Here is a 70,859-nt window from a genome sequence, read left to right as displayed (position 1 = left end):
CCTTTTCTAATATTCCATTTCCATTTTTCACTAGGGCACCCATGGGGATTCCATGGGAAAGACTTAATTTTTGGGTTTGAATATGACTTTAGGTTGGTTTTGGGTATGGATAATGTCTTTGAAGTTTGAATTGCTAGTGGAGTTGAAGAAAGCTTTCACCTTGGACCCAAAGTTCCCTCCCTTCTTTATTTTCTTCATCTTAAAGCAAGTTCATTGGGTTTGATAGGTAAGGGAAGCTTTATCCTTTTCTATGCTTAGGTTGCTATGAATTGGTTTCAAGATTGCTAGAAAATGAATCATGTAAAAATGGAAGTTTAAGCATTTGAGTTTTAAAATTTGAATTATTGATTATTTGATGAATATTGATTAAAAGTTCTTATTTGTGAAGTGTTTTGATGTTGTTTATGTATTTGGAATTCACGGGAAAGAGTTTGAGTTTGTTATGAGATGATTTCGAAGTCATGAGAGGCAATTCCATAGAAATTTTGAAATTCTACAAAATTCACATCCAGTGACTATTTTCGCATCCAATGACCATTTTCGTGCCCCGCATCCAATATCACGTAGAATGACCATTTTGAATCTGATGATCATTTTGAATTTGATGATTAGTTTTGAGTCCAGTGAAAATTTTAATTCTGATGACTAGTTTTGAATTCAATGACCAATTTAAGTCTAATGATCAGTTTTGAGGTCAGTGACCATTTTAAGTCCAGTGAACATTTTAAGTCTGATGATCAGTTTTGGGTCTAATGACCAATTTTGATTCCAATAACCAATTTTGATGTGGATGTGTTTAATGTTTATTTTTCTTACATAAATTAACTATTTTGAGATCTTAAATAATTTATGATAATGAGATGCATTTGAGATTATGTTATTTTATTATTAAAGTTGACTTTATGTTGAGATCATGAGATTCACATTCATATGAATTTTGGTAAGTTGTCTGCAAGAATTCAAAGTGTTGGAATGTCTTGTTATGTTTATTGAACTATATGTGAGTTCATGAGTGTGATGAATGTATGAATGATGAATTTATGATGTTATAATCTCTTATGATGTGGAGATTGGTGAATGAATTTGTAATGATGTATGATATTAATTTGAATGATTATAACATACATGCATTGATGAATGACATTGCATGTGAGTAAGCACGTAAGTTGGGGTGCTAAGAAGGCCCTCAACCTAGTTTTGGAGGTTGTCGTGGTGGCTAACGCCAAATGGACCTATAGAATGGATGGATGAGTGAATCCCTATATAGGTTAATTAAGGTCTTTGCAAGCCTTACCGAGGTAAGCCATCATTACCCACGCTCATCCATTTTCAATAAAATCACACTTCTTTTCGCAGGGTTAATTCAAGTCTCCCTGAGTGATCATATCATAGAGTAAAACTATGTTAAGAGATGTACTTGTGTTGATCGGTCAAAAGGTGAAATCTTTGAAGAGTAAAGAATGAACATGATGTTAACTCATTGGCAAGTGTACCAAATTATTACAAGTAGTAAAGTACTCAGAAGTCCGAGTGTCGAATCCACATGAACTTTGTTTGTACTTAGATTAATGCAAACTCAATATAAAAGTAATAGATAAAGAATTTAAAATAAAGATAAAGAAGTATATTAGACAAGATAAAGATTTAAAAGAAAGAATAAAAGATTTAAAGATAAAAATAGAAGATAGAGAAGATAAAATATTTAAATTAAGATATGATAAAGATAAAAGAAAATAGAAGATAAAAGATAAGATAAGAAAAGTAAAAGATAAAAATAAAATAAAATCAGAATATAATAAGGTTGGGACTAGGGGTGGGAATAAGCTAGACCGGCCTACGACCTGGCCTACATAAAGCCTGGTCTGGATTGACCTATTTAATTAAAAGGTTAGGCTTAGCCTTTGTTAAAAGTCTATTAAATTAAATAGATCAGGCTTAGGCTTATTAAAAAATCTTATAAGTCTGATAGGCCGGCCTATATATATGTATATATACTTATATTATTTGGTACAATTAATTTTTTTTTGAAACTAGCAGACTTTAATTACACATTACTGCTCCATAACTTCCATTCCTATAATCAAGTAAGACTTTAATTACAATTTAAGTGTGAGTCATGTGCCCATATTCCTCAATATTTTTATTGGCTTTCCTATCCCTGTTAACTTTTCCTTTTACTTTAACTTTCCTATTACGTTCCTACTTCCGAGCAGAAATATTAAAGATTTAATGTGAAGAAGGCTTTTAGAAAGGTTAGGCTTTTAAAAAGGTCAGGCCGAACCAAAATAAAAGTCTTTGATAGGCCATAAGCCAGGCTCAAGCCTAAAAAATTCATCGTAGGCTAGGCTCAGACCTTTTAAAGCCTGGCCTGGCCTATTCCCACCCCTAGTTGGGACCTGGCCTGCCTTGTTTGCTTAGGATGTATGAGTTTATGATTTTTCTTTATCAATTTAGATGACTCTGTTCTACCCACATCTGTTTAATTACTTACCCCTGATTCCTCAAGATGACAAGCTTATTTTATTTATCTATCTTCCAAATTTCTTTGCAAAGACTCAACAAATAAAATGTATGAAGTATGAATTCTAGATGTTTGCAAGAATGCATGGGCATAAAATTATCATTCTATTTCTAGCAATGATTTTCTTATGAAATCCTTTCTTTTTGTTCTATTAGAAGTTACTCTCTTCTAAGCGTCTAACCCCTAAAACCAATACATGCATACCTTCTTTAAATCTTATCTAGAAGTTACTCTCTCTCGAACGTCTAACCCCTAACAGAATATAAAGATGAATAATGCAAAATAAAAACAGAAAAGATAATAGAATAGAAAGCACCTTTGCATTGATAAATAGTGAGTACATCATACATCGCTTAACTAGAGGTTTAACCACTCATGACCATTGAGGGCTTTACAATGGATGGGGTATAAGAACTGATGGGATAAGAGAGGGGTGAAAGAAAGGAAGGGAGTAAATGAAACCTCTATTAGAAGGTCTTGTGGTTCGCTTGGCTTGACTCTCATTTTATCGTTGTTGTATTGGACTTGGGTCTGATACTAGAAATCTTCCTTTTTGATATTTTTGATATCTTTTGGATTTATTTTGCTTTTAATCATATTTTCCTGAGATTTCCTGATATTTTGGATATTTTTTTGATTTTTTTCTCTTTTAATCTCTCCTTTTCATATATGTAAGCCTAATAAATCTTAATATTTAAGCCAAAGATAACTGCTAAATAAATATTTTTAAAGATATTTTCAATATATTTTTATTATCAAAATAACTCATATTTAACATTTATCACATGACATAACATAATAGTTAAACATGTGCATTGATAGTTGTGACTTGAGAATGATAGGTTACTTTAGGAGTTGTATCAGTACATGACCATTGGAAAAATAAGGAATTTTTATATCTTTCTTAACATATTGCTCCTATATTTCTTTCATATGTTGTTTTCTTTTAAAATAAGTTTACCCTTGCATTTTGTGTTGAATCGTGATGATCATGTCATTTGATACAAGAACAGATTATGATGTAGTTTCTATGGAACATGTCATTCGTGATTGATGTGGATTTGGTGGTGGACTTAGGGGTGAGATCTAATCCTTTGTCATTTATTTATATTTTATCTTAGTGGGGACCAACTTAAGATTTATATATCTTCATGGATCCATGCTGTATTTATTCCTTGAATGAGATACTTGAGTTTTGTTTAGAAATTTGTTTATAATGTTTGATAATTTAGTATATTGGAATACGCGTACTTTTACGTTATGCAACTTACGGATCTTTTATGGATTATGTTTATATGACATATTTGTATTCATGAAAAAAGTACATGTATTTTTATTAGTTAAACTAATTTAAAAAAATTAGTTTATTTTTTTTAAAAAAAAATTATAGTTTATTTTATTTTTTTTATAAATCAAATTTATTCGTCGTCAAATAATAGTGTTGACTCTTTTTATCCGTCTAACTTTGTGATGGTGTTTAAAATGTAATGAGTTGCAAATCTCATCAAAAGTAGTGATAGAGGATTTATGGATGTTGTTGTATAATAGTAGTATATGTTAATTTTAAATAAGAAATTGGGTTGCACTTTTTAATCTTTAATGGAGTATTGCGGGATGAACAACTCTAACCCTTCAATAATATTTTGTGATAATTATTATTTTTTTTTTATTAAAAAATCAAATTACTTTATCAGTTTGTTTGGTTCTACGCTTTAAATATAATTTAAAAAAGTTATTAATTATAGTTTTATACCTTAAGTTAAATGTGATATGATAAAAATTAAAAAATCTTAAATGTGATTCCTTAGTTCTCAATTGGGTTTTCAAACATGTTTTTTTATTATCAATGATTGACTTTTTAATAGATCTATAAGTGACTTTAATTAATTAAAATATTTGAATATAAAGATTAAATAAAAAATAATTTTTTAAATTGATAAAAATGACGTATTTATATAGACTGGATTCATGAATGCATGTATCAAAATGTTTTACTTAATGAAGTATCATATTAATTATGTTAACCATCAATAACATCTGTTTTTAATTAAATGGGTGGGTAAAAATGACCTTTTTTAGTCAGAAAAAAATGAAGAATTTGATTATAAAAAAAAACTATTAAAGAACAAAATTGCACGTGGGTTATATTTAGAGAAAAACTATTAAATTTAAATAGAAATTATTTAATATTAAAAGGTAACATGCATATTTCTTTTATGACTAAAATATATTTTTATCTCTATAAATATCGAAATGTTTTTCGTTTATCTCACTAAATTTTATATTTTTTAATACATTTTTTATCATTGCAAAATTAATATGTGTTAACTTGTAGTAAGTTAGGTTTGATTATATTTAAATCTAAGTGAGGACTATGCAAATAAGTCAATATATTAATTATGTAAATCATTGATCTTGGGTCACTAACATCTGTTTTTAATTAAATGGGCGGGTAAAAACGACATTTTTTTTAGTCAGAACAAAAATGAAGAATTTGATTATAACAAAAAAATTATTAAAGAACAAAATTGCACATGTGTTATATTTAGAGAAAAACTATAAAATTTAAATAGAAATTATTTAATATTAAAAGGTAATATGCATAATTCTTTTGACTAAAATATATTTTTGTTCCAATAAATATTAAAATGTTCTTTATTTGTCTCAATAAATTTTTTAGTATATTTTTTATCATTGTAAAATTAATATGTGTTAACTTGTAGTGGGTTAGGTTCGATTATATTTGACCCTGATAGTGAGTGCACAAATAACTCAATATATTAAAAGGTAATATGCATAATTGTTTTGACTAAAATATATTTTTGTTCCAATAAATATTAAAATGTTCTTTATTTGTCTCAATAAATTTTTTAGTATATTTTTTATCATTGTAAAATTAATATGTGTTAACTTGTAGTGAGTTAGGTTCGATTATCTTTTCTCAGCCTCTTCCTTATCACTTGTTTCCTTAGAAAAAAATAAGTTAACAAATCACAACTTTAACTTGTTTTAAAATATTTTTCCTAAAAATTAAGTATACATTTATTAACAAACTCTTGTATGTAACACATGTATACATGCACACACTACAAAATAATATTTAATACTGTATTTATACAACATAATAAATATTATATTCATTACATATAATATGTATATATTAAACGTGTGAAAATTTATATTAATAAATTTAATTAAAAAAATTGTCACTAACAAACACTAATACAAATTTAATATCTAAATATATACTAAAACATGTAGTAATGTTATTTTAACATTTAATTTTTATTTAAAAAAATGTTTATAAAATACATTTTAATAACTAAATTCAAACAAATTCGAATAAAGTACATATAATTAAATTGATAATACAAATAATATTTTATATCTTAATTTTCATGTTGATAATTATTTGAAATAAGTTACCGTGATTTATTTTAAAAATTTAAATTTTTATTATTATTCATCAATCATATTTTAAAATATAAAAATTCATATGCATAATTAGATAATTTTAAAATCATTTAAAATTTTACTATATGTTAATAATTTAATCTTTAACTTTTATTAATTGAACTTTTAATTATGGTAATTTAATTTTTATTTTTTAATAATATTTAAATAAAAAATTTAAAAGTATGCATAATATATTATACAATTTATTGTGCAAGTGAGCAATGTCTGCCTACCAGACTATAATAAGGTAATCCATTCCATTTTATCTCTCCTTTATTCAAAACACACTCCTTGTTACTTTGTCTTTTTATTTTTTGTCAAATTTTATTAATATACTTATTCATGTGGTTGGATTCAATGTTGTAGAAATTAAATTTTAGAAATGTGTAAACTTTTCATACTTCTGAATTTTTCTAAGTAAATTTTACTTCATACTAAGTTATTTAAGATTTTTATTGTAGGATAAATAGTTACATAATTAAAATTACTAGATAAATTAAATAAGAAAGAAAAATATTATGCTAGTTAAAAAAAAGGGTCAAATACTGTATAAAATTGAATACAAAATGATACAAATGGTGCATAAATAAAATACAAATCACAGAAAATACAAGTCAACTATAGGACTCCTTCTGTACGTCCTAAGAAATTATGAGTCATGTACTCTTTGTCTCAAGAAGTTATGACTCATCTCGATTATAAAAAAAACATATTTCACATTTATAAGAAAATTAATTAATTTTATTAAATTGTATTATTTTTAATTCAAAATAAATATTTTTTGTAAACTATTATTTATTTGAACTTGATATAAGTACAAAAAAGTCTTTGATCTTATAAAATGAAAAATATTTAGAGAGAATCTCGTTATATATAAGACATTAATTGAAATTTATTTAAATTTGAGATCAAAAATAAAAAAAAAGTTTTGTTACTTATATTCAAGACTAAAAAAATGTATTAAGAAGTTATAACTCATGAAATCTGTGCATTAAGACGTTAATGACTCATGTACTTTATATGTTAGAAAGTTATCACTCATATTCTATGTGTTAGAAAGTTATGACTCATGTACACTGTGTTAAAAATTGTAACTAATGTAATCGAGCTGTGTTTATAAACTATTTGTTGAGTTTGTAGGACACCTTCTAGGACCTTTTCTTTCTAGTTTAAGTTTCATATTTTAGATTGGTAGTTTATAGAACTCTTGAGAAACTAACAAGGGGATATGATGTTCTATTTTGATGTGTTGATTTCATAGATTCTAGCCTTAGATGTTTTTTTTTTAATTAAGATCATTTATTTAAAGACTTATTCTTTTGTATGGATTTATGTTAACTTTTATTTTAAAATATTCTTGGTCATCTTAATTAATTTTATTTTGTTAATCACGTTAGCACGCGCTAAATTAACTACAGTTAGTGATAAGGAGTAAAAAGAATGATGAGAAAGAAAATGTGTGGACCTGACATTAAAAAAAATATATATTACAGTAACTAAGATCAAACAGAATTACATGGGCAAATTTAGAACTTACTTGAGCTCATTCAAAAATAATAATAAAAATCAATATTTGGTTTCTTTTTCACACTAAACTCTTTACTAAGCTCTATTTTCTCTTTCAGCATTCTTTGCACAACTTCTCTATTTAAAGGTAGGCAATTAAGGTAGATGGTTGGAAAGTTGTATTGGATAAAAGAATTGAACTCGAATGTCACAACTTAAACAGAGAAAATAAGATAATTTTAATGGTGAAACTTAGAAAAAAACAACAACACCTGGTGAGGAACTAACTATAAGATTGTGCCAACTCACTCTAATTAAAGAAGAGTCATACGATGATTAGAAACTTAGAACTAACAAGGACAAAAGAAGGTAAGACAAATGTAGGTCAATAAGAAGATCCTGCTTGAAAGGTGCGGTATAATCCAACTACCAATATATTCAATCATGGATTAAAAAATTATTTGACTAACGAATGAAAATATAGAATATATTATATTAGTGTATGCCCATATACCATAGACCGGGCAACAACATGAATGTTGGCTTTCATTTTCATTTAAATTGAAACACAGCATATCCTCCTTAGATTCCAAACATTTTAAAAGAAACAACTTAGGCACAGGCACATAAATTTTTTTTTTTACTAATCCAACCACCACATCCAATAATAGCCTTTCTTTTCCTAGTAGTTACAGTGAACTCTACCAACTATCACTTCTTGTCTTTAGAAAGTCATGCGCAATTAAAGCATAGTTGGTTATACTTTATAATTGGAAAGTCATACTTCATCTATCTCTCTCCAACCTTGATTGGTTATAAGGCATTCCCAATCATTTTTTGTACAAAAAAATATCGTGTTAAAATTATTATTATAATATAAAGCATAATCATGCAAGTAAATTGCAAATACAGTCAAATTCAGACATGCATATGGATATGCTGGGTAGTTTATTAAAATTACAAGCAATCTTAGGCACACTAACTGTAGCATCCATCAATGTGTTTTCATAAACTTTTTTAGAACAAGTTTTCACCATTAACTTTTTTCCTTGAAGCAACTTTCTCTACCTGAAAAAGAACCGAAACAAGTTTTACTTTTGGAAAACAAACATGTTTGTGAAAGCTTAATTTCCCAGAAACAATCGCCCATGTTTCAAAAGCTTTTTCAAGAAGCTAGCAAATAAGTGATTATTTCTCCAAAATAACTGAATCAAACATGCACTAAGTCACAGACTATGTGAATTGCTAATATATTGCTCCATGTTACTGATGCCAAGTCAACCATCATAGATGGATGGGCTCAGTCAGAATCCCAAGGCCCTGACAATATATGTAGATTCTGGAAAACTTGTCTGATCCCAAGAAGATTGAAAAATGAAAATCAGTTTATTTTGATTATAATGTCCTAATTCATTTTCAATTAATTACGTTATTGAACAAAAATAAATTTATGCAGGCTTGGTTCCAAAGCAAAAACTTATACATTCATGTCATACGACAGAGATGACTCCATTATTTTCATATGGGCATATGTTGTATCGCGCGTTAGAGTATAGGACATATTTGCATCAAATGATTGAATGTTGTTATTTTTTCAGTAGAGCAGAATCACGGTTTGAAGCACACGGCCGGCCTGAATGGAGTAAAAACATCTAGTCATTGGTCAAATCTAAGACAACAATGGGTAACTAGAAAATGATAGTTAAGCTCATCAATTCAATCCAAGCCACACCTTACCATTAGGAGCTTGAAAGAGTATGATTATGGGACCTGGACAATGGTTGGCATCCAAGCAAGTCAACCTTTTGATTCAGAGAAACATGTAATTTATCATATGAAATTCCAATGTTCATATTTACAAGTCTAGCTGTAACAGAGTAGCAATAAATCTTTCCGTGATTGAATGACTTGGTGAGACTTTGATAATCTGCAATTCACAAATGAGAACCGAACAGCCAAGGTGTGTGACTTGGAAAAGTTTGACTCTGATTCCATTTTTTATTTACTTGGTAGTTTAAACTAACTTATCCCATAATTAACGTGATCTGAAACTCTAATGTTTTCCTGATAGAGGGGAACAAGCATGAAAACATCCACCTGTAGTTTGACAGAAAACAGAATCCAGTTTTATATGACACATTTGATGCACTCCCATATATCAAGGATGCACCAAACCTACTTTGTTACTAAATTGTCAGTCATGATGTTCATGTTTGATCTCCTAATATGAATATATATGATTTCCATAGTAATAGTTGTATATCCAAATTGTATGATCAAAGTCAAGCATTATGCAGAGAAAGCATACCAAAACAACTATTCAAACTTAGTAAGCTAACCATTTCATGGAGTTCTGTGTGTCAAAACTACTAAGAGCTAACAATCCGTAGGCCTACCAAATAGATCACTTCTTAAAGCCAAAACTTATATTCCAAACTGTACTTAAAAAAAATTGAGTGAAAACAACACTGTTAAATTAATTAAAGGTCAACCAGATTGAAACAAATCATCAATATAACACAGCAATAAATCTATATCTATATATTTATTTTATATATAATAGATTTATATATATTTATATATTAATATAATATAATATAATGTATTAATAATACTATAATATAATATATAATAAGATAATACATATACACAAACACATCTTGCATGAAAATAGTGACTCACGAGTGAAATTTTATGATAAAGATTGAATGTTAACATGCAGAAGTAGACTTACGGTCCGAATGGAAGTGTGCGAGAAACCACTGGGAACAATCTCCTCTGAGACATTTGAAAGCATCCTGCACATAATAAAAGTATTTGTCAAACACCCGGACCTACATTAAAACGAAACCCTAGGTTGCGGTGTTCTGAGTCCGTTTCTTTCTTTCTCTTTTTTTTTTTTTTTTGTCTATGACGAGGAGGTTTACCAGGAGGACAATCTTGAGTTTGAGTCTGGATTTGGTAACATCATTGTCGTGGATAACCTCCGCTGGATCTGGATACCGTAAGACACATGCAACAACACGAAAAGCGTCGGATAAGGGGATGTGACCTCGTTCCGAGGGAGAAGTTTGAGAAGCTGGAAGGAGTGGTTCGGAAAATTTATAGTCAGATTGGTGTTATCAAGGAGGATGGCCTCTGGATGCCTATTTATCCTGAAACCGAGAAAACCCTAGGTTACTGCTTCATTGAGTACAATACCCCTCAGGTATACACTCTCTTTCTTCAATGTACCTGGACATAGTGAAATCTAAACAAATTGTTTGTTGTTAGTGATTTTAATGTCAATTGTGTTGTTGAAAGTGATTTTTAGTGGATATGATATTGGATTGGGTGTTGTTTTTTTTATTTGGTGTGGTTAAATTCGGTGTTTATTTTTCTTAGGAAGCTGAGCTTGCTAAGGAGAAGACTCATGGGTACAAATTGGACCGGGCACACATATTTGCCGTGAGCATGTTTGATGACTTTGACAGATTCATGAAGGTGCCTAATGAGTGGGCTCCTCCTGAAACTAAGCCATATACTCCAGGGGTAAGGTTCATATGCTTTTCTTTTCTGCTTTCTGCCTCTTACTATAGATGGTCATGCTTATATTTTAATGTATTATTGTATTTCCTACTACATATTGTAGCCATGACTTAAGCCTAGTTTTGTCTCAATCACCAATTGTCGCCTTTTAATACTATGATAATTAGGATTGTATGATGCTTTTTGCTAGTTTTGCATCCTATATATATATATATATATATATATATATATTCGCGTGTGTGTTTATTTTGCACATTTAAAATGTGATTAAATGTAGACACTGCCTCCTTTTTAATTTGGTTCTGCTGATATTAATATTAGTATTTAGATGAATTAAAGCATTTTCAGGCTTTCTCATGAACTACCCTTCTATGTGGAATTGTGAATACAATTGCTTTACTAGTTGTATAACTTAAAAGTTTGAAAAATATGTTTGTATGTTAGTTATGATTTAGTAGATTTTGCTCTGGAACATTATTGATATTTCTGATGCTCTTTGGTGTTTGTATCTCTTCCAGGAAAATCTTCAAGACTGGCTCACTGATGCAAAGGCCAGGGACCAGTTTGTGATTCGTGCTGGTTCAGATACTGAGGTTCTATGGAACGATGCCAGGCATTTAAAGCCTGATCCCGTTTATAAGCGAGCAGTGAGTGGGCATTTTAGTATCTTGTACTATTTAATATTTACTAGTGCCCTACTTTTACATGATTTTGTATTGCTGCTTGCCTGGGTGTTCATGTATTTTTTTAATTACAGTTTGGACAGAGTTTTGTGCAATGGTCTCCTTTGGGGACATACTTGGCCACTGTTCATAGACAGGGGGCAGCAGTCTGGGGAGGTGCTGCCAGTTTCAATAAACTTATGCGTTATTCGCATCCTCAGGCTTTCTTTGAGATTTATTCTGTATCATTGTTTGGCACACTTTTTTTTTCATACTTGTGATTATTTATATTGATATTAATATAAAACACAGGTAAAACTTATTGATTTTTCGCCTGGTGAGAAGTATTTGGTAACATATATTAGCCATGAACCAAGCAATCCCCGAGATGCCAATGTGAGTGCTTTCTTCTTTGCTTGTTTTTCTTTTATAATATTATAGGCACTGTTCCTTACACTGACTATTTATTTTTTTGTAGAGAGTTGTGATAAATATATTTGATGTGAGGACTGGTAAAGTGATGAGGGACTTAGGAAGTGCTGATGATTTTGCAGTCGGAGGTGCTGGGGGTGTCACTGGAGTTTCATGGTCTGTTTTCAAATACTATTTGTTTTCTTTATTTTTATGTAGTTCAAGCAATTATTTTTGCATCTGTCATGTGTCTAATGCAGTTATTCATTCTTGTCATTTTCTTTGCAGATGGATTGGTGGAAGAGATGATAAAATACTTTGCAAGGATGGGAAAAAATGTACTCTCCGTGTATGAGACAGAGACATTTTCTCTTGTTTGGATGGACCAATTCACTAAGATAGTTCATTTTTTCAAGGAATTTAAAAGGATTTATGATAAAATAACTTGTTTTGATAGAGTATTTGAAAGAAGATTTAACTTTTGATGTTTTTATAAATCATTTTGATTGACTAAAACGTGGGATTTCAAATTCTCTCAAAATATTAAAATTTAAAATTACTTTTTCGGAGATGCTCACTCTAACTTACGTTCCTGCTTGCGATTCTTTCTCACTCAACACTCACAACTAAAGGTGACTAAAGTTTTTACAGCTGACATCGACATAAGTTGTTTTTCACTGATGTTGACTAAGCTTTTTTCAATCAAAATTTTTTTGTATGATGTCAACCAAAGTTATTTTTTGCCGATATCGGCTAAGATTTTTTTAGATGATGTTGGTTAGGATTATTTTCTCATTGACGTTAGTCATGGGAAATTTTTGCTAACGTCGGCCAAGGATTTTTTTTGCGTTGTCATCTAGGTTTTTTTAGTTGATGTTAACCAATGATTTTTTTGGCCGATGTTGGTTAGATTTTTTCTATTGATATCGATCATGACTAACTTTTGAGCAGACACCTGCTAGGGTTTTTTAGTCGACATCAGCTAGGTTTTTCCTGCCAACATTAGCCAAAGCTATTTTTTAGCCAATATCGGCTAGGGTTATTTTTTAGCTGATGTTAGCTAGGGTATTTTGGCTGATGTCGACTAGATTTTCTTAGCTGACGTCGATTAGGATTTTTTTGTTGACATCGACTAGGGTTTTCTAGCTGACATCAGTCATGGCTATTTCTTAATCACATCAGCTAGGTTTTTTGGTTGATGTTGGCTAGGGCTTTTTCTGCTAACACCAGCTAGGTATTTTTGACCGACATCAGACATGACTATTTTTAGTTGACATCAACTAGGTTCTTACATTCGACATCCATTAGATTTTTTTCGGTCGACATCGGTCAGAGTTGTTTTTTAGCCAACATCAGTCAAGGCTATTTTATAGCCAATGTTGGGTAGGGTTTTTTATCCGGCATTGGTCATGACTATTTTTTAGTCAATCTCGACTAGGGATTTTTTGGTCAACGTTGACCAATGATATTTTTTGGCCGACATAGGGTAGGTTCTATTGGTTGGCATCAACCAAACTATTTTTTAGCCAATGTTAGGTAGATTTTTATGTCAACGTCTGCTAGGATTTTTTAGGTCAACGTTGACTAAAAATAACCTTAGTCAATGTTGTTCGAAAAGACCCTAGTCGATGCCGGCCAAACAAACTCTAGTCGACATTAGTTAAAAAACCTAGTCAACATCGGCTGAAAAATAAACTCAACTAGCGTTAGCTGAAAAATAGTTTCGACTGACGTCAGCTAACAACTATTCCCAACATACTGACAAAAAAAACTCTATTTGATGTCGACAAAAAAATAACCTTAGTTGATGTTGGTTTAAAAACATCATTGGTTGTGATCAGGTAAAAATTGAAAAAAATTAATTAATATTAAAAATTAGATTGTGATTATTTTCTATAAAGTTTAATATTAAAATTTCATCTATTTAAAATATAAAATTAAAATTTTGCATATGAAAAAAATTGAATTGTTCTATCCAAATAAAGAATTTAAAAGAGAATAAATTTGAATTGATTTATCCAAATAAAATATTCAAAGAACGAAGAAAATTAAAATCAAAGCAATTTAAATTCTATGCATTTCAAATTTTTTGAAATTTTGAAATTAACACAGAGTAAAGGTTGAAAATATAATGGATTTCTGCTGGTCTTCTACTGATCCAATTATTGCTCTTGTTGTTCCTGATATGGGAGGTGGTAACCAGCCTGCCAGGGTAAGTATGTATTTTTTCTTTCATGTAGGTCTATTGAAGTTTTATTTTACTTGGTTATTGTAATGAATGGTCATATATTATTTATTAATTATTTTATATTTATGTTCTTTGACATATTTATAGGTTAGTCTGATTCAAATCCCCAGCAAAGAGGAACTCAGGCAGAAGAACCTTTTCAGTGTCGGTGACTGCAAGATGTACTGGCAAAGCAATGGAGACTACCTCGCTGTTAATGTGGAGAGGTACACGAAAACAAAAAAAAAAGCACATATACAGGCTTTGAGCTTTTCCGTATAAAAGAACGGGATATACCAATTGAAGTTTTGGAGCTTGAGAATAAGAATGATAAGATCATAGCGTTTGCTTGGGAGCCAAAGGGCCACAGGTTTGCAGTTATTCATGGTGATAACCCTAAGCCTAATGTCATTTACTCCATGCGTACTGGTCAGAACAGCCAAGTTTCAAAACTCACTACTCTGAAGGGCAAGCAAGCAAATGCTCTGTTTTGGTCACCTGCTGGTCGCTACATTGTACTAGCTGGGTTGAAAGGCTTCAATGGACAGTTGGAATTTTACAACGTTGATGAACTTAAAACCATGGCTACTGCTGAACATTTTATGGCAACAGATATTGAATGGGATCCAACTGGAAGGTATATGGTCTATCTGAATGAATAATGATATTGCTAATAAAGGCAGCTCATAGGTTAATCTTTTGTAAAATCAGTCTAAAATTGTATTTACCTTAGTCATCAAAGTGTTTGGTATTTGCCACTTCACTGAAAAAGTACTTATTATGGTTTGTTAATTATCCCAAGCTTATATTGCTTTCTCTTTATGCCGCAGGTATGTTGCAACTGCTGTGACTTCAGTTCATGAAATGGAGAATGGTTTCAGTATGGTCTTTCAATGGCAAACATCTATATCGGATTCTGAAGGATCACTTATTTCAGGTACTTTGACATCTGCACTTGATGTATTGTTTGGCAATTATACTTGTATTACCGTGGTACAAGGAATGATGTGTGAATGTTCATACAATGATAGGTTTGGACATCGTAATGCTCCATTTTTGAATCTATGTTTTGGTAGTATAAATTTTTGTAATAGCAGAATTTACTCAGCATTGAAATCTGCATGTTATTTGGCACTCAATGCCTTTATTGTGTAATTCTGTGCTAGTCATTTGTGTGGATACTTATCAATCACACTTTCGTATTAGTTTTTCTTTTGCTATATAGTTCTTATGGAGACCAAGGCCGCCATCTTTCTTGACTCCTGAGAAAGAGGAAGAGATTGCCAAGAACTTGAAGAAGTACAGCATATACGAGGCAGAAGATCAAGATGTTTCGTTGCCGCTGAGTGAGCAGGAGCGTGAGAAGTGTAGGATGTTGAAAGAAGATTGGGACAAGTGGGTTAACGAATGGAAGCAGATCCACGAAGAGAGTTTACAGAGGCAAAAGCTCAGGGATGGAGAGGCTAGCGATGAAGAGGAAGAATATGAGGCAAAGGACATGGAGGTGGAGGAAGTGATGGATGTAACAGAAGAGGTCCTTCACCTTGAGTATGGTCATTGGTCAAGAGTGAGTTTTATAGCTGGACTACATTTTATTCACTTGTCCAGGTTTAGTTGGGCAGCTTACTTCGATTTCATCTTTCATTTGTTTCTTTTTTACGTGGAAGGAATTCCTTTTACTGTCAAATTTAACGTGAAAGACATTTTTGCTGTCTCCTTAGGGGAAAGTGTTCACTCATATACCTCGCTGCCTTCGAACTAACATGCATGAAATATGTGGAGTTAAATTATTATTTTTATATGTTGCTTTGTACATTTTTTTTATGTGTTTATACTTAGCGGTGTTTTGGATTAACTTATTTGAGCTTATGGAAGTAACTTTATAAATTTTTATAGACAAGTTTATCAAAATATTTTAATTTATTCCAACAAGTTTTAAATTCAATTTTATGAATAAGTTCTCATTTGATAAGAATTTTTATCGATTGAGTAATAAGTTATTTATCCATAATGCATTTTAGGTCACGTTGTGTTTTTGTGTTTTGTATATATGAAGAGTCAATTTATTAGAGACAATCTCTTTGAAATATTATAATCACATCTTATAAAAAAAGAAAAAAAGATGTCGGCCTATACAAGTGTACGAAGTATTCAAAACAGAAGCTTGACAATCAACTTAGATAATAGGTTGTTAAAATAATTAATATAGTTATATATAATATTAATTTTTAATATATATTCAATACACATATTAATTTACATAATAAATTTTGTAACAATTTATTTTGATCTAGTAATATAAATTTTTATATATATAAATTTTTATTAAACTTATTTTTTTTAATAATATATTTTTTTACATATATAAATTTTAAATAAAAATTATAGATTTAATAAAAAAAATTATATATGTAAAAAAAATATTAGATCAAAATTAATTATATAAATTTATATGTGCATTAAATATATATTAGAAATTTTAGTATTATATATAATAATATTAATTATTTTCTAACATAATTGATCTATTACTTTAGTTAATTCTAGCTTCATGTCAGGTCAAAGAAAATGTTATTTGCATAATTTTTTATATACTTTTTACGAGATGAAAGTTATTATAAATTACAAAAAATTTGTAAATGTCAATTTTTATTTAATGATTTTACACTTATAATTTTGTAGATTTAAATAATTTTAACTTATTGTAAAAAATGTGTTATTAGTATTCTTTCTATACAAATACCTTGTAACATGTTTTCCCTAAGTGTTAATTAACATTAAGGCGTGCACCGATCTTTTTTCTTCACCGAAATCCAAAGACAAAAATAATGTTATTGAACTTGGATTTTGGTTTAATCAAGTTAATACGAGGCTTGTTCAATATTCTTAATTTCTTACTATTATTCTCCAAAGTGCATCTCTTTCTTGAGTGGAGGTTAACACATAACACCTTCGTTGACTCCACCCTCCTACCTTTTGTTTTCCATTCTTTATTGCAACCAAGGGAATTTGATCCGTTCATGTCTCCATCCATTATCATTAGGCCACTAGCTACCTTTGGCAATTGCAACACATGTTGTGTGAATGTGTGGTGGCCTATGCATTGTATTTGCAGACTCGGGCTATATGCTGTAGCTGTATTGGAAGAATTGAGTTAAATAAATAAGTCCTCGGAATCTCTGTCAATGCTGTGAGCGCAGAAAATCCAATGCCACCTCCAAAAGCCATGAGTTGAATGACAATCAACTCACTTCTTTTTTTCCTTCTTTCTTTTCCATATTTTTACTTTCATATCACATTTTGCTATGTAAATTATATTTTGAAAAATAACATCATAAATTTAAGATTTCAATAGATATATATTATTGGTATAATAAATTTATCATTCTTAATAATTTATAATTGAATGGTAAAGTAAAAAATCTTTATTATTATCTTCATATGAGAAATAAAAAGATAATAAAAGTTAGTGGCTGATTTGTGAAAGTAATTATAAAAATTAAGTAATAAATTATGAGTATAGTTATAAAGATAAAATTGGTATAGAAATATATACAATAAAACACCATATTTCCTTTATATATAAATATAGATACAAATTACCACAAACAAACTAGCTTTAATTATGTTCTCCAACTAAATTTGAAGTCAACGATATCATTGTTTATTCTTTTGTGATGCACAACGATTTGTTTAGACAATATTATCCTGGCCTAGCTAGTTATGTGTAGATTAATAAAACAAACAGATAGGCATGGTAGTAGATTTCAATGTAGGCAAAGTGGCCATGTTGAGAAAGGCAGAAAGGTATTGTTATCCGTGAGAAGAAGACTAGGGTGAAGTCAAGTCACGAGAGAATTGCCAACTGCAAGCAACCTAGCTTTTCTTGGACTAATACCATCACCTGACAACTGTTGAGGTTGAGGATGTGGTCCTGTACGTAACGTTATGTTTACCACTCTATGCAAGTTCGTGGCATTTCTTGGAGTATGGCCTCAACTACGTGACAAAGACACATCATGTGTGCAAAGAGGATTTCATGCACAACGATTGTGATGATACATTTAACTAGGTTACAAAAATTAGGTTGTGACAAACATCAGTGGTAAGAATTTTGAAAGTAGAACAGTATAGTAGTGGGCATTGTTCATTCCATTGATTTTAAGCAAATGATGGGTTAACTATCTAGTTACGTGGCATGTACGTAGGTGTTGAATATTGGTGTAGTTCCCATCAACCGTCTTCCCAAAATCCCAAGTTTCATATCCGGATAACCAAAGTGAAAATATATTAAATATTAAATTTATAAGCTTAATTAAAAAAAAATATAAAGACAGAGTGGTGTCTAAAACTGTTGAACTAATATTCCAGCTATCTATTATGCATGGCAATTAAAATATAGTTTTAAATTGTTTTCGAAAGAATATTTCGTATAAATTGTTAGAAAAAATTGTATACTCTTCTATTAAAAAAAGGTCATCGACCCACCTTTACTTATTATATGATAATGATGTGATTAGACGACTCGCATATAACTGTTACATCATTTTGGAGAAAAAATAATTATTATTATATATGCATATTTAATAGAGAAATTAGTTTTTTTTTAGATAAAAATAATACTATGTATAGGTGTATACATCACATTTTAGGATTATGAACGTATGAATTACATAAAAGCAATAGGAAAAAGAAATGTGTTATATTATCCATAGTTTTAATAAAAATGTTCAGTCATCAATCAAAGCTACACGAGTTAGAATGTGACAATTGATGGTGCACATATGGCACTCCAGTAAGGAACCATCAAAATGTCAAAATGTCTCTTTTTTTTTTTGAGAGGTTATGCTAGCAAGTTAGCAATAAGACTTGTATTGGATCCTTTGGATAATCAAAATTTGCCAAATTATGTAAATTTAGAATACAAATGCATAAGAAAAAAATTTAAGGGCATAATTTGCAAAAGAATTAAAATTTGGACAAAAAGTGTAATTTAGAAAATTTAATATTAGAAACCAGTTTTTTTTGTAGAATTCTCATTTTTGGTAGAAATATTAGAAATCAGTTTGATTGATCATTACGATTTCAGAAAGTATTTTGTCATTTTATTTATTCATGAGACTAATTTGATCTTAATTTTAAAGATTAAATTGATTGATAATATACAATTTCAAGGACCATTTTACCACACTTCACCATAAAAAAAAAAGGACTACTTTAGTAATTATAAATTTTAGTAACCAATTTAACTCACCAATACAATTTTAAAGATTAAAGTGGCGATTCACAATCTTAGAGAATTTAATTAGCACGCTTAGCATTAACTTTCATTAACTGATCTTGTAAAAAACAAAAACTTTCCTTAACTGATAAAGTAATTATATGTAAGCATTTATTCACTTTAAACATGCTATTAATACTAATTATTTTTCTTTATCTTTCCCTTTTTATTATATCATATAATTTGTCTTATTTATTGTATCTTTTTTTTTTTCTTATTTTATTAGGCTTCAATTAGATTTGTGGCGTTTACAGATCATTTGTTATTCTGATATGTACTCCCTTCAATAATGTTCTTTGAGTATAATACAAGAAACATTATTTCTACAATTTTTTTACGTTTAATTTGTAATAGCCGTTTTTTTCAGCAATTACAATTATATATGCAAAAAAAAAATCGCTTTGAAAACAAAAATCATAAATTATAACTCACACATCATGATTCTTTGAAAAATCACAAAAATTTTCTTTGTGCTGTCAATTCAGTGACCAATGCCTTGAAAGTACTGCAACAAATTCAAGCAGCACATAATGTTTCCAAACTTAAAAAGGTAATGAATCATGATTGCTGAGCTGACAAAATAAACGAAAGGGAGATATAAAAAATAAGAAATATGACAAGATATCACATAAAAAAGAAATAAAAATTCAGAGAATAATTTTATTGTATTTTAGATTAAAAGTGACATATTTAAATAAACGTAATATTATCAATAAATAATGTTAGAGATTATTTAAAAAAAATTAAATTTTATATAAACTAAAACAAATAAAGCATTTTTTAGATAATTAAAATTAAATCTAATGATTATATTTATAGAGATAACCAACCACGCTTTATCCATTTAAAAACACTGCTAGAGAGTTGGGTTCCTTACGTGTAACAACACTAAGTAAAAATAAAAGAGGAGATGCCATATGTCGAAATAGTCTTGATCCTACGGAACACAGTATATACTAATAAGGAACATGTTGAGTGGATATCTCGTTCTAGAATATAAGGAGATGAAAAAAAAAGAAAAAAATCATGACAAATATCATAAGAGATATGATAAAATAATAAAATCTGTCAAAAAAATGATAAAATAAAAAAAGCAAGTGTATAAATATAATAATAAATAATCTGGTTAGACTTTTATTATAAATACTATTTTAGAAATGGCTAAAATAAAATTTTAGTGTCATATATAAATTTTTTAAGTTTAAAAAGTTTTTATTGTGAAATGTTGCTATTAGACTAAATTAGTTTTTCTTGTCAGTTTATTACACTAATGGTGAACTTGATGACACATAAATGTGACATCAAATTGTCATTTTACGCGACAACCAAAATTAATACATTAGAAATAAAATTTGACAGAAGACCGATTTACTCTAATAAATATACTTTAAGGAACTTGATCAAATTTGACAAAAAATTTAAATAAAAGATCAAAGTTTTTTTTTTAAACTTATAAAAATCAAACATAATCACTTTTAAGAACTCTAAATTGAGAGACTCAAGATACCATAACAAAATTTTAGAATCTACCACATAGGAGACAAAAAGAAAGTCACCTTTTATTTATTGAATGTAATTAAGTTAAAGATGAGAGAATCAATAATTCTACATTGAGAATATAATTAGGTTCAAGGTTATAGATTAAATTATCCGAGTATAAATCGTTCACTCATTATGTTTGATCGATTTATCTTAATAGATTGTGTACATCCCTTTAAGAATTGAGTTTAAAAGATGTGAATATGATCGGATGACCTACGTTCTTAGATAATTTATCAAAAATTGTTGACACGACTAATTGGATCCTTATATTCTTTAATCAAAATTTAAAAGTTTAATTTGAATTTAGATATGAAATCATAATTAAAAATATTACCTTACCTTAAGATACGTCAATTCAGTAGAATGAAATTAGTTGAATATTAAATAAAAAAACCTTAAATACCTCCTAGTTATACCATTTTTTTTCTCTAACATTTGCATAAAAAATAAACTCTAAATACAAATGTGAGTCGACGACATTGAATTTGAAATGAAGGTATCAGCGGGCGTGTTGCCCACATATGTACACAACACACGGGACGGACCACACAGCACTCTGTTCTGATCACCACGAACCCGAACGAGCGACACGGTCCTTAGTTGGAGTCTTGAACCACAACCCAGGTGAGCTTTGTCTCTTCCCTCTTACTCTCATTTTCATTTTCATAACCCCCCAATGAACAACCCAACCATCTTTAACTCACATTTCCTTGCATTGCGCTCACTTTAAGAAATGGGGAATCCTCCAAACTTTTTCAAAATAAAAGCCTGCTCTCTGTTCTCTCTCTTCTTTCTATTCAATTTGGGTTGAGTTAAGTTGAGACTTGAGAGGTGTGATTCCCGTTACTCCTCACTACTTTGACCCGCTTTTTGTTTCTCTCTCTCTCTCTCTCTCTCTTTCATCCCCCTACTTCCATCTCAGACATCACATGCAATTTACAAAAGCAGGCGTTTTTTTTTTTTTAATTTAAAAAAACCACTATAACAAGTAGAAACTATAATGGTATGGGGGCACTATTTTCTTTCGCGTACTCAAGCAGAAAAGAAGAGTGAAAACTCTGACTGTGACTCCTCGTCAGAGCAGAGCACCACATTCAAAAAAATTCCCTTTTCTCATTGTCCTCCCTCCCTCTGCAAAACAAAAACAAACACATCTTAAAAATTCACTCTGTGTCTCCCACTCCTCAACAACCCCCTTTACTCGAGATTCCGTTTTTTTTTCCTCACAGCCTTTGCAACTTGTTGAAAATTTCAATTTTGGAATCGTTTCACCACTTAACGTGATCTGGGTTTGTTCCATATAAAGTTCAGCTCTTCACAGATCCAACATTTTTTTATTTCCCCTTTTAATTCATCCATTCATTGTTTCTATTGAATTATCAGAAACCCGTTTTAATGAATTTCAAGTCATATATATATATATATGTGTGTGTGTGTGTGTGTGTGTGTGTGTGTTGCCTTTTGGATTTTCAATTGCTGAGTGATGAATAGATTGATGCTTTTGTTTTCTGTGTAATAAAAATCTTGTGGCTGTTATGGGTGGTGATGGTAGAGTTGAAGTTGTGAGTGGCAAGGGGTGTTCGAGGCTGTTTTCATCTTCACTTCCTTCATTCAGAGGTTTGCAACCATTGGAGCCAATGTCTCCTGCTTCCTCCCCTTTGCAAGTGCCATCATCAACTACTCCTTTTGCTGGTCTTGTCATCTGCGTTACTGGTTTATCTAAAGGTGTGGATTCATCATTCATCTATTCAATTTTCCATCTTTGGTTGGTTGGATTTAGTTTCGTTTTTCATGGCTTGACACTTTCTATTGCTTTTTCTTTTCTTTGTTCCACTAACCTTTTTGTTTGTATCAATCAATTACTTCAAGCCATTGGCTTAATTCTACATGAATGTTTTCTTAACATTTTATTTTTGAGAAAGTGAACCTTGATTCTCTCCTCTCACCTTTTTTTGATGATTCATGACAGAGGGGATGGGTGGATGGTGGTTGTCCTTCTTGACAATATAAGATGTCAAATAACACATGTTAGGACTTCTGAATTTAGACTTCTGTTATCTATCATTTCTGATTTATCTTTAACAGTGAGCAAATAGAAGAAAGGGTTGAGAAATGAGAGGTGCCTGTTTTGAATTATCTATTTGGTTGATAGTGATTAGTGCATGTTCTCTATGGAATCTATCTTCATCTGTCGTTTTCTATTTTGTCTTTTCTTCTTGGCATAAAACTGTTCATGTAGGAGGCTGAAAAGGTGTAGTTTAAGTTATCAGTGGAACTGATAATAGATATTTTGTGATATCCTTGTTTCCCCTCTCTCTGACAAGTTGAAGAGATATTAATACAGTTATGTTGTTTTCATTGGATTGGTGTTTTGGCAGAAGCAAGGAATCAGGTCATGGAGGCTACAGATAGATTAGGTGGACAGTATAGCCCCAATTTGCATCCTCGATGTACCCATTTGGTGGTTCAGATATCCTTTTCTCCTTAAATTATATGAATTTTCCTACATGGTGATAGCAATAGCATGATGCTGTACTAGGAAGATGCAATTCTTATATACTGTTATACACTGATTTCACTAAGGGAAAAAATTCTGTGACATTCAGAAAAATCTTTTCTTAACTTTCTTGGTTGTGTCAGAGAACAAAGTTTTGTACCTTATCAATTCTTCCACTTTATTTAAATTTATTTGTATCGAGTTCAGAAAGATGATGTTATGTTAGAGTGGATCTCTCATGACATGATCATAATGATTGCTTGCAGTCCATTATCATAGCATTGACATTTATTCAATACATTTTATGTTGAGTGGTTCACTGCTGTCATGAAATCTTTAACATCTAGTACAGTTTTGGTGGACGCAAGTTTGAGCATGCGCTGAAGCATGGAGCAAAAAATGGCCTCTTTGTTGTCACACTGGGTTGGTTTGTGGATAGTGTCAGGAAAAGTGGTAATTGAGTGCAACTGTTTCAACTGACATGTTATATATTTTGGTTAGCTTTCTTGGTGATTATGATTCATCCCTCATGTTATAGAGTCTCACACTACAGGAACCTGATACAACTTTCATATTTTGCATCTTTTCACCTTATGTGAAGCACTCAAAGTATTAGTCTAATTGTATTTAACAAACTAGACATTGTTGTTGTGATTACAGTCAGCAGTGCAGTTTTTGTTGATTATCTGTCTACACACTGCTGCTCATTCAGAGGACGAGTAATTAAGCTTAAATTGTTACACATACCTTTTCATTTCATTTTATTTTTTAAATCAAAGAGTCCATTGGATTTGTCTTATCAATAGCATATTTCTGCACTTGATCAACATATCATAAATAATCCAGTAAGGAACAGTTTCCTGTGGTCTCTAAGATCATACAGATTTTCATTTTTGCTGAGTAAAGCTCTCTCAGATTTGATTATGATAATTAAATAGCATTGTTGAACTATTGTAGCCGGAATGAGGTATGAATTTAAATTATGCTTGTTGATATTTGTAGTTGTTATAACCTGAATACATTTTCTTGTATCTGGTGCAGTGAGGTTGAGTGAATCACATTATAGAGTGAAGAGTTATGGGGATAACAACACGCATTTGGAGGATTTTAGACTGCTTCCTGAGTATACAAATGCTGAAAATTCTTGTCTTCCTGCAAGAATCCTCCAAACCAAGCAAGCTATTAGTGTTGAAGAACTTCAAAGATTCACTGGGAGAGAGTCTATCAGAAATTTGGACTCAACTTTGTCTGGCTGCTCCATCTATGTTGATCCAGGCATTTCATCTGAATTGCGAAACAAGGTAAAATTATGTTTCTGAGAACAAATACAGACATTTTGTAATCATACTAGCTATATGTGAAGTCTTTCACATGATACGGAGTCTGCTGAACAATAGTCAGTGTCAGTTTCTTGTTTTGGTTAACCTAGTGGTTTATTCCAGTGCTCTTGGCCAAGACATTTATTTGCTTTGCATTGTTTGATAGGTTATTGAGACTGCTTCAAGAGAAGGTGCTAGTTTGGTGGAACAATGGTTTGTTGGCTGCAATGTTAGTCATGTAGTAACTGAAGGGACATCAATCCAAAGATATCTTGGATACTCTAGTTACCTCATTACAGTAAGTGCTCCTACATTATATTTTAATATTTATTTAATCATTGAGAAAAAACTTTTGGAAGCATCCAACTTTCTGAAGCTCAGACTTTGCTTGTCCTACTATTTTGCTTTCTTAACTGTACTAGCACCACTCCTGGAAAACATTAATATGTTATTCATTATGGTACTCTAGGTATGCCTCTACAGTTTTATTTATATCACAATGAAGTTCTTTGTATATGATATGTCTCAGCCTCTGTGGGTTCTCAAAACAGCTAAGGAGAAATATGTGCGAAGGCTTGTTCGCATGTCTGTTGATTTGGCAAAGCAAGTTGGCCTGATGCTGGAAGATATCCATAATGGCATTTCAGGAAAGGTAATTTCTCAATATATTCCTTTACAATTTGGAATTCATTTTTTCTTTTTCCTATTGTGGTTTCCAGCTTAGTAAAACATTTTCAATCTAGTTTTTAAAATATTGCTATAAGGTGTTAATGCCCTAGGTTCTCTTCTTATCATGAAATTATGATATGAGTTTTATCAAAATATCAGGAAGTAATAAAGCAAAAAGTCCTTAACAATCTTCTGGATACTGAAAGTGAAGTCGGCTATGAAGAAAGACAACAAATTGTGAATTCTGCAAAAAATGGAGTCAGAAGTCGCCGTGGTCGCCGAATGCAGGTCATCCTTTTATTCACTTCTGTTTATTCTGTGGAGCTTGCCCTGAATATGCTACCTGTTAGGCCCTCTAAATAATAAAAAAAAAACAACAAAATCTTGTTCTATTATTTTTCTTGTTCCTAGATCTTGTTCTAAATTTGAAGCTTTTAGTCGTTTGCTATTCATGTGATTTGAGTTAATAATTTGACACATGTTACTATGCTAGAGTTTAGAGAAGTCTTATTCACACTAGATATTTCAAGTATGTAACATGAAACTTGGGTACCCCATTGGAAATTGAATCCCAAGCAGGATTATCTCTCCTCTTTATTCTCTCTTCCTTTTCAAATAGGGAAAATTACACTGACACATCCAGTGGTTTGTTAAATTTCACAAAATACCCGTTTGAAAGTTGAAACACATTACTCCGGGTTATCCTGTTACCCAAAAAATGCATTACACCATGTATCTCTATAAAGGGAGTTACTGTAAATGTCAAAAACGGTATTTCCAAGAAATCACAATGGGGTGTCAGGGTAATTTGGTCTTTCAATTAAGTATAAGAAAAGTATATTGCAATATTTTGCATCAAAATGTTGAGCTTGGAAAACTTTGATTCATAAAGTGTTAAAACTTGAAAGTATGACAGGACACAATGTGATAGAATACCCATTTGCTGACATTTCATGATTTCTTCTATAGAGGGTCAACTGATCAGTCAACAGGTTTGGAAAAGACAGAGCATCATTTTGTTCTACTGCTTGCTATAGTTGGAGCTATGGATTGATTGCTTATTTGATTTGAACATGGTTTTGCAGACTTGTCAGACTCCAATACGTCCTATAACACCCAACAACCTTCTAGACTCTATCTGCTGGTCTATATCCGAGTCGACTTCGGCTGCTTCCATTTATACAGACTCTTTCAGTGTTGAAGATCCTAGTGAAAACCATACTTCAATATTTTTTTATGCAAAAGGGGATGGCAAGGATTCGGAAGCTTCATTTTCAAACTCCACTCGTCCTCTGACAGAAAGGTTGTAATTAACTCCCCATGGCTTGTCTCACACCTTTTCCTTACGTAGTAAGATACAGCCAAATGATTGTTAGTCATCCAATCTTTTCTCGAATCTTTTGCAGTGAGAAATCCGAGTTGATATTTAAAAACCCTTTCCTTACCATACTATTCCCAATTGACCGATTTGCTGAGATGGGTCCTTCTTCAAGAACATTTTTCAGCCATAATGGTTTTAGGTGTCTTCAGGTGTTGGATCATATCCATGCATTTTATCAGGTAAAATATTTTATTCTTTTGGAAATGTGCATGCTTTATTATTTGCTCTCTCTAACAATTTGGTTTGTTTCTATCAAACTTTTTGTTATGATAGGAGAACATGTCAAGGGAAGAAATAGAAGCTGCAATTCATAGTGATTCAAGACACGCTGATAGGCTTCGATCAGTGTACTCTAGTAAGGAAACAGCAGAACATGGCTATGTACTGTTTAAAAGGGTCGAATTCTTGGGTAGTCGTACAAGTTTTGAAATGTTGAAGCGTGTAACTGGGGACAACTCCTCCAACGTTTATGAGCTATTACTTAGGGCCTAAGGTAATTTTATTATACAAGGATTCCCCATATTGGTATGAATGGCCAAAAATGGGGAAATGTTTAGCTTGTCCCTAGAACAAATGAGAAAAAATGATTCATTAATATTTTAATATTATTTTTGTTATATTATTTAGAGGGAAGGGCAAAAGGTTATATGGTAAGAAGTTCGAAACTTGGACATCATTATCAACGCCAAACCCGGTCTTAAATATTTGAGTGATAAGGTCCTATAGAATGAATGTTTTGAATTATATTTTATACTCCGTTCATGTAAAGGTTTTTCTGCTTTGTGCATATAAATTAATGATAAATAGGATTATGATTTTATTTCTCTTCTCAAGATAGGTTAAATTATAATGATTTGCTGAATCTGTCTATTTTTCTTTTTACCGTGAACATACAAATTTTCTTATTATTAATGCGTACGGGAAATGGACACATCGATTTAAAAGATGAGGGCTGTTGAATTGTTTTAAATGGGAAGGTATATTTATAATGTGAAAAAAGAATACCCACAGGAAGGTTAAAATTCTGAAGATGTTGTATACTTGTATTCATTAGTAAGTGTATGGTTTATACACAAAAATATGAAATTCAGACTCATGACAAGCTATGCTCTAGGGTCTAATTACTTCAAAATTTAGACAAAATATAATTTTGATCCTTGGTAAACATGAATCTATGGATATTTGAAACTTCAGTATATTGGGAAAAGGCAGAATATTTGATGGAAGAACAAAGAATTCTTTTAAACTTACTATAACGGGAAAGCTTCATATCTTTAAATTAATTAATCAAGTTGATGATAGATTACATAAACATTTTACTACGCATTATGTACTTATCACGTGAAAAGTAAACCTTTTAATTTAGATTAGAAGTTTTATATTAAAGGATTTATAGAATTTATAAAGTGACAACTCTTTATTTTATTTTAATTTGATTTAATTACTTGAGTTGGATGAGAGAGAACCTTCACACCCGAGTTTTAAAAGGGGACATCTTATTGGAGTAGATTCATTCTAACTTTTCATTTGCTAGGTTAATTTTATAATTATAATATAGTATACAATTAATTTCAAATTGATATTAAAAATTTGGATAAATACTTTCATGTATTATAAAAATAAGAAATAACACAATAGATAACAATAATAAATGAAATTACCATATTCATACTTCAAAGACCCACCCGGCCCACGCCCAACATTCTTTATTGAAAGACTTAGATACTTTGGTGCAACTTTATGCTTGCACTTGCACATCACCGCGTGCCAGAGTGAGATGAGGATTGACAAGTCAGGATAAAAGTGTCTTCGTGTATATGAAGATGAAATCAACTTAAATTATGTACGGAAAAAAATTGAACAAGATACTACATACATGCACAAGTGCCCTAAGAACAGCTACTACATTCATGTACATGCAATATTATTGCGTCAAAGTCATGTTCTGCAATTTTATGTTTTATGAATAAAATTGATCAACCTTTGCTGTTTGAGTTTTCTTTTCCTTCCCTGGGGAAAGGAAAGGAAAGGAAAGGAAAAGGACTTCTGTTTATTCTCACTTGAATCTTCTCAAACACCACCTCATTTTTTTCAATCCTTTTTTTTTCCAATCATTTTCTCTTCTTGGTCACAATACTAGTACCACAAATTTGCAACCCCAAAAATACTGTAAACTAATGGTCCTCTGCCATTAATCTGAGAGAATTTACCAGATCAATGGCACAAAACAACAGTTCATGTTTTTTGGGGGCACAAAATTGGGGTACTATCCCTTCTCTTATATTCTCTCCCTTTTCTTTTCCTTCCCTTCCCTTTTCTTTCCTTTCTCTTCCCCTAACTAGAAGGGAGAGGATCAATTTCAACTTTTCCCAGTCTTTGCAGCTCAAGAAGCATTTGAACTGCAGCAGAGTCAAAGGAGGTCTTCTTATCACTTCTAGCTTCTCCTTTGCTTTCTATATTACCATAATTGGGTATGCACAAGGTAATTTTCGACACAAAGCAGTTCTGTCCCTTGCTTCCTTGCAGCCCCTCACAGGATTCAAATAGAGATCTGTGACAAAATAAAAACTTGTCGGATTCACATGTCACAGCACTACCAATTCTAGAACAAAATATTCTTATCTGCACATCATATATAAACAATAATATCATTTAAAATCTGTTTTTTGCCATATCAAACCAATTTTTGAAATGCATGATGTAAGGTGGTGCAAGCGATTCCCTAAAAAAAGAAACCCCATGCTTCAAATACATTGGATTGTAAGAATGAGTATGAGAAATGACGGTTTTGAGTATGATCTATATTGTTTGATTTTGAAATACTCTTTCATTCAGTTTCTCTAGCTAGTTGATTGTTTCCTATGTTAGCTGATTTCAATCCCTAAAGTTTAGGGATCAATTCTGTTCTCCACATATTACACACACAAATCCTTCATGTAGTACTACATAACAAAAGTACTTTTCAGATTCAAGTTGCTCAAGCAATTGAAAGTACAAATTAGTTGATGGACTCACCTATCTTTATATTCTGTTGAATCAAATGTAGGCACTGGCCACTGTAATTTCTTACATACTTCATATAATGTGGTCCGCGGTCCTCCCTTCTTCATATTAATTGATAAATTAACTGTGTAACATGAATCCAAAATGAAGTTAATATGTAGGTAGTTAATAAATTAACTCATTGCCCTTGGATTTGAAAATAGCAGGGAATAAAAGGGTATAAAATGCCAAAAAGAAGACAAGGTAGAGAGACCACTAAGCACCAATCCTTTCATTTGTAGATAATGGAAACAAACCCATCACTTCAACTTGCTCTATTTGATTTAGAAACCAATTACAAAGAGTCTTTGGGAGGCAACTTACTTGCAGTTAAGTTAGTTTCATCCAATATGTGCCTTTTATGTGATGCTGGCTCTGAGGAATGTTCTTCAATTAGAATACTAGAATCCATTTTGAGATGAGATGAACCATAGACATGGTCAGGATTATCTCTTTTTCCCTTGGACATGAAACTACCATGTGAAATTCCCTGCTTCTGCCAAGTGGTCATCAAAATATATACTAATAAGGATAGCAGTAGTATGAGAAAAAATTAAAATAACTAATCAACTTCACTCATATCAAAAAATTAAATCCATTCCAAAAAAATCTTTTTCATTTCAGGTAAGGTGGACTGGACGACAAATAATGTCAGAAAAATTTATGATGGTTTGCTTTGTAATTGTGTTTAGCGCAAAAGTAGGCAGTACTGCTAGCTATTTATTCTTACCTTGTTATCGAGTATGGAATCCTTTCTTGGGGCCAATTAAAGAAGCTAGGCTATACAAAAAGTTCAGCACTTGGAGAAGGACAAATTTGAAACTAACCAGGGAGAAAGGTGGGTGAAATATTTTATACATTTTGTTAGCTTGGTCCATTATGTTTTCTTTTGGGAAATTTCAAGCATGATCAAATTGAGAAGCTTATATCTCTCCATTTTATATGTTTAGGTGTGTATATTCTACAGCTTGCCTAAGTATTTAATAGCATTATTGTTATCTACCATAAAACCACCCATGTTTTATTATCAGGAATAATTTTGACTAATGTTTTCCCTAGAAGCGTCTACTAGCTTCTTATTCATAAAAAAGAAAGAAGTCTGTGGGAGTTCTCAAAATAAACATTCTCCCTAAATAAACTATTGACCGACTCAGATTAAGATAATATGGGCAGATTTTAGAAGACCTTAAAACTAACAAAAAGGGAAAAGAAAACTCCAGAACACAATCATTAAAGAACAAACCTCAAGATCCTTCAACAAATAAAAAGCAGCTTCTCCTTTTGCAGTTTTTTTATTTGCCCCCTTTCCTTCACGAACCAATAGGGCATTTGGAAGTTGTACACTAACCTCAACATGCATTGCTGATCCCACTTTTTCACAATTTTCTTTTACTTTTACAAAATAACCGAGCGAATCACATAATTCATTTAATTCACGAAATGGAGGCAATTCAAGTTTATCAGGAGTAACAATGGGAGATAATAGAGAATAGAAAACGTTCCACACTTGGTCAAGACTGAGCTTGGTATCAATTAGTATAGCCCCAACTATACTTTCCACTACATCTCCAAGTGCCTGTGACATTTATAACAAAAATAACAATGTTACAACTTAAAAGAAGTGCCAGGTATATGTTTGGAGCCACATACTTCAGGAATTGTCTCTATTTATAAATGCTAATCTTTATTTGGGAAGTTATAAAATAGGACTTGCTTTGATTTTGTAAATCCCCTTGATTTGTGTTGTGTGCATGTAGAAAACCAATCAAATTTGGTCACATTTGTGTAAATTTGATTTGTTTCTAATCCTAATTTTAAATAATCGATTAACAATTTTGCCTTTATTAGTTTACCCATTTGATCCATCTAAGTATGGGTAATAAAGTAAAGTCATTGAAATAAAATGAATTTCACTCATCTTTGTTTGGTGTTGCTAACGTGGAAAACAATTTGCAAATCAAGGCAAATCATATTGTTGATTGTAATTAGAGAAGCAGTTTATCTTTTACCTTTTAGATAAGATTGGTTTATACTTTACCTTTTAGATTGGTTTATCTTTTAGATATCATTTTTGTCGTATATATGTGGGTATACATGCTGCAACCTAATACACTGAATAATATAGTTAACAAAAAGATTTGGTAAATATGTTGTAACGAGTTTCAAGCATTGTAATTGGTTTCTAAATCTAATCAATTCCAATTCAAAACATAATGCAACAGAAATTCAAATAAGTAATTACAAATGTATAAGTAACTCTATATAATAAAAAATTAACCAGAATGATCAACAAAACTAACCTTGGGAGCACTAATACTTGGAAGTGATCTGGGATCTGATTCAGAAATGACCTTCACATATTCTGATATCTGGCTCAGTAATAATCCTGAGCTATGTAGAAGGTGCTGGTGAAGGTTATGTCTAACAGCAACTTGAGCAAAATTGTCATTATTGACAGAAGCAGAACGTAAGTCAGTCAACACCCCTGGATCAATATCTGTGTGACTCTGATAAAGATGCCATGTGATAAGCAGGTCCAATACCGAGTCACCTAGAAATTCAAGCCTCTGCCATAAATTCAATAAGTCGTATTATATGTGTATCATATTAAGAAACTTTTACAAGTTAAATATCAATTACTTAAAGAATATATGAAACTTCGCAACTACCTCATAACAGCAGCCAATCCCAAGTTCTTTCTCAGACAAATGTGTGATTGCCTCCAGTAAGAGTCCCTTGACCGAAAATTCATACCCAATTTTCTTTTCAAGGCTTGCAATCTCACTTTCTTTTGGCAAACATGTACGCAGAGATGCAGCAGTGATTGCTTCATCAACCAATGATAGTTCAAGTTCAGCACCAATCCCAAGCCATTTCATCACATTAAGTGAAGCAAAAAGTCCACCATCTACATAGTATGCTCCTATCAGAGCTTCAACACAGTCAGCAATAGTCTTAGAACACATCCAGCAGTGACCTCTGTCGCAAAACTTCCCAACCACAACTTTTGGATCTTCAGTATGGAATTTTGCATCTAAAGGCACTTCAAGGGTTTCCAACCCACAATCACAACAAACAAGGTGTATAGAACGCTGTCCTGGAGCAACCCAACGGCGTGGTTCAAAAGCAGAGTCTCGAATATATCCCTAACGGATAACATGACAAAAAAACATGTGATTAATTCATTCCAATGCTTGCCCACTATTAAAAATCCCATAATGATAAATTATAAAAAAAACACAAAAATAAAGGTGGGAATTACAAAAGCAGGATGGTCCGGGAACTGAAAGGACTTTTATAATTTTTCTATATGCAAATTTTAATCTGTTGAAAACAATGAAAATAATAATTTCCCGGACTTGCCTAACGTAAATTATAGTTTTCAATATTGATACTGACATCCATAATAGTAGACAAATAACATTCATGCCATGAATAAATGCATGGCGTGGAATTGTATTTGTTAGAAAATAACTATTCCAGCAGCTAAACCTGATGAATCATCCAATGGTTTTTTAAATGGTATCAAAGTTTTCATCATTTGGTTAAGAGTTTGATTGTCTCCCGAGTCATCAGAATTTGTTTTGCTACCAAAAAAACAAAAACAGTAATGAATACCTGTAATTTGCGATCTGTCCCCAGTTTATGTAGGGTTGAGTTACAAACAGCCGATGATCGTCTGGCAGATAATTGTCCTTCGTGTTTTTTAGGATATTTAAGAAAGAGGTGACAACTCACCACATACTTCAAAACAGAATCTCCTAGCAACTCAAGACGTTCCATTGAAAAACTTTCACTACATCTCAAAGTTGTAAGTGATTCTAGAATCTATCATATACAAAAAGAAAAAAAAAACGCATAAGATTATCATAATGAAAATAGACATCAACAATCAATGAGTATTTTATTCAAAATCGTATATAGAACAAACCAGTGAGCTACGTATGTTGAACTTGCTAGTTTGACCATCTATCTCTTCTCTAAGCTGACTAGATAACATCAAAGATTCAATGCGGTACATCAGAGATGGCAGCAAGTACAGTGATTTCAACACATCTCTTTTAACATCAAGAATGTATAGAAGCTCGGGAGGAATATGAACATGCACTGGCAATTTTGAGGCTGCAGGGCCAATTTTTGATGACTTGTCTCGTGCATCTGCTCAACTCAAAGAAAATATCATAATCAAAGTGATGGTGCATGCAGGATTCACATAAATTCTATCAAGACAGAAAGTAATAGAGAAGGTCATATCTGCTATCATTTTTTCAAATCATCAGGGTGTCAAATGTGATTCCATAAGACAACTTCAACTGAGATGGTAAATTTTAATTTTATATGAAATCTCATTAAAATCATAATACAGAAATTTGAAACAGCATTTAAGAGCCACAAGATAAAAACTTCAATTAGGAACAACTAACCTTCCTCATAGAAGTTGAAAAGAAGATTGTGTGGATTATGACTTTGCTTCAACCGTAACATAGGCTGTCCAGGATGTCTCAGTGAAATTCCATAACTGATCAAAATTTTAAGTTGTTTAGTAAAGTATATCAAAATTTTAAGTTGATTGGGCAAGAAAAAGCATGAGGCGGGATAAAACAATTTATGCACCTTTTGCTGAAATAATCCGAGAAGGTAATGCTTTCCTTTGATTTTTCATTGTTTCCATAGAAAGGACTTTCAGCAGATAGGTTACTGTCGATCTCAATAATACAATATATTTTCCCAGTGTGAATGGCCAAAACTACCCTGTCTTTTATATTATCAGCATCAACCACACAATTAGCAAAGTGAATCTTGTTTGCTCCTACACATTCCATCTCTGATGAACTGGTATCATGAGGTGATGTGATTGTGCCGTTATCATCACAATCTCCAGTGACCAAAGAAAATTTCCTCCTTAAAAATTTGATAGCAGAAGCACAAGAATTAATTCCACACCAATTAATTTGCAAAGATCCCTCACAGATATCATTCAATTTCTCTAGTGGTAGAAGCAAATACAAGTGTTTTGGGCTCCACAATGAGTTTGTGTCTTTCTGAAGTAAAAATTCCCTTTCTCCTGCTGATTTGGACTTCAAGACCAGTCTCCCAAACAAACCATTGAAAAAAAGCTCATGGAAGCATTTTGCTCTCATCATCTAGTAGAGAACAAAGCATCAAGTTAACTTTCAAAACAAAATGAGATTAGTCCTATATACTACTTTGGATCAATCCTTATTTTTATACCTGTTCAGCATCCAAATCAACTTGCCCACATGAAGAGACGGAAGCTTTCACAATCTTTGAGACTAAATAAAGATCTAAATTTACATTTCCCACATCCTCATCAAGCTCTGACTCAATCAAAAGAGCAAACCCAGAGTATATTTCACTTACAATATTACATGTGAATTCAAATTTATACGCATTAAATTTGACTCTAGTGAGTTTGTCTCCCCATGCACCACTTAATGCATGAATGTTAGCTTTTCCATGTAACTCCTTTCTTTTTGTGGTCCCTTCAAATGTCAAAAGCAAAGCAAAATCAACATGCATTTCAATGCAAACAAACATTCAGTAGATTCCTATATAAAAGGAACAATGCAACATCCGACACATTCTGACATAGGTCCCATGAAGCTTAAACATTTCAAATCTGCATGCATACTCATTCAGTCCATGGTTGTCAAACTTGGGAGCATGTGTAAACTTGTGGAGGGTCAATAAAATCATTACCTTATACCAAAATAATATTAAAAATACCAAATATCCAAACCTAACATAACATCATAAATTGTCAAACTCATGAGTTTATGTAATCTTGTTGAGGGTTGATAAACTCACAATAGTTTACCTTATACCTAATAAATGGAAATAATTCATCACATGCTTGCATTTGACCAATAGTATCTATTTAATTTATTGTATTTCTAACATTGAAAAATATTGAATAATTAGAAGGAAAAAAAAATTAATTACAAAAATAGAAGTACAAATGAAAAACTACCATATAATAGACTTTTATCATCATAAACACTGTTTTGAAAAGGTTGATGCCTTAGGGTAAAAACAATTTTTTCCCCATAAAATTGAAGCTTTATTATTGATTCTTGCTTATTTCACAACTAGGGCAGAGAAATACTTTTTTGCCACCAAAAAACAATTCTTTAAATTATTTCATACAATCCAAATAAACATATTACCATGAAATCACTTTTCAGTACATACATCTTCTAAACATGAAACTAATCTTATAATAATTGATTTGAAAAAAATAAATCATACATATAATCAACTAATGGATAATCTTTTGCTCACAGCTAATCCAAACACACATCGGCAGACAAATGGTTTTTGTATGAATTTAAAAAATCAATTATGCAAATTTTGCAACACAGATTCAGAAGTTCGTAGTGGTTGTTTGCAAACAAAATACACGGGGGTGATGTTTTGTAAGTATTTATTATTAAATCAATTTGTGCAGTGCTGCATGTAGTTAAAAGGGATAAAAATTGTATTAAAAAAATTGCAAATGATATTTGAAATATGCACAGCCATTGTTTGGGAAGTCTGAGGTGTTAATGAAAATTTCAAATTAAGCAAAATATTTCCCCACAATTTACAGACAATGATAAAAAAAATAAATGAAAAATAATTAGCAGATAAATTATACCTGCACCAGAACTTGATTCTTTATTTTTCACAATATGGTCATCTTCTGAAGAATCTTCAATTAATGGAACCAAATGTTCATTTAAGGCACCCATTTGATGCAGCTTCTTACAAGCTTCGAAACATGCAAGATGCTTTGCCAAACGCATATCTTTTCCAGAAGGACCAATTATTGTTTGGAAAGCTGAATTAGATGGTAATATTAATTTACACTGATAACCCCCTTCCACAGACAGAAACTCAAAATTGGGCTTTACACAGGAGTACCTAATCCAAATTGCATGCAGAAGTATGTAAAGACTATGTTTCAATTTCAAATAGTTAAAAAGCATACAAGGACAACAGGATATAATCTTACTTATCTCGAGGGAGTGTTCCACAGTATCGGTGGATGAGACTAACACTAGAATCTAAAGTGAAAGATGCTCCAGTGGATTCCACATAGTATGCATTTGTTTTCCCCACCATACATGCCCTTAAACTAGATTCATGTTCTTTATAAATAGATGCATCAGTCATGGACCGCTCACTCCTAATGATATCAAAGAGTTGATCTCTTTGCTTCAAGTTTCCCCTGTAGATACAAGGGTTAATGTTGATAATTAAGTGTGAAAAGAGAGAAACAAAGACTATTTTCTTAATATGCTTTTCGGTTATCCTTCCACCCAGCAGATTGATCTATTTATAATCAGAATGATTACATAGATAATAAATAACTAAAGCTATTTTCAAGAGAACAAGTAAAATATCACAACTTTCCAAGATACATTGAACTCAGCTAAATATTAACTAAGCTACTTGGAAAGGAAATAAACATTAAATGCTCATATTTCCAACACTCCCCCTCAAGCTGGAGAACAGATGTTTTCCATTCCCAGCTTGCATATTATTCTTTCAAAATCTGGACTGCACAATCCTTAAATAAGTACTAAGAGTGTTCAGGGGAGAAGAAATCTCCAACATCAAACAGATTGTGAAAATCAGAATACTTGCCTCTCCAACATCACAACAAATTGGGAGTTTGCCTGCCTAGATCTTCCACGAGATTGGACATAACTACGAACTGTCTTTGGGAGGTCAAAACGTATCACACATGAGCAGTTTGGCACATGAATTCCTTCCTCAAGTACATCAGTAGTAAATAATAGATTGACCTAAAAAAAGAATTAATAATCTATTATTAGATTTTCAACACCAACATTTAGGACAAATTTATTGTACATCATTTGTTTCACATGATGCAATAAACAAAATACCTTTCCAGAGCGGAAAGAATCCAATATCTCCTTCTGCCTCTTAGGAGCCAGAGCATCAACCGATGTATTGTTACCAGTTAAATAGGAAACTGTGAAATGAGAAATATTGGGAACTGTCTTTGCGAATCTTTGGATCACCTTTGCGGTAATGATTCTATCAACAAAAATAAGGCACAACACCTGACTAGATTCTCTATAAAGACAAAGAATGATAGATTACCAATTTACCATGATATGTAATACAACTTTATTGCATAGAAAAACTATTTATATGACCAGAACGGCAGATCATAGCTCCATACCCAAATGACTGAAAGAGTTTAATAAGTTCAATTAATTTGGGAGATATGTATCCCAAATCTTCTGCCTGAGAATAATTAAAATCAACCTCCAAAATCTTTTTATCAGCTGCAGCAATAATAGTTAATTAGTTAGCAAAGATTAAGGCAAAGTGCAATGAATGAACAAATTACCATAGCCTCATAAGCATTTAGCATGTGTCATTTCTCCAAAAGCTGTCTAAAAGGACATGCTACTGTAATTTTTTGGCTAATTATGAACTGAATATGAAACCAACAAAGGAAGATCCATTTATCCACAGCATTTTGGCTTTGCAACAGATTGCTTGTGATGTCAAAAGCAGAATGCACCAATGGAAAGTCTGCAAATGGGGCCCTTTCAAAGAGGAAACTAACTATTCTAAAACCAAAGAAACATGAATAAAAAATTGTTGTTGACATAAAATATTGCTACATACTATAGCATCAGCATAAAATCTTGCCACATATTATGACAAATAGAGTTCGAAAGAATTTCTTAAAATATACTAGTAGCAGATAAACTAATAAAAATATTCCAGATTGCCTGAATTAGATATAGATACTTGCAATTTCAATTCTCAAAAATGCATAAAGATTCAAAAACATCAATAGCCCAAATAGGGGGAGGGGGGAAGATACTATAAAAAAATCATACCAAGATGGAGGGATTCTTCGATTAATTTGATTACTTCTTCAAGAAAAGTTATACATTGAAGATAACCTTTTCTGTAAATTTCACACTCTCCTTCAGATTTGGAAAAATTCTCATGACAGATTTTAACAGCCTGCGTAAAGCTAGACATGTTATAATGTGTGTGTGTCAGGAACAAAAGATAAGCCTATGATTAAAAAAATCTGGTGGCTTGTCAATTTCTACATGTACATACTGATGTATGTGTATAAATATGTACATTTTATTCTAATATATGGTGATATTTTTACATATCATTAAGATTTGCTTGCTACACATAATCAGTGAAGGTAAAAGAAAGAAACCTCGGAGCCAAAACTTTAAGTGGGTTAATTGAGAGTTGATATCTTTAATTTGATTTAATAAGAAGAAATTGATTTGTTAACAAAATATAAACCCAATTCAAAAACAGAGAAACTTTAATTAGTCTTGCTTAATTACAAACCATTAATAATTTACCATCAGCAATAACCCCTTATTGGTGTATGTATATAAATGTGTAAATTCAATGCGACTATATGGTGATATTTTTACATATCAGGAAGACTTTCTACCCCACCTCAAAGCAAAAAACTTTAAGTGGGTGAGAGTTGATATTTTTCATCTGATTTATAAGAAGCAATGGATTGGTTAACAAAATATATCCCCAATTCAAAAATAGAGACTTCAGTGACTCTTCCTTAATTACAAAACATTAATAATTTACTGGCAGCAGTAAACCCTTGTTAAAAACATCAGAAATTATGTCAGCTTTAAAATTCCATTAAACAAAAGCTTCCCTTTCTTTTTCTGTATCGCACAACTTTTTCCCCGCAATGAAAGTTTGATAAATACCTCATAAGCACATAGGATCCCAAGATCTTCAAGGCAATGTAAAATTTTTGCAAGTTCATTGGACATCCGCTGAGAAAGTGTCTTAAATTTATTTTCCACATCCTTATAGTTACTTTGATTTTCTGATAACAATGCATCAAACTGTCCAAACAGATTAAATTCAGTCAGTATCTTTTGCTGTAAGAAATAACGAGTACGGGGCAGAAAAGCAGTGTATTTTGTACATAGCAAGATGACCCACAGATACCTTGAACGACAAGGCTTCAATCTTTGGTTTCAAACTCAAAGCAGAAAATCGTGCTTGGTCATAATATCTACAACTCTCTTTAGCAGATGGGACACACCTATCCATCTCTGTCCGATCTTCAACAGTATATCTCTACAGAAAAAAACAAAAAAAAGCATTTACCTTTTATTGGTATAAACATACTATCACAAGTGCACTCGTGGAAAAATTAGTTCAAATCAAAGTCAAGAGATTAATTACCTGAGAATCCAAGATGCTTTCAAGTTCTGATATCTGATCCTCACAATCCATAGTAGAGGAAACACCTGATTCAGGATATAATACATAAATTACATATTATAGCAAGTCTTTATATTCACAATATGGACTCCAAGTGATTGTCGTAATATGAACATCACAAAATAATAATTCCTTAAGAAAAAAGCAATCATTAAAAAAATGCACAGTGAAGAGCTTCATCAGGAGGCAGGGCACAGCAAATCATGGCATAAATACATCAAATTCTAATTTAAAATAACTAGATAAATACGCTTGCTGGAGAGCTTTTATTTTATATGAAAAGAAAGTTAACTTGATGGTTGTATTTGAAGCAGAGATAAATTGCATATCCATATTTTTTAAATTGCAAATTGCAGCAATGGCTAAAACTTTCATCTTTCGCACAAAACATATTGATTAAAACCATAGCTGTCCCTTGGAAGGGCTTTTTTGCTCTATATAGATTAGAAATGAAATAGAATGGAAAGAAATAAGAGAAAAATAAATAGGAAAGATAGAAGTTAAAGAAATAGAGTATAAAAATGTGTTAAAGGTTTTATACTAATTAAAAAATTAAATTTAACCCGAAAAAATTTAAACATTTTACTATAGTATTTTTCCTAAAATAAAATTATTTTTTATTTATTTTTTATGTTACAAGAATAATTGCACTTTTTGCCACTATCTTTCACGTTTTTGCGAATTTTGTCACCAAACTATGAAATTTGCACATTTTGCCACCCAACTTTCAATATGTCATGCATTTTGCCACCTAATTTTCAAAATTTTGAGCATTTGCCCCCTATATTATAAGCATTTGTTGTTTTGAAATTGGGTGGCAAATACAAGTAAAACAAGTACAAATACACTTTTAAATTTTTCTCTTTTTTTATTAATGTTTTTCAGTTTCTATAATCACGTTGGAAGACTTATACAAGAATGTTGAATCTAAAATATATATTTTTTGTGTAAGTGGAAGCAGCACAAAGGCAAGGCAGATTGAGTAGATTTTTACCCTAAAAGGCCCTTTCATTCTATCAAATAATTAAAAAAAAAACTATACAGAGATTTTAGCAGTCAGATCACAAAACAAATTTTTCCCCATCATGGGGAAGGTAATCGAGGGGAAATAAATAGGACCAAACTCTTTTAAAACAGACATACATCATACAATTTAAGAAAAAAGTATACTATATGACAGGGAAGGTAAGAAATTTGGTGATACTTAACAGGTCACAAATTTAAAAATGGGGGCACACTCTAATAAAACATGTGAAAACAATACACTTCCGGGGCACAAGTAAGTTGAACAAAATGAATCAAGTACTAGCTATTTACCAGTTTCAGAAGATTGTTCTACTTCTAATTTAGTGTTTTTGTTTCTTTCTTACTGTAGGTAGTCATAGTCATCTTCACTGATTTGTCTTCTTAAGTGTGTTTTTCATTTACTCTTTTTAGTGAAAGAAATAAGACATTCAAATTTACAATGGATGTTGTATTGATGAATCACAAGGATTTTTTTTTAAAATGAGAATGAAGAAGCAAAACTAACTACAAAATAAATAAACAAAGAAGAACCCTCTATATGAGGATTGGGGAATAAATTGGATAGTCACAAATTACAAGGAAAGCCTTTTTCAACCGGTGATGCTGTCAAAGTTGGCACATAAACAATTACCTTTTTTACCAACAGGTGATGCTGTCATCCCAAAAATCTTTGGCTTTTCATTAGCTTGGTGATAAAATTCCTTCATTGGCATAAGACAATAGCTATTTGTAAATCTATTCTCTAACCCCAAAAATTTTAATTGACAAGAAGATAGAGAAATCATGCATGACCTACAAGGAAAAAAAGGATAATATTTTGTAGCCTCACCTTCATTATTTTTGTATAAGGATGATTGCCAATTGTTCTATGACATTCATCAATAACAATCAAGCATATCATTTCCATACGCAGGAATGCTTTTCTTAACGCATCCAAAAGAATCTGGGGTGTCATAACCAGAACCTAAAAGACAGAAAGATATTAATAGCAACCATAGATCTAAGTCAAGGGTATTCATGAGTTTATCAGCATAATTGAGACTTGAGGTTCACACAAAAGGCTATTTGAAAATTCACTTAGAACCATAAATGATAATCATCAAAAGTGAAAACAACTTAGTGATGCTTGTTAATACTTATAGTTGTGATAAAAGAATTTAAATATAATAATAAAGCAGAAATATTCAACACACGGGAGCAGTTCGAATGCTCTCCACATTGATTTTTTTTCCTTTAATACATCCTATTTATTTTATCAAATAACAACAATTTCCCCAAAAAACAGAGTTGTTTTAAATGGTACAAATTCATTATTAAGAATCATTGCAAGTGCCAGAAATTCTGAGCTTCAAATCTAAACACCATAAATGCTTTAAGACTAAGTTCTATAGAATATTCTTTGTTTTACAAAACACTAAGTAAACCCCAAAAATTTAAGAATGAAATTAACAATACACTGTCTTGTTTAAAATGAATACTTGTTGATTCATTGTGTTATTACAAACTAATCAAACAAGAGTTTGAATAATATTTCACCACAACAATGCTGTTGACATAACTAATTAACTATTATTCAAGGCTAGGAATTCAGAACAATTAAAAAATTCACTAGTTAAATTAATTATACACTTTTCAAGCTAATATCTCACATAAAATAAAAATGGAGAATCAAAAACCAGTAAGAGCATCATAAACACATGACAACCACAGAATGGTACCATATAATCAATCAACGTTGAGCAAAGATGGAGGGACATGGACCAAGATAGTGGCAAAGAAAATACCACAAGTTCTTAATTATGTAATATCTTGTGTCCCATGATTAATGAATGAAAACATGTAAGCTATATAGTTATACAATAAATTAACTTTAACAAGACTACTATAAGAGATCTTAAGGTAAATGCCATTGGGCCCAGAACAATGCTGCACAAATCAATGAAAGTAAAATTCACCGAAACAAAGTAAGCCTAAAGTATCTTTGTGACAATCAATTAGCAGGTTAATAAATAAACATACATCATTGTTACTAATCTCCTTCTCCCACGTCTTCAAAGTCCATGTATCAACTCCTTTAGCCCCATAGTATTCCTCAACTTGAAAATCAGTCAGAAATTTTATATTCTTGAATTGCTGCAAAGTGGACACAAACACCAAATAAGTTTAACCTGTGACTGAATAAACCATGCACTTTGTTATGAAGGAAGAGTACAACATCTCATCAGCCACATGTTGGACCTCTAAATCAATAAGACTTACCATATTAATATCATGTTAGCTGTTGTTATGTTAATATAGTCCTAGTTTTAAGTAGTTAGTTTAGCTTCCATTCCTTTTTTTTATTAATCGGCAAATGTTAGTGTGTTAGTTTTTGTTAGAAATGTCAGTTGGGGGATTCGAACCCGCGGCCTCTTCCCCCTCCCTAATCTTATATCTCCATTTAGCTTCTATCCTTGTCAGATTTACTTACCACATCTTCAGGTAATGTAAACATGGATGTTATATTTTGATTTTATTCCTGTTTTGTAAGGCTGGCATAAAGCCACAGTTTTGCTATTGAATAATAGAGCTTTTGAACTCCCATACTAAGATTTCTCTGTTTTAAGCTTTCAACAAATTGGCATTAGAGCTCCACAAAAGGGGCTTGGTGGTGTAAGTTAGGAACTGCAGTCCCCTAATGTGTGAGAGAAACATTTGGTGAACAAAATAGGGGAGGGTGAGTTGGCAGCGAAAGGAAGCAATTTTGTGCAACAAGCCATACCTAAGTTTGATGGCCATTATGAACATTGGGCTATGCTCATGTAGAATCTTCTTCAATCTAAGGAGTATTAGCATTTGGTGGAGACAGGAATTCTCATGATAGCATATGGGATTAAGCCGACAAAAGCTCAGAGGAAAACTATCAAGGAACAGGAACTGAAAGATCTAAAGGTGAAAAACTACCTTTTCCAGGCTATTGGTCGAACTATCATGGAAGATGACAAGTGCAATTGGAGTACTACTGTTGAAGAAGTTAACTTTTTTTTTTTAACGGCCAAAAATATAATATATTAGTTTAAAGATAGAAGATACAAAGTACCAGAGGTACTATAACAGACCACAGGAGGTAGAGCCTCCTGAAACAAACCGCAATAAACAGAAGCTACCGACCCAACAAAAACCAAACAACCCATCCCAACAAGACAAACATTACTTAAAAGCTACTACCATAGCTGAGGACCATTGGTGAAAAGGAACATGAAAATCCTTTTCCCACCCCCTCATCCAGGACCAAGAGAGGAAAATTGTATTATCCACCAATTTAGAGATGACAAAAGGCTTATTGTTGAAGATAATGTCATTTCTAAGATTCCATATTGATGTTGTAGCTGCTATCCACCAGATTTTCCACTTTCTGTTGGTGTCTTTCAGACCTGCCGTAGAGAAATGCTGGATGAAATTATCCAAAGGTCTCCAATGAAGCACTCTAGGTTCCTTTACCCATGAGCTGAATTCCCACCATAGAGGCATAACTTTAGGACACAAGAAGAATATGTGGGAGGCAGATTCAGCTTTGTTCTGACAAAAAGGGCACAGGTCATTATCAATAGTGACATTCCTCCTAAGTAGATTATCCTTAGTGGGCAATCTGTCCCATAGAAGCCTCCAAGCAAATACTAGGGCTCTAGGAGGGATTTTGATGTTCCATAAGTGCTGGAAACCAAGACATTGATCTTCATTAAGATGATCAGCTTTAATATCAAGGTAGGCAGAGTTAGTGGAAAAAATTCCTTTTGAGTCAGCTCCCCATAACCAAGAATCTTTTAAAGCTGTAGAAGGCCTAATTGCAGCAGTTTGATCAATAAACTCAGAAGCTCTTCCCATTTCACTATCAAACAGATTTCGCCTCCAAGAAAAGCTCCATTCCCACCCAGATTCACTGAAGGTTCCCATCGTTGCCACTGTGTGAAATTTCTGAGATGAGAGATTGTATAATTCCGGGAACTTATCTTTTAACCTAATCCCTCTTTCCACCCAAGAGTCCTCCCAAAAGAGAATTTGATCACCCCTACCCAGAAGAAGTTAACTGTGGTTGTCAATTTTGCAGTCCAACTCATAAAATAGTATGAGTGTACAAGCTCACCTCCTTCAATTGATCCAACTTGCACACAGAATCGTTATTGTTTGGTTCAGTTCGGGTTCTGCAAGTTTCAAACACCCAAACCAATGTCTTTGGGTTTGGTATTTTAAAATCCAAATTGAACCAATTCAGATTTTTCTCATCAATTTGGTTTGGATTGATCAGAGTCCACCCCTAACTTCAGTATTCGAAGAAGCTGCCAAATGCTCATAATTATGGATTTGGAAATCAAAGCCTTTGAGAAGAATGGAACATGGGAATTAGCAGCATTACTAGATGGAGCCAAAATAGGAGTGAAATCGATATTTAAGAGCAAGTTGAATGACAATGGTGAGGTTGATAAATATAAAGCTCGGCTTGTGGCCAGTTTGGAATAGATTACACCAAGGTGTTTGCTCCAGTAGCTAGTCGGGATACCATTAGAATGATTCTTGCCCTTGTAGCCCACAAAGGTGGACTGTGTACCAGCCTGATGTAACAAGTGCATTTCTGCATGGTGAGTTGAATGAGGCAGTGTTTATTGAGCAACCTTAAGGGTATGAGAAGAATCAAAAAGCCCTATATTTTATTTTATTTTTTTGCTCAGCAAAAATAGATATATTATAGATTGAAATAGTACCAGTGGTACTATGGATACATATGGGTAATTATGCATCCAGCAGGGTTCCATCCTTTAAGCTGGACCAAGCTGAAAACACACTAATATGTTACATAATCCATCCACACCCAGTCCCTCCTAACTTTTAAACCCTTCCTTGAGATTGGATGACCATTGATTAATATGCATTACAAAGTCCTTCTCCATGGTTTTGATCCATGTCCAGATTAAAAGGACCGCATCATCCATCAATTTACTTCCATCAAAAGTAGCATTTTGGAAGACTATTTTATTTCTGTGCTGCCAGATTGTGGATGTTAAGGCAATCCACCAACACTTCCATCTTGTCGACTTTTTCCCTTCAGCAACCCCGTGTCCATGCTGCAGGTAGTGATCCCTACCTAGGATTTTGAGGCATTGCTGTTGATAAATTTACCCAGGACATTGTCTCCCACCATAAAGGGAGGATATTGCTGCAAGTGAAGAATAAATGTGCAAGCTCCTCAAGTTTGGTACAATAATATTGAATCCTATTTTGCCAAGGAGATGTTAGAAAAATGTTTTTGTCAGCCCACTTTGTTTACAAAGACAGAACAATGAAGAAGATTTCTTATAGTTAGCTTGTATGTGGACAATCTGATGGCAATGCAGTGGCAGTGTAAGCGCACTCACCGTTTGCGCATTACTGTTCACACGGAAGGAATGTTGTGGCGAAAAGGGGGGAAATTGCCGGAAAGAGAGATGTTAGCAAAGAGATCCACCAGGGACCTACTGACCCTGGTGGAACACAATTTTCGTTATTCCTCTGTCAAGAATAACTTAAGCTCTAGATACCATATAACAGTATTTTACTGTGTAATGTTGTGTGTTAATGTAGACCACACCTCATGCTAATAATGTGGAAAAAGGAATCAGTATTGATTACAAGATCAATCAATTAATGATTAATAGGAAATAGAATATTCTAATAATAAATACAAAATCAGGAATAATATAAAACATAGACAGTACCGAAAGCAACATAAGAAGGATATTGCTCAAGAAGCTGTGAAGAAGAGAAGATGTGCAACCAAAAAGCCTTACTGTGGGTCTATTGTTGGTGCCACTTTGTGAGTTCAATGTGGTGTTTTGTGACGATAGCTCATTTATTAAACTTTCAAAGAATCCTGTTTACATGGTAGAAGTAAACACATTGACATAAGATTTTATTTTCTTTATGATTTAACAAAAGATTGTGTTGTTGAGTTGGTGCACTGTGGTTCGAAAGATCAAATTGCTGACATTATGACTAAGCCCTTGAAGCTGTAGTTATTCTCGAGATTAAGAGATCTGCTTGGCACCAGAAATAAACTGACTGCAGTTTGCAGGTCAGTTTAAGGGAGGATATGTAGGACCTCTAAGCCAATAAGACTTGTCACGTTAAGACCATGTTAGTTGCTGTTATGTTAATAAATTCCTAGTTATTAGGAGTTAGCATAACTTCTATTCCTAATGAGATTTATCATGTCTTTAGGTAATGTGAACGTGGTTGTTATCTTTTGATTTTATTCGAGTTTTGTAAGGCTGGCATAAAGCCACAGTTTTGTTATTGAATAATAGAGGTTTTGAATTCCCATACCGAGATTTCTCTGTTTCGAGAGCTTTAAGCTTTCAATACCACATTTGTGGGAGAAAAAAACTAACAGGAAGCAAAAGCAGAAAGGGAAGAAAAAACTGTGTGACATGCCTGATTGACAAGATGAACTGTGGGAGCCAAGAAAATAATCAGCTTCTTTACACCACTAGTCTTGATGGCTTGACCAACCTCTTTCATAAGCATTACAGCAATCAGGGTCTTACCTGACCCTGTATCCAACACAGCTATAGTGTTCCTTCTCCTTGCAACTTCATACACCTCTATCTGATACCTATAGGGAAAACCCAAAACGCATGATTGATAAAAGAAACAAAATTTTCCCTCTGTCAAACTCGGTCAAGAAAATAGCAAAACCACAATCTTTATGATCAAACTCGAAGAGGAAGGATCAAGAAAATGACAAAAAAAACGCAATCTTTATGATCAAACTCGAACAGAAAGGAGCAAGAAAATAACAAAAAAAAACGCAATCTTTATTATCAAACTCGAAGAGAAAGGATCTAGAAAATAAGAAAAATGCAATCTTTATCATTATTATTTCCAAAACCCTTATGCCTAAAACACGAAAAGCGTAAATGGGGGCATGCATGCATATTGCAACATTACCCGCACCAAATGCAAAACTCGAAAAGAAGGGGCAAACAAATAAAATGGCTTTTCTTAAATAAAAAAATGAAGAAGATGCAAAATTCATGAAGTGTCTACCCAAAAAAACAGAGGGAAAAAAAGGCACCTTCTGGGGTTCATGTTGGAACAAGGCGATTCAAGCGATGGAGAATCTTCATCATTGGGTTGCTTTCGTTTTTTACTTTGGTCCTGGTTATGGTCTGATGAATCAATGTGGAAATTCGGCGCCGGAGAATCATCAGCATCGGGTAGGTTTCGTTTTCTGCTTTGATCCTGGCTATGGTCTGTTGAATCAATGTTGGAATTCATGGTCCTGGTTACTACGTAGGACGCAACGCAGAACAGTGAGTGTGAATGTGAAGTAGTCAAGTGAGTTTCAGAAGTATACGTCGGGTTTGTTTGTTTGCTAGAGTAGACGAGGTGTACAGTGCCAAAGCAAACTTCTATGCATCTTGCGAGAGTAAAAATGAAATAGCTGTGTTGGACAAGATTGGTTTGTCATATTTTTCTTCATGTGACTCGGTGGAACGAAAAGGTTAGGTTAAGTGTCCAACGATTGATCCAAGGTTCCAAAGGGTGAAGAAAAAAAAAATAATAATTTATTTCATTTCAAGTTGAGGTGAACTGGCTTTAGTTAGTTTTTAACTATTCCTTAGTTAGTTTTTAACTATTCCTTTGATTTGATAAGAATAAGAGTAATGTAATATGAATCAATTTTTATTTTAAACACCTTGTCAATATTTTTTATTTTTTATATTTTTAATCACACTATAAATTATATTATATTATTTTTATATATATATATATATATATATATATATATATATATATATATATATATATATATATATATATTCTTTTTAGATATATGATAACATATGTGTGATCACACCTAAATAAAAATATGTGTTAAAAGTTTCACATGGCGAAATTTGTTTTTATTTTTTCTTTCTTTCTTTTTTCCCGTTATCCTTTCTTCTTTTATTTTTAATAGTCACTTTTATAATTTGCTAACAAATACAATCATAAAAAATAAAAATATACAAATTTTAGTTTATAGGAGTGTGACAAATATATTTCGCGATTAAGTGTAACTATTAGTAAAAATAGGTTACTTGGCACGGAGGAACGTATTTGTTATAAAATATTTATTTTTTTTTTACTTTTATGACAATAAAAAGCGCACCCCACCATCAATGCCAACAAGTTTCACTTCGAGCTTGTCCAACACGGCTAATGTAGCTGCAGGCGCTATATTCTCCACTATATATATATATATATATATATATATATATATATATCAGGAAACACTAATAAGAGAAAGAAACACTTTCTTTATTTATGATATTCGGTAGAAAATGATATCTCACACTGTTGACAGTACATGATGTCAAATTTATAGACAAAGCATGGAAATGATGATAAGTTGTAACTAGCATTTAACAGAAAAGCTACCAGAGGTAACCAATTTCTTCCTAATAACTCTAATACTATACAAGCCTTAGAAAGCATATATCCAAATATGAGAAACAAAGTGGGAAAGGGCACCCCTAGCCTCGGGCTCGGTCCATGGTGGGGCGCATTCCATTGACAATAACCTTTAAAGCTTACTTATTTAGAACAGCTAAAAGCTTAGAAAACATTATCAAAAGGAAACTGAATCTTTTCTGTACATAAACACCTGATTTGAACTGGTCCAAGAACAAACATGGTGCATAGAAACACAGATTTCAAGCAACACTATAAGCTTTGGTATATGTTGATATGGGAGTACATGGTTAATTTCTATACAGTTCCTCTCTCAGTTTGGCATCAGAAAATTTATGATACAAGTTAGGTTGACTTTCACTTGGCAGGAAAGTTAGATGCTCTTTGCCATTCCTAGGGTCACATGCAATAGGCCTTGCGGTAGTGGACTTTTAAGTCTGATTCATTATATTAACCACACGTCAATATATAATGATGACACTCAGACATTTTAATGCAATTATATATTTTGCCTTAAACGGCAATAAAAATAGCCACTAATATATTTACCGGCAAGGTTGGGATGTCCAAAGCTATCGCCGGCGATTATTATTCCTGGTAAAAGCCTCTTTTATTGACGCCAAAATTCGTATGACCACTAAAAAATGTTTTTCACTGCATTCGTTTCAATCCAATTTCAGCGACTGTGACTAACATAAAAGGCACTGCTGTATAAACTTTAGCGTGCTAATATCAAAACCATTAATGAATCAGGATTCAGAAGAAGAAGAAAAATCTAATTTATATAACCAAATTAGGTGACATGGTATTAGTCAGAAGCTTTTGCTGTATTTAACTAAAATCTTCAATAGTTAGGAGGATAAAGAAATAGGGTATGTTCTGATAGAGGTGGGGAGTTCAGTGTTTACCTCATCGGAATTCAGCAAATTTTGCAGTTCAAATGGCATTGGTAGGCAACTCACTACAGCCTACACCCCACAGTAAAATTGGATTGCAGAGCACCGAACAGTAATCATGAAAATGGTATGTTGCATGCTGTCAGAGAAACAAGTTCCTAAAGAATTCTGTCCTGAAGCTGTCAACTGGGCTTTCCATGTGCTAAATCGATGTCATACAATATACACGTAGTGAAGGATATGACTCCAAAGGAAGCATGGTGAGGTTTCATTGTTTCAAACCTTCAGTTGACTACTTTAGGGTGTTCGGTTGCAATATTGGTCATGTGCATATTCCTAACAACAAAAGGAAAAGGCTTAATAACAAGAGTTTCTAGCGTGTGTTCTCTTAGGCATAAGTGCAGAAACTAAAGCTTGCAAATGGCATGATCTCGTGTCAAAGAAAATTGTTATAAGCAGATGCGTTATGTTTGAGAAAGATGACAAGTGCAATTGTAGTGCAACGCATAAAATTCACCTCCTTTCAAAGATACAACTTGCATGCAAGATCGTTTTTGTTTGGTTGGATTCGGGTTCAAGTTTCAAACATCCAAACCCGATATCAATTGTGAATAATTCTTTGGTTCTTTTTCCCATTTCTGGCTATCCTATTTCTTTCTTATTTCTCTAAAATCAAACACTCTTAAAATTTATTATATTTACCACCTATTTCTCTTATTTATTTTCATCTTTCCCATTTCTCTCCTTTAGGCCACACAAACTCAATGAGCTTTTTAGTTATAGTAAAGGCTGCTTCAAATACTTATCCATTATCATAATATTAAGATAAAATTGTATCAATCATTATAAATTATAATATTAAATGTTTTATTAAAAAAATATTTTTCCAACAAACAAGTCCGGATTGGTTCTAGCCGATTTTGAACAACTAATTCTTTATAAGACCAGTTTTGAAGATTGACCAAACTGGCCCAGCAACTGAATTTTGGTTTAACCGACCTATTTGGTCCGGTTCGACAACAATGTGTTAAAGACTGAAATCAAGTGTATCTCTATACCTAGCTAGTGCATACTTTGCAAGTCAATGACAAAGAGGAGCCAACCAAAGGAAGGTTAGCTAATGGCTCTCACATAAGCCCACTTAAATAATGGGATAGTGTTAAGGGAAACATTCAATTGTCACCAGTAATCACCACAAGAGCAAATCCCATTCCTGAAATGATGAAATCGATTTGCATCTCTCAAAACAATCTCTCGCTTAAAAACCTTTGATATATATTTGATTGCACTATGGCAATCTCCACACACTCTGAGGTTTTTAATTACCCTTAATGTAGTGGATGGTGGAGTTTTCATAAGCCCATACGCTATTGCTAGCTTCTCACTATGATAATATAAAGAACACTCTTTATCTTCTTCTTCTACATCAACAAGTGCAAAGTCTGTGTCAGGGACATAGCCTTCTTCTCTGATCCTCTTCATAATATACTCCACCTTATTATATATCACATCAGTTTCTTCATGCGACCTATCACCGGCTACAAACAAATGCACCTTGTTCTTCAAATCTACCCAACTAAACCCAGGATCCTTCTTCACATTTACTTTTCTCATCATATTTCTAGCACTCGCCACATTTTCCCATTGGTTAGCAGCCGCATAAACATTGGATAAAAGAACATAAGCAGCTGAATCAGATGGCTCCAAGGCCAAAAGCTTTTCTGCTACACGCTTTCCTGTCTCTCTGTCAACCTGAACCCTACAAGCATTAAGCAATGTTCTATACATTGAAGCAGAAGCTTCAAAAGGCATTGATGATATCACCTTTTCAGCTTCTTCTATCCGCCCTGCACGGCTAAGGGCATCAACTAGACAAGAATAGTGCTCAATCTCAGGTTCAATACCATAGTTTTTCTGCATGGAATAAAAATTCTCATAGGCTTCAGATACCAAACCAGAGTGACTGCACGCAGAAAGAACCCCTATAAAAGTAACTCTATCTGGCATTACACCCCTAGATTTCATATATTTGAAAAACTGAAGGGCTTCCTTGGCATTTCCATGTTGAGCTAATCCTACTATCATGGCATTCCATGAGGCAATCCTCCTCGTGTTCGTTCTTTTAAATAAACCACGCGCATCTTCTATATTTCCACACTTAGCATACATGTCAACAAGTGAGGTCATTACAAAAGGATCAAAAGCACAGTTTAGCTTTACAATATTTGCATGAATTTGTCTCCCTTGTTCCAATGCCGTTAAAAGAGAGCAAGCCTTGACAAGGGTAGCAAAGGTATACTCATCAGGCTGCACCTTGGAAAGTCTCATCTGATGGTACGTGAAAAGAGCATGTTCCTCTTGTCCATTCTCCACACATCCTGATATCATAGTAGTCCAAGCAACATCATCAGGTGAGGGTATTTCACTGAAAACTCTGCGTGCACTTTCCATCTCTCCACATTTTAGATACATGTCAAGAACACCACTAGTGACAAACAAATCTAAATTAAAACCCCTTTTCACAACAACAGCGTGAATTTGCTTCCCTTGTTTAAGCCCCACCAATCCCCCAGCAGCTTTAGCTGCATTCACCAGAGTAATCTGATCCGATCTCTCTCCACTTTCTTGCATTAAAATGTAAAGCCTCAATGCCTTAGGAAAATCACCACTCACAATGTATCCATGCATTATAGCATTCCACGAAGCCAAATCAAATCCATCTTGGTTAACAAAAAGAAATTCCGCTTCCTCCATCTTCCCACGCTTGGAATAGACATCAATCAGAGCAGTTGAAACAAACGAATCCAAGACGACACCAGCTTTCATTGCACAAGCATGAATCTGTGTGGCAAGATAGTAACCTCCTTCAAGAGACGAACAAGCCCTCAAAACGCTTGCAACAGTGAATTGATCTGGCAATAAACTGTCGCGTAATAAATGAACAAACATCCCAACAGAACACTCCTCCAAACCACTCAGCGTGCAACCAGATATCATGGTGTTCCACGATATCAAATCCACTTCATTCATTTGACCAAACACCGACCTCGCACGAGAAACAGAACCAGCCTTAACATACATATTGATAAGGCAATTCCCAACAGAGACAACTTGATCCAACCCGGACCTCATGACAATGCCGTGAATCTGTTTCCCCAGTTCAAGACAGTTCAAACCGGCAACCACAGTCAACATCACAACAAAAGTCAAGCCATCACACGCAACACGTGAGTTTATCATATCCACAAAACAATCAACAGCTTCCCAAGCTTCACCTCTCTGAAGAAACCGAGACAGTGCCTTGTTCCACACAATAACATCTGAACCATCATCATCATACATAAACAACTTCGTCGCATAAGCTTTAAACTGCTTCAATTCCAAAATGTTTTTCTTACATTTAACAACCCGCGAGAGAGTGCGGAGAGTGACGTCATCGGGACGGAATCCAGTTCGATGAAACTCAGAGAAGAGAAGCATCGCTTCGTATTCGAGACATGTGTCGACGTAAGCCTTCATCATGACGTTCCAGAGAACAACGTCTCTCACAGCCATTCCGTCGAACAGAACGCGTGCCTCTCTGATTAGTCCAAATTTGGCATATATGTTGACCAGAGCACCGGCGACGAACACGTCCCATTGTAATCCGATCTTGACGGCGTAACCGTGGAGGGACTCGGAGGCGGAGGGGGAAGCTGAGAGGAGGCACATTTTGAAGACGGGGGCGAGAGTGTGGCGCGTGGTGGAGACAACGGAGCGACGGAGGAGACGGAAGAGGTGGAAGCCGTCGTGGGATTTGTCAGCGTGGGCGGCGAGGGCGGAGAGGATGGCGTTCCAGGTAACGAGGTCACGGTTGGTGTCGGGCGTTGTATCGAACAGTTTGCGCGCGGAGGAAAGGGAGCCGCATTTGGCATACATGGTGATGAGGTTGTTGGTGACGAAGCGGTCGGGGTGGTGGCCGGACGTGAGGATGCGGGCGTGGGCGCGCTTTCCGAGGGATAAGTCGGAGGCGGCGATGGCCTGGCGGAGGATGGAGAAGCATTGAGGGAGAGAGTGGATGAGGTGAGCGCGTGGGGTCAATGGGTTTGCAGTGGAAGTGGCAGCTCGAAGTCGCAAGTGCATCTTCGAGTTCGGAACTCAGTCTCCGATCATGTTGCCTACAACACGAGTTTGGAGAATTGTTGGTAGCTGTTTCAGTACAGGGGCATGCATATTTCTTTTAAAAAAGTTTAATTATTCATTTAGATTTTACGTTTTCAAATTTATTTTTTTACTTAATAAGCAGTCTCTAAAATTTAATAATAAGTAAAATTTTTAGTGTTTAACTGCAAGACCTCTTAAGAATTAAAATATAAATTTCAGCACTAAAAAATTTGCTTGTTATACCTTAAAAATTAAAAAGAATAAGTTTGAAAACTATAAAAATTAAATAGATAATTAAACCAATTAAAGAAATAGTAGTATTTTTTTTTAAAGTTGGCTGATATAAAAGAAAAGAAAATTTTTCTATAACCAAGGGACATAGACATTTTAGAGAACACATATGTGATCATGAAACAAGAAAGAGATTAAAAAAATAAGAGGTATTAATAAAATATTTTTATTGTTTGAGTGTATAAAAATTAGGATTAAAAAGAAAAGTATAACAATATTTATATAAAAAAGTAACTTTTTTTTCTAAATTATCAACTAGTTAGAAATTAGGTTAAATTGTAATTTTAATTTCTTATAATTTCAAATTCACAATATTGATGTTACATAAAAATGAAAAACAAAAAAAATATTAGTAGGAATTAAATTCAACACCCTTTATTAAAAGACAAAACTATAAGCCACTAAACCAATTGTTTTAATTAGTTAATATTATATTACATATACCATTATTCAAGAGTTGTTGATTTTTTTAATTATAAAAAATTCTAATAAAAAATAAATATTTAATATTTAAATATATTTAATATTAATTTCACGTGTATTTTCACTATAAAATTTTATTTTGATATAAATTAATAAATTATTATATGTAAAATATTGTTCTTATTTTATTATAATATAAAAAATATATATACATAAACTAATATATATATATATATATATATATATAGATGACGTATCATATAAGGATGATTCTCGTGTGAGAAAAGTCATCATCATCTTAGATTGATTAAGATTGAAATGTAAGGTTAACACATTTTAAATTTAAATTTATCATAAAATTTCTATAAGAACTAGACAATTAAATATTTTAAATATTTAATTTATGTCAAGATCATCACTACAACTACCACCATCACCACAACATCACTATCATGATCACCATTGATAGTCATGGTGACAATCACGACATTGGTGACATGTTAGTGTCAACATTGGTAGTCATGATGATGATCATGGTGGTGGTAATTGCAACAATGAGGATGATTATAGTGACGATCTTGACATAAATTAAATGTTTTAAATATTTAATTTTTTGTTTGGTAGATCTGATAGAAATTTTATGATTAAACAAGACTTTAATTTTAAACTAACGAATAAAGATAAGATTTTTATTCTCACATAAAAAAAAGTCAATCTCATGTGAAACATCATCATCTATCATACATATATACACACACTCATATATATATATATATATATTTTACAAAAATTATTTTATGTAATTTATACAAACTACGTAAATTTAAAATAATATTTAAACAGTCCTAAAATTAAAAATTTATTAATTTTCATAATTAATATAAAAACTTGTATTATTTATAGATACAAATAAATTTACATAATTTTTATAAATTAAATAAAGTAATTTACATGTGTAATTTTATTTATTTAAATAATTGTTATTAATAAGTTATTTACTAAATAATTTTCTTACAGTTAAAATGAAAATATTAACAAGTAAGTTTCCTTAAAAAATCAAATATTATAATTTTATTAATTTATATAATTAGAATAAAAATAATTTACACATTAAAATAAATTTAATTAATTTGTATAATTTACATATTGATTGATGTAATTATTTTGATTTATATAATTAGATTAAAAATAATTTATATATTAATTTGTAAAATTAAAATTAAAATATGTAAAATATTCAAAATTAAAATATATACCATAATATAAAATAAAATTATATATTAAATATTTATTAATTTATAAATTTTTATAATTCGAAAAAAATTGATAACTCTTGACTAATGATATATACAAAATAATATTTATAAAGTTAATTAAACAAAACAAGTGTCTTGATAGTTTATTATCTTATTTTTGAATAAAATGTCATGAGTTTAATTCTAAAATCAATGTTTGATTATAGATGATCAACTAAAAAATCAAAATTACTCAATGTGAAAAATAAGAGACTAAATGTCTTGATTTAAACATAGAAGAATCAAAATCGTAGATTTAAAATTATAAGAAAATCAAAATTACAATTTAGCCTAAAAATTAATAAAATTATTTTAAAGAGTAATTTTTAATTAGATAAATCTTTATACCATAGGAACATGTATTATTTATTTTCTTACTATATAATTTTTTTCACATGTTTTCAATTAAAAAAATTGTCATAGACTGTTTTGATAAAGTAATTTTTTTCAGATGTACCAAAAAAAGTAAATTTTTCCTATCTTTCGAAGTTAAAAATGATAAAATTATGCATACGATACGAACATGTATTTTTTATTTTCTTACTATATAATTTTTTTCACATGTTTTCAATTAAAAAATTGTCATAGAACAATCGTTTTGATAAAGTAATATTTTTCATATGTACCAAAAAAATTATCATTTTTCCTATTTTCCAAGTGAAAAATGATAAAATCATGCATCCAGCTAATCGGTGTTTCAAAAATATTATCAGATTAAAAAGAATGTCCTCTTCCTCAAATATAGGAGCTTGGTTTGATCCCCTGTTGGCATTCTTGCCTAATTACAGCTTGATCTGTCTACTTTGTAATTTCTTTTTTCTGTCTTTGTTTTCCTACTTTACCAAAAACAAAATTATAAGTTTTTTATTTATTTCTATGAGATGAAATTGGAGGGTTACTCCAAGCAAAACTTGTGTTTAGGTAAACAATGTAAATTTAAACCCAGTTTGAATCTCTCGTGCTAGTAAGGAACATACATGAAAGAGACACACCTGAGAGTTGAGACTATTATCTGCGTGAGACTAGTAAATAGTATGTCTCTCTCAACCTTGCTGGAATCATTATTAACATGACAAGGTTCTCATCTCCGGGATAATACCAAGGCCATGATCATTGCAGTGGGAGATGGATTGTCACTTTTGTGACTACATGGAATTCTTCTCACCATTAAAATAAATCGTATATAGTAATAAATTGTTCTATCGCGTAATTGAGTCTAATTTGCAAGGTTGCGAGATATAAATTGTTTGGCATTGAATCTAATTTGGAAAATCAATTGTTCTATAGGGTAATTGAATTCTATCAGTTACATCTGAATAAAAAAAAAAAATTAGGGTACAAAATTAACGGAAGGAAAATGACGCTGCCCCTAAACCTTAACGATACAATTCTGCTACAACCCTTCTCTTTCCTTCTCCCCTAACTGTTTTTTTCTTCTTTTTTTTTCCTGTTCTTCGGGCATATACAGATACAACAATAACTAAAATGTCCGTGTTGGTGGACTTTATACTGTGTCAAAAAACTTGTACACATTCTTGGCTGGTTCAATATATCACAACACGTAGTAGGCCTGGCTGAGTTTCCATGAAGTCAATGCCCTCTTCAAGAAGAAAACGCTGTACAGCTATTGGAAGTCTCGCAGGAGTGCGAGAACCCCTGGTATGATGACCTGTCCCCACAAGAATATAAACCTGCAAACGCTGCTCGGCAGCTATGGCAGTGCTTTTCAGCACACTCAACTCATGTTTCAGCACATGAATGGCTTCACTTGCGTGCAACCCATGTAGGTCTACTATCCTCTCATTTCCTCTTCCATTGCCCTGCACCTCTGGAGCAACTGGATTTCTGAAAAAAGCAACACTTGCAATGACTGAGGCAGAACCCAACAAACAATGTAAATAAACATTCTGGTTCATACAGTGATATGGCATGGGAGTATAGGACTCGGTAATCATTCCAGAAATAAACAGTTAGGCAGCCTGTACATGTGACAAAGAAAAAGGAAGAGCTGCAGCAACTTAGTGCAGTATATGTTCTCCATGGAGTTAAAATACACTCATGCTTCATACAGTTTTCTTTAGAAGCAAACGGGTAACAAATTAGCATCACAAAATTCTATTTGAAGGGTTCAGATTGTTCACACCTCTTAAATAGGCGAGAGACAATTATTGTCCTTCTCAATAACAAGTAATTGGCATAAAAAATATTTAAGGGGGAAAAAAATAAAAATATGTTTACAATCAAAAGGGGTAGAGCCAGCTCGCCAAACAAAAGGAATTCTTTCATGTCAATAAATATATACAGGTTGTGGGGCCAGCAAAATATGGTGGTAACATCATATAAACTTTTTTTATATCCAAACTTACATGGAGAGCAGGAATGAAAGCATTGGGGAACAACAAACCTCTGGCGGTAAATGGATTCTTGAGCTTTTCCATGAGCAGCCTTCATATGCATGTTGTGCAGTTGCCCTTTAGCACTTAGTTCCTTTGCTAGGGCTTTATCACCAATTAGATAGGCTTGCTGTGCCTGTTTTCAAATTAAAATCCAATTAAACTTTAAAAAAAAAAGTCAAATAGATTCAAAAACAAATGACTCAATAAGAGACTTTGTTGTTTATTCTTGAACTGGTATCAGCCCAACAACAGCTCTTATTGAATCTACAGTGTCAACTTGAATATCCAAAGATAAACACACACACACACACTAATATGAGCTGAGAAAGTCAAGGGAATGTGTCAATAGATCCAAGTAAGAGGTGTGAAGCCAAAATAACCATTATTTCATATTCTAATTGCCAGTGACTTCATCAAAGCATGAATTGAAGACACACCTGCTCAAAATATGCATTACGTAAGCATGCATGATCGCGAGCCTCTTCCCGCAGCTCTGAAAACATATTTGCTGCCATGCAAAATTGTTAAAGAAAATAATGGACAGAGAATACATCCCACAATTGAAGCATATAAACATAAGTATTTACCAACTGCATCACTGGTTTCAAGCCAAACAGGAGCTGCCCGAGCTGAACCAACGTTCTGTAACCGATCAACAAAGTGTGCTCTCCCCTGTCCACCATTGTAATCACTAGCCAGAACATTTGAAGTCCTACTTGAGCCGATAGCAGCATCACCAGAGCCATTTTTTTCATACTTCCAAATACCACCAGAATCCTGAGAAGCCAACTTCCTAACAGCTGAAGCAAATTCAATAGCACCACCCCCAGATGGAACTGAAGAGCCAGATTTGAAAAGCAGCACATCACTGTCAAATGATCGGTAAGGATTGCCACTTTGTTGGACATTATCAACCACATATTTTACTGAAGCAGTCTGGCCATCTGGTGAAGTAAGTGCAGGGTAGTCCATTGCACTGAGATTGGGAGCTGACAGAGTCTTTGAATTCAGATTCTGATTGAAACCGCCATCAACTTGAAGCTACAAATTTGTTGGGGGGGAAAGGGAGATTATCAACATAAAGTTCCTAGATTAAAAAATATTCCATAGAAATAGGAAATAATCATAAGAGATGACTATGGTATTCATGGAATGGAGAACTAATTGTACTACTTGATCATATACCAATACATAATTATATGTATCTAACAAAATGTTAATAAATGCCAATGGCCCTGGATAACATGCTGCAGAGGACTGTTATCACAAAATTAAACTCAAAAAGAGTGTAGATCAAAATTGAAAAATAAGATTATTTCTAACAACCGCTCCCCCCAGTACCAGGCAACAGCGATTAGGAACTGGAAGCTAGGTAGGTTGCACTTGAATCACCTCACAACTTTATAGGGAGCCGGATCTTCCCTGCCAAAACAAGGCACAGGTATTGCTCTAAATACTTAGCATCCATGCCATCAGACTTAGTATTGTACTAAGAGCAAATTTGGACAAACTTATACAAGAGAAGAAGAAAAAACGAATCAAGGAGGTAAAATGAGTTAAACTTTTACCAAAAACTAAAATCAACTCATGGAAAAGTTACATGAGCGGAACTTCTAAAACAATTGAGGTGTGTGAGTTGATTTTAACAGTCATGGGAAAAGTTTGATTCATTATACTTCAATTCATTTAATTTTCTTCTGCTAAAAGTGTTTGTAGAGAAGTTTACTCAAATGCTCAAGAGCATACTGCACTGCAACAAGCAGGAGATAGATATTGTGCATAAATGTAACTGACAACACATACATTTTCACAGTCAAATGCATGAGAAGGAGCTTATAAGGAACCATAATTTGACCACAGTTCAGTTATTATGTGAAAATCAACCTACCTCTAACTGATTGAGCATCTCAGTGGTCAGATGTAAATCACATCCATTAGCAAAGTAAGCTTCCGCAAGGCTTTCTGCTGCAAAACCAGGGAACAGGGAAGCTAAAAACTCCAAAGGATTCAGATCAGTATCATCCACAATTGCATTTTCAACCAAAACATCATTTAAGTATCCATGTATAGAGTTGTCATCATAAGTAAGGCCCTCTTGACCACTGCTAATACACTGGTCAGCACTCCCAATTGGCCCCTCCCAAGGCTTTGCCAGAACATTCAAAAAGCTTCCAGAAGATGGGTCCTCCCTGTAGCTTGAATTGGAAAACCCTAGTTTATCTGCCAAGCTATTGCCATTAACATGCTGTTGAGATATTTCCTCCTGCTCATTTATAATATATTTACTTCCTTTAGAAGAAGGAAACCTGGAGGCTTCATTGTCATCATGTATGGATAAGCCTGCTAAAGAAAGATCATCAAGAACTCGAGACTCATCTTCTCCCATGACCTTGAAATCAGGGGTGATATCATCAGGGAGCTGACATCGCCAGTATTGGTGTACCTCATCATCAGAATTATTTGAAATGGATGATTCTGATCTATCAAAAACTGCTTTCCCAAGAGCTCCAGCAGCAGAAAGCTTTGCTGTTGCATCTACCGAGCTGGTAGTTCCAGATAATGACGATGATCTGAGGGCAAAAGGAACAAACTCTGCTGCATTTGGATTCAGAGTTGTTGCCTTGTTTGGGCTTAATAGCTTTGCATCCCTTAGGGGTCCTTTCTTGGATAAGTTCATTATTAACTAAAATATGGACAAAATAACTACAGCATAAACAGACTTTAAAAGTAGTAACAGCGCATGTCCAGTCAGCCTCAACCAAACCCTGAAAATGGTTCAATTTGATCATGCTCGTTGATTAACCAAACTGCTATAAAAAGAACGGGGGGGGGGGGGGGGGGGGGGGATTTATAAAAATAAAATAAAAAATCACCACAAAATTTCCATACATCATCCAATAGATAATTTCAATAATATCCCATATAACATAAAAAAAGTGCCAAATAAATAACCCACTATAGAACTGCAGTTACTACTATTTTTCATTATCACGGCAATGAAATATAGCTTGCCATTTTTCGTCACTTTAATTTGGAAGTGAATCCGATAATGGTAAACTGTACAAAAAAGGAACCAGCGCAAATTAAGGAAATTATAGCAAAACTTACATTACATACACCCGAATAAGTTCCTGAGAACACTGACCAAATTCAGAACTGAAGCAGGAAGGATTAAAACCCTAAAAAATATTTCGTACTAAATAACAGAAAATGTCACAAAACAACTTCCAAGAGAAATTAAACAATACACAGAATTCCCGACCAGTACCTACATAGAAACCCCAATAACACGTTTAAAAAAAAAAATCAAAACCTAGAACATTCAAACCCGAATTTGACACTAACATTAACCAAGACAGGAATAACAGCGAACGAGTCAAAGCTCGAGCGCGCAAAGAACACAACCTTCCAATACAGAAGCCGCGAACTTCAAAAAGAGATCTTGCGCAATTCAACGACTAAGAAAATAGACCAAAAAAAGCACATAACAACAACAATAACAGTAATTCCAAAGCTGCAATTCGCAGAAAGAAAGAGATGAAAGATATATAAATTAATGAGAAGCGTAAGAAAAAGATCTGAAACAAATGGGAGTGTATGTGTGTATATATATATATATATATATACCTTCGCGTATTAAATCAAAGGGATCCATGGGGATGAGATCAGAAATGAAGAGGAGAAAAAAAAAATGAAGGTGATTGTTTATTTAATATTGTAGAAAATTGAGGTTGAGATGATCCAATATCATCCCAAGTACGAGTATGATTATTGGGTTGGGGTTTCCTTCTTCTCTCTCTTACATCTTTTTTTTTTTTTCTCTCAATGGATTCTGTTTGAAAGCCTCTTAGCCAATACCAGCAGCAGCACCACAAAAATACGAAACAAGACACCCAACCTTTGGCCACTCGATTTGACCTCTCTGGCTCTCTACAAAATCACACTCTTTACTGTATACTGTTCACAATTATTCAATGAATTAATTAGATCTGCCTGACTGGGATTTGGGAAGAAAGTAACCTCAACCCTCTTTTGTTTTTCCTTAATATTTACTTGGGTAAATATATTTTACACTTATTAAGAAGAAAATATTTTTGTTGCTGGTATTCGAGATTGGAGAGAATACTACTCCACTTAATAGCCCTTTTTTTCTTTCAATTAACAAAATTCTATAAATTTTCTTCATAAATAGTGTTTTTCAAGAGGGAGCGAGACAGTTCAAGTGGGTTTGGAACCCATGCTTATCCAATAAAATATAGGTCTTGAACAAATTTCAATTTTGAGTTTAAATTAAAGGTAGATTTTTTATAGCTCAATTATTTCATGGTTTGATCTAAGTTTAGCTTTAGGAAAAACAACTAAAAGTCCTAAAAACAAAATTCTTCAAAAATATAAATGAAAATAAAACTTTTGAAATTCAATCAAAATAAAAAGTACCAAAATATAAAGACAATTTATATTCAACCTATTATTTAAAGGGTAAATAGGTTTTGAAAAGTAAAAATCAAATGTAAGTATATCTTTGTTTAGTATTTAAAGTAGACTCGTATTATATATTTAATTTTTATAAAGTTTTACGTCACTAGCACATTATCTAATTAATTTCTATAAATAACCTCGAAAATACCTTCAATAGCAAGTAACTCAAGCTCTGCACCCCAAATTTCATACCAAGTATAATTAAAAGTTAGGTTTAAATATAATTTTAATTATTTTTTGTTAAATTCATAATTTGATCTCCTATTTTAAATTATAAATATTAGTCTTCTTATTCTTTTTTTACAATAGTAATTTTGGTTCAATCCTCTATTTTATTTACATTTATCTTTTTCTATTTCTTACATTTTAGTTAATTTAATCATTTATTGATAGTACTTTAAATTGATATATTAGGTATAGCATGACATCATTTTAATGTTATCATGTAAATATCACATGTCATTAGTTAATCTAGTTGAATTCACAATTTTTTATTTAAAAATAAGATAATAAAACATTAAAACATTTATTTTATTTAGTTTAATTTATAAACATTATATTATATATATTATTAGTCAAGATTTTTTTTCAAATTATAAAATTTTACAAATTTTTTTAAAAATTTAATATATAAAATTTTTAATTATATTTTATATCATTTTATACATTTCTATTTTGAATAATTTAATATTTTTATTTTAACATTATCAATTTATAATTCATTTTCATAAATTAATATATAACTATTTACATAAATTATTTTTTAAACTATTTTAATATACAAATTATTTTTATTCTGATTACATAAATCAATATAGTTACATTAATTATTACGTAAATTATACAAATAAATTTATTTTAATATATAAATTATTTTTATTCTAATTATATAAATTAATAAAGTTTAATATTTAATTTTTTAGGAAACTTACATGTTAATATTTTAGATTTAATTTTAAAAAATTATTTAATAAATAATTTTTTAACATCAATTATATAAATCAAGAAAATTACATAAATTAAATTAATATGTAAATTATTTATATAAATTATTTTTTAATTTATAAAAATAGTGTAAATTTATTTTTATATATAAATAATATAAATTTTTATTTTAATTATAAAGATTAATAGTTTTTATTTTTTAAAATATTTTAAATATTATTTAATTTTATACAATTTGTATAAATTACATAAAATAATTTTTAAATAATGTAATATTAGTTTTATGTAATTTTTTAAAAAATATAATAAAATAAGAACAAAATTTTATATATAATAATTTGTTATTTATATTAAAAAAAATTATAATAAAAATAAATACTTGTAAAATTAAATATTAAATATAAATTATAGATTTTTATAATAAAAAATAATAATATTTCTTAACTTATGATACATTTAAAATATTATTTATAAAATTAACTAATAAAATGAAATGTCTATTATTTTATTTTTAAATAAAAGATTATGAGTTTAATTTTTTTAGAAGAATCAAAATTGTTTATTCTAAAACAAAAAATATTGGAATATGAACCTAGGAGACTCAATTAACACAATTAAAACGTAAGATTATGGTATTAAAACCTCACAATTATGATACCTAATGTGTCACAATTACAATTAACACAACATGAAAGAAAATTTAAACACAAAAAGGGGAAACAATTTGTTTTTCTTTTATTATGTAAATGAAAAGGGAAAAATATTAATTTTTCTTGTAAGTTCAATTAAAAAACAATAATTTTAAATCATTTATAAGAACAAGTAAGAAAATTAATAAGAATATGTTTTTTCTATATCTCTCTATATCGTATACTCTCCACTAAAATATTTTTCTGTATGTGTGCATGCTTCATTTTTTTTAATCAAACAATAAAATATGCTTTTATTTCTTATTCATTTTTAAATTTTAATTTATTTCTACCGCATTCATACAAATAGTGGAATAATAAAACGTAAAAAGTAAAACACACAGAAAATCTTTCGAAGGACATATAAGCAAGTGTATCGACAAGGTTCAATCTGTGTGTAAGCGTTTTGAAATAAAAAAAAGTAATCAATATTCTGGATGAACTGATTTGAATCGTGCACTCAGCACAGAAACGTGTTACTTACAAATTAACAATGCTTGTAGGATTAGATGGTAATGAAGAGGAAGTGTTCTTCATTTTTTTTAATACTTATCTAAATCTTCGTTAGTTTTTCTTAGACACGGAATTTTGTTCTCATCATTAGCAATGCCAATTCGGCTTGTTTTATATTACTTCAACCTCTGTACATGTGAATGTTCGCCGCCTTCATTCTTTTCCAAAGGTTTTCCAACAAGTTAAGACACTTGATTTTTTCTTATCAACACATGATTTGTTCTAAAGTACATCACATGAAACTGCCTTCTAACTGCTTTACGCAGAGAAGACATTGAAGATTGAAGAACATGTTCAATGAATTGAAGTTTTATTATACGGACTGAAATAGAAAGAAATTGTCAATCGAGCAAATCACTAAACCATTTATGTTCTTAATGATAATTATATGTCCTATGTGACTAGAAAAGAAAAAAAAAGTATTTTAGACGCAATTCATTATTTTATTTTAGTGTTTGCTAGCTAGAAATATTGCTAATTTTTCAAACTTCTATTTAATGACTACAAATTTATATACATAAAAAAGAACAGAAGCAACGAATTGAATATTTTCTGAGTCGACATTTAGGGCTCAAATCTAATAACTAACACTCCGACTCAAGTTAATATGGTTTCTAAGTTCAAACACGAGAGTCTAAACTCTTGAAGAAACCCATAAGCGCAAAACACTACGCTAAGGATGATGTTATTATGTCACATGACTAATATGTCTAGAACACATCCGCTTATAATAATTATTGCTGTTTGATTTAAGTCTTAATTAAAACAAAATAATCACCTCTTAGGTTCAATTTACTTATAATTCCGTTTTATTTAATTTTATAATCAATTTTTATTTGAAGTAATTTGATTTAAGTGTTAATTTTTTTTAAAAAAAGTAATTATCTCTTAAACGTTACTTAGCATAATGGAAAACATAGTAATCAGATATCTTAGAAAAAACTTAGTAATCAGACATTCGATCTCCTAATTTTGCACGAAGAGTATTACTTAGAAAAGCTAATAACAATAATACTAATTGAATAATTCTGTTTCTATTTTTTTTAATAGATATTCTTTTCCTAATTTTTATCATTTTATCTTGTATTCTTAAGTGAGCTGGCAGCATAAGCTTGAAACGAATCAAACCAAAAGGGTGTTGGTGCGTCATGTGCAAAAGCACAAGTGGCAGGTGGCAAGGCACACTTGGCACGCGTGACATGAACGCCATAAAACAAAACAAATACATTCTCTCCTTCACAAGTTGACCATTCCTGCATTGGTTGACACAATAAAAAATCTTACAATATTTACATACCACGAGAGAATAATTTAAATAACTTTTATAAAAATTATTTATGCATGATAACTTTTTAATTTAATGATAGTATTTTTTTATATAATCAGTGCATAGATTAATTTCTTATTTAATAAAAAAAATTAATCAAGTGGATCTAGTTTAGTGAATAAGATTTAGCATTACTAGTTATCATACTCGCTTCATTAAGAATTTAAAATATAATTCACGAAAATGATATCAGATTCTATTTTTTTTAATATACTATCAAATTCTAAATGTTATGTTTAAGCTTATTTGTAAAAGAGAATGACATTCTCTTTAATGAAATAATTTTTTTTTTTTACTCTTTTGGTATGTTGGTTAAATAGTTTTTATTTGAAAAAGCATTTTTTAAAAGAAACAAATCTTATTTAGTCTTTAAAAACACTTTTTAAAAAAGTTAAAATTTTCAGAAGTACATTTTTAATTTTAAACAAACATGTCCATAACCAAATATTTAATAAATTGAAGATAATCAGAAACGTTTTAATTTTAATATACTATTAATGTAAAAATTATACATGGAAAAGTTATTAAAAAAAGAAATTTGACAATCGTAAATATTTTTTAAATACCTTTATAAATTGCCACTGTTTAAAATGTTTATAACCGTGTTTTAAAATCGAATTAAACATTAAAATTACTAATTGTGCTCAATTTAATTGATTAAAATTACAATGGAATCATAATTAATTCTAATAATATTCCAAAAAAAAAAATGGATAGTGTGGTTGAATAACATTCAATTTAGAATAAAACCAGGAGTTAGCGAAGAATTTATCGTGAATTGCACGTTTTCAATGTAACGGAGAATTGGAGAAAGGTGGTTGTCGTGACAGCTGGCAATGTCAGTAATCTCCCACTCCCACCACAGCTCGCAACTCCCAAGAAGCTGAGATCGATTGTCCCACACTCCACAACAAAACCTCCTCATTTTCCAATTGCATAACCCCACGTGGCGTCCCATTATTTTATCAACGGCACGATCAGCGGGTGCAGAGGTATCTTACTGTGAGCAAGCAGCACGCAAGAAAATTAAGTCTTGAAATTCGGATCTTACCGTGGCACTGCCACGAAATTGGCAATGATTGGAAAATACTCGTTTGACAATTTGGGTTAAATTTGGAAAGCATTAATTTTTGGTCAAGATTTAGACACAGTTCTATTCGTTGGATGAGAATATTATGAATAATAAATTTTTTTATTTTAAATATTTAATACAAGGACATATAAATAGTCAAATTCAAGAGATGTGATTAAGCGGAATCAATCACATAAAAGTCTGTTTGATGATATTTTTGAAAACATTAATTCAGTAAATTACTGTTAAGTAAACATAAAGGCTAAGAACAAAGATGCTCCACGAGTATAGATAGATAGACACCTATCAATATTCAATCTATCTAAACGCTCTTTCTTCCGAAGGCAAACACAGATCTATATGAAAGAGAAAAACCAGTGCACTTTCTATTTTTTCTTTCACTAAATTGGATTCTGAGAATCTCAGTGGAGCCTATTAAGGCTCTGCGATATGCACCATACGTTATTCGGTGTTGTGCTTTTCGGCGGCGAGATTGGGTGGGAGAAAGAGATAATTCTTCTTCACTCAAATTTAAATATCATCATTGCAATTTATTGATTTCGATTCTGCTCCCCCATTTAATTGCATTGCTTAATATACAGCAACACGGTAATTTTAATACTAATTTTCCTTTTTCAAATTTAAGAAATTCTTTACCGTATTTATTCTTGCATCCTTAATTAGTTATTATTACTATGTTTTCCTTGGAAACATTTCGTTAGTCCTAACATTGGTTGTGCTTTTGAAAATTTACGAGTCTCAGGGTGATGGCAGCGACGACGGCGATGGAGGCGGAGGCGGTGTGGTCCGTGAAGTGCTACTGCTGCGGGTTAACGGAGGAGTGCACGCCGCGTTACATTGACGGCGTTAGAGAGAGATATCAGGGTCGTTGGATTTGTGGTTTGTGTGCAGAGGCAGTGAAGGAAGAGGGTTTGAAATTGAAGGATGATGTTGATGTTGATGTTGATGTTAGCACCGATGAAGCGCTGAAGCGCCACATGAAGTTCAGATCTTCCACTTCTAGCCCTCCCAACAAACCCACCCTTGACTTGATTCTCGCAATGAAGCACCTTCTTTTCCGTTCTTTGGATTCTCCGAGGAAGGAGCCTTTGACTTTTTCGCCACTTGCAACATCACGCACGTGCTTTTCACCTGGATCCTCAAAGGGGGAGCCACAAGAGGCTAGAGAGGTAATTACCAGTGAGTGGTAATAACTGCTGAGTGACTTGGTCGGTGAATAACTGAATTTGCATTGGCAATGACAAAGGCAGAGTTAGGTTTAATTTATTTATCTTGGTTTAGTTATGTTTAATTTGTATTTCTCAGTGACCTTGTTGTTTAGGTTGGTTAATTGGCTTGTTTTGTTTCTATTTTGTGACTTTTTCGACTGAACGGATGATTTGGTTGGAGTATTCCTTCCTTGATTTCAGTCTAAAAATGTCATGGAATTTCCCTTCTTTACCTCTATGTTGACCCAATTCAGACTATGCCTGACATTTTTTCTCTGTTTAAATAAGTTGCACAATCATGTGTATGTGTAATGTGTGTGTGTGTGTTTAATGAGAGACACATTATATTCCCTTTTTACTTTTATTAAGGACTTAACCTTTTAAATGGTTGTGCTACCCTTTTGAGCTTTAGTTTTAGAAGCAGTTATGCAACTAACAGTTATTGTAATACCTTTAGCATCAAACATTTAAAACTGTCCAAATCAAAACATAAAAAATTAACCATATACTTTGAAAGTCCGATTTCTTTTTACATCAAGTGGCTGTTCTGTTGTGTCCTTGTTTGAATTTAAAAATTGCCGAATGCTCAGTGATCTCACAATTAGATTTAGAACATAGTGGCATGAAATGATCAAATGATATGCTTTATTACACCAAGCTGCTAATTAGCCTCACTAGTGTCTGGTTCAAAAGGTTTTGCAAATGCAAAGGATTCTTCAGGCAAAACAAAATTAATGATTCTTTCTTATTTACAATTTTTGTTCCCGAATGAATGTGGTGGCGCATTTCTGCTTGCTAGATTTTGCGAGGTATGAGAAATATCTCCAGTGTCAGGGGACCTTGGCCGATATGATCTAACTCATGGGAAATGTGGTATTCTTATTAGGGGATGGAAGATGGGGTCCTTGTGCACAATTGACTTTTCAGAAATATCATTTACTTTATAGGCCCACTGCTTGTACAAGTTGGAAAGTGTTAGACCTTGATGATAAGGATAATCGGCAAAAACACCAAAAGGGGACACTTTTACAAATTATTTACCAAAAAGGGACTCTTTTGCAATTATTTTTGGGGGGAGGGGGGGGTCTGTTTTTTAATTGCAAAGCGCCCCCCACCCAGGCGCCTCCACTGTGTACGTGACACGTGGCACAGGGAGGTAGCGCCCCTGACGCAGGCGCCTTTAGTAGTGCCCAGGGGTCAGACACTACTGGTGGCGCCCCTGCTGCAGGCGCTACGGCTAGCGCAGGGCAGCCCCCCAGCCTCTTCTTCTAGTCTCTTCCCCCACCCCCCACCCCAAAATTTTATATTTTTTATATTGTTTATCAAAAATTTAAATTTTG

General features: G+C 32.2%; 5 protein-coding genes and 1 pseudogene across 8 annotated transcripts; 3 read left to right on the top strand and 3 right to left on the bottom strand.

Moving 5' to 3' along the window:
* The first annotated feature begins 10,224 nt into the window (after positions 1-10,224).
* Positions 10,225-16,073, top strand: LOC100807898 (eukaryotic translation initiation factor 3 subunit B-like; annotated as a pseudogene).
* Positions 16,074-21,608: 5,535 nt separating this feature from the next.
* On the top strand, positions 21,609-27,603 carry LOC100807358 (uncharacterized). Of its 3 annotated transcripts, none has more exons than XM_006578040.4 (11): positions 21,609-21,758; positions 22,687-22,859; positions 23,513-23,604; positions 23,982-24,084; positions 24,673-24,932; positions 25,117-25,248; positions 25,480-25,602; positions 25,779-25,907; positions 26,705-26,922; positions 27,026-27,179; positions 27,274-27,603. In XM_006578040.4, exons 2-11 carry the CDS (start codon positions 22,772-22,774, stop codon positions 27,490-27,492), a joined length of 1,518 nt encoding a protein of 505 aa, XP_006578103.1. In that variant the 5' UTR covers positions 21,609-21,758; positions 22,687-22,771; the 3' UTR covers positions 27,493-27,603. The 3 variants fall into 3 exon arrangements, with proteins under 3 accessions (XP_006578103.1, XP_006578104.1, XP_006578102.1); XM_006578041.4 differs by lacking the exon at positions 21,609-21,758 and adding an exon at positions 21,805-21,965; XM_006578039.4 differs by lacking the exon at positions 21,609-21,758 and having other exon boundaries at positions 21,978-22,859.
* Positions 27,604-28,814: 1,211 nt separating this feature from the next.
* DCL3A (endoribonuclease dicer-like 3a) lies at positions 28,815-48,849 on the bottom strand. Of its 2 annotated transcripts, XM_006578036.4 has the most exons (25): positions 48,440-48,849; positions 47,797-47,977; positions 43,372-43,485; positions 42,182-42,316; positions 41,984-42,053; positions 40,288-40,352; positions 40,048-40,179; positions 39,801-39,941; positions 38,931-39,060; positions 38,258-38,363; positions 37,956-38,148; positions 37,693-37,853; positions 37,058-37,273; positions 36,701-36,966; positions 35,275-35,546; positions 34,657-35,186; positions 34,467-34,561; positions 33,974-34,200; positions 33,661-33,870; positions 32,712-33,188; positions 32,343-32,609; positions 31,286-31,618; positions 30,367-30,538; positions 30,016-30,127; positions 28,815-29,551 (listed from the first exon to the last, which is right to left on the bottom strand). In XM_006578036.4, the coding sequence occupies exons 1-25, from the start codon at positions 48,640-48,642 to the stop codon at positions 29,335-29,337; spliced, it is 5,025 nt and encodes a 1,674-aa protein (XP_006578099.1). In that variant the 5' UTR covers positions 48,643-48,849; the 3' UTR covers positions 28,815-29,334. The 2 variants fall into 2 exon arrangements, with proteins under 2 accessions (XP_006578099.1, XP_006578101.1); XM_006578038.3 differs by lacking the exons at positions 41,984-42,053; positions 43,372-43,485; positions 47,797-47,977; positions 48,440-48,849.
* Positions 48,850-51,649: 2,800 nt separating this feature from the next.
* LOC102666538 (pentatricopeptide repeat-containing protein At4g33170) lies at positions 51,650-54,916 on the bottom strand. The gene has a single exon (XM_006578035.4). It carries the CDS (start codon positions 54,837-54,839, stop codon positions 51,897-51,899), a length of 2,943 nt encoding a protein of 980 aa, XP_006578098.1. The 5' UTR covers positions 54,840-54,916; the 3' UTR covers positions 51,650-51,896.
* Positions 54,917-58,129: 3,213 nt separating this feature from the next.
* LOC100806301 (polyadenylate-binding protein-interacting protein 7) lies at positions 58,130-63,438 on the bottom strand. Its single transcript, XM_041014823.1, has 6 exons — positions 62,893-63,438; positions 61,154-62,030; positions 59,853-60,306; positions 59,703-59,773; positions 59,274-59,398; positions 58,130-58,714 (listed from the first exon to the last, which is right to left on the bottom strand). The coding sequence occupies exons 2-6, from the start codon at positions 61,940-61,942 to the stop codon at positions 58,414-58,416; spliced, it is 1,740 nt and encodes a 579-aa protein (XP_040870757.1). The 5' UTR covers positions 61,943-62,030; positions 62,893-63,438; the 3' UTR covers positions 58,130-58,413.
* Positions 63,439-68,476: 5,038 nt separating this feature from the next.
* LOC100817156 (uncharacterized) lies at positions 68,477-69,883 on the top strand. The gene is made up of 2 exons (XM_003522265.5): positions 68,477-68,899; positions 69,054-69,883. The coding sequence occupies exon 2, from the start codon at positions 69,058-69,060 to the stop codon at positions 69,499-69,501; it is 444 nt and encodes a 147-aa protein (XP_003522313.1). The 5' UTR covers positions 68,477-68,899; positions 69,054-69,057; the 3' UTR covers positions 69,502-69,883.
* Positions 69,884-70,859: the final 976 nt, after the last annotated feature.

This window comes from Glycine max, chromosome 4 (assembly GCF_000004515.6).
Source record: "Glycine max cultivar Williams 82 chromosome 4, Glycine_max_v4.0, whole genome shotgun sequence".
NCBI lineage: Eukaryota > Viridiplantae > Streptophyta > Magnoliopsida > Fabales > Fabaceae > Glycine > Glycine max.
Note: the sequence above shows the minus strand (reverse complement) of the source record. Positions and strands in the feature narration are given on the sequence as shown.

Excerpts from the sequence above, each read along its gene's own strand:
- LOC102666538 (XM_006578035.4), bottom strand. The coding sequence starts at position 54,839 with ATGCACTTGCGACTTCGAGCTGCCACTTCCACTGCAAACCCATTGACC.
- LOC100807358 (XM_006578039.4), top strand. The coding sequence starts at position 22,670 with ATGGGTGGTGATGGTAGAGTTGAAGTTGTGAGTGGCAAGGGGTGTTCG. Across the intron at positions 23,605-23,981 it reads GTACCCATTTGGTGGTTCAG|AGTTTTGGTGGACGCAAGTT; the intron begins ATATCCTTTTCT and ends AACATCTAGTAC. Across the intron at positions 25,908-26,704 it reads GCCGTGGTCGCCGAATGCAG|ACTTGTCAGACTCCAATACG; the intron begins GTCATCCTTTTA and ends ATGGTTTTGCAG.
- DCL3A (XM_006578036.4), bottom strand. The coding sequence starts at position 48,642 with ATGAATTCCAACATTGATTCAACAGACCATAGCCAGGATCAAAGCAGA. Across the intron at positions 42,054-42,181 it reads CTTATACAAAAATAATGAAG|GAATTTTATCACCAAGCTAA; the intron begins GTGAGGCTACAA and ends ATGCCAATGAAG. Across the intron at positions 38,149-38,257 it reads AAACTCTTTCAGTCATTTGG|AGAATCTAGTCAGGTGTTGT; the intron begins GTATGGAGCTAT and ends TTGTCTTTATAG.
- LOC100806301 (XM_041014823.1), bottom strand. The coding sequence starts at position 61,942 with ATGAACTTATCCAAGAAAGGACCCCTAAGGGATGCAAAGCTATTAAGC. Across the intron at positions 59,399-59,702 it reads GTAATGCATATTTTGAGCAG|GCACAGCAAGCCTATCTAAT; the intron begins GTGTGTCTTCAA and ends ATTTGAAAACAG. Across the intron at positions 58,715-59,273 it reads GAATCCATTTACCGCCAGAG|AAATCCAGTTGCTCCAGAGG; the intron begins GTTTGTTGTTCC and ends TGCTTTTTTCAG.
- LOC100817156 (XM_003522265.5), top strand. The coding sequence starts at position 69,058 with ATGGCAGCGACGACGGCGATGGAGGCGGAGGCGGTGTGGTCCGTGAAG.